The following is a 72,089-nucleotide window of genomic DNA, read 5'->3' on the forward strand; positions in this document are numbered from 1 at the left end:
AATCTGATGATAACCCATACGGAGATCAAGCTTGGAGAATACTTGGGCACCTTTGAGTTGTTCGAACAGCTCGTTGATGTTGGTAAGTGGGTATTTGTTCTTGATAGTCTTCTTGTTCAATGGACGGTAGTCAACACAAAGTCGGTCTGTTCCATCCTTCTTCTTCACAAAAAGAACACCACAACCCCACGGAGAAGAACTAGGCCGGATGAGACCCATTCTCTCTTGAATATCGAGTTGCTTCTTCAGCTCCTTCAACTCTTCAGGTCCGAGCTTGTAAGGACGCTTGCACACTGGTTCCGTGCCAGGATCAAGATCAATAACGAATTCAACTGGCCGGTGCGGAGGCATTCCTGGAAGCTCTTCTAGAAAGACGTCTTGATATTCGCAAACGACTGGAATTTGCGAGATAGCATCTAGTTCACCCTTCTCATTGAGAGAAAATAGACGGATGGTATTATCCCGAGCGGCAAAAACAATTACATCCTCAGACGAATGAGTCAATTGAATCTGCCTGGCTGCACAATCAAGATGCACCTTGTGCTTAGAAAGCCAGTCCATTCCGAGAATAAGATCAATATCCGAGTCCCCAAGAACCGTAGGAGAAGATAGAAATTTGTAGTCACCCAAAGTGATAGTAACATCCGGAGCAATGGAGTTAGCCTGCATGCGCCTACCAGGAGAGACAACTGCTAATGGACTAGGCAAAATTTGCAAAGCCAAACCATGCTTAGATGAAAACGGTCTCGAGATGAAACAATGCGATGCACCCGTGTCAAAAAGAACTTTAGCTGGAATATCGTTAACAGGAAGGTTACCCATAATGACATCTGACGAGTCCTCTGCCTGAGCTGCATTCATCAAGTTGACCTTGGCGTGCTTGGGGTTATGCTTGACCACAGCTGTACTTGCCGATCTCACAGGAGGAGGAGGAGGAAGATGCCTCTGGTTGAAGCACTTGTTGGCATAGTGACCCTTCTGTTGACACTTGTTGCACGTGACCTATGAAAGCGGACGGTGATACGGAGCACTCGATCTTGGAGCTTGAGACGAAGTCTTGTTCTGAAAGCCAGGGTTGGGTGGGTGGGAAGATCCACTGTCACCTTTGCTCTTCTGCTGATACGGCTGACGAAACGGAGGAGGAGGAAGCCAATACTTCTGCTGCTTGGCCACTTGAGTAGAGGAAGAAGGCGTAGCATCTCTGACTCACTTCTTGGAAGCATCACACCTCAGTTGAGCGGCCTCTTGCTTCAATGCCATGTTGTAGAACTCATCGTACCTCAAGGGCTCAAAGAGAACAAAAGCTAGCTGAATTTCTTCTCTGAGACCACCCCTAAACTGGTATATCATGCTCTTCTCATCAAGGACGTCCTGCTTAGCAAAGCGGGCGAGCTTCTGAAACAACTTGTTGTAGTCATAGACAGACAAAGAGCCTTGCTTCAGGTTGCAGAATTCCTCACGCTTGCTTTCAACCATGCTCTGAGGAATATGATGAGCTCTGAAATCTTGACGGAATTCATCCTAGGTAGTCGCACGTCCACCTCTGGAATCCTTGTACTGCTGGAACCATCCTGCAGCTTGATCTTCGAGTTGGAAGGAAGCGAACTTGACGAAGTCCTCAGGCCTGACGTTACTGCACTCGAAATGCTTGCACAGATCCACGAGCCAATCGTCAGCATCAGTTGCCTCAACACAATTGCTGAAAGTTTTTGGCCTGTTAGCAAGGAACTGGTTGAGTGTAGCAAAGTGATTCTGATTGTTGCCTTGGTTCCCTTGGTTGCCTTGATTACGCTCTTGAAGAATTTGCATGATCAACTGTGTGTTTGCATTGGTTGCGGCCATCACAGCTTGCTATGCCTTCGGAGGAGGTGGAGGTGGTGGCGGATCCTGATTCTGATTCTGATTGGTGCTCTTAGCGGGAGCCATCCTGAAGAGGTTGACCACCGTTAGCACATTGACAGAATAAAATGAAGTTGAATCCAACGGAATGAAAATTGCAACATAAAGTCTTCACATCCGAACAAAATGAACGAATGCATTCCTCTTGAAATGGTCACATATCCATAAATTGAGAAGCCACTTAGAATTTAGGTAGAGAAATAAATCAACAAGGTACGGATCAAGAACGAATACTCGGTAAGAAATCCCAATCTCAAACCAAATATCCGTGGAAGAAGAACTAGAGCTACGAGAATTCCCACCTATGAAACTCCCGAACCTTTCCGGTTATGCAATCAGGTGTTGGGGATACAGGGGAAGCATAATATCTCACCCAAATCTAGCAAATCCTACATCCAGCTGTATCCATCCTTCAACACATAACCGAGAAAAACTTCGGAAACCATCTACCTCAACCTTCGAAAAGCATCCGTTATACAAGTTATGGCGATACTCCCGAACTCCCGCCCCAGTACTGGGTGGCGTCGAGGTTATCTCACCAACGAACTGCATAAAAGAGATTTTCGATGTCAGCGTACTAAAATCAGGTATTCCAGAACTGCAACGATAAAATTATGACGACAACACCTCGGAGCTCAACTCCCCGGGACACTGCCACAAAACCCCTGACAGGAGGCACCAAGACAATGTTCTCGTCACAAAACCATCGGAACAATTCCAAGATACCCGCGTGATCCTAAAAAAAATTTAGTGAAATTTGAGAAGAGAAGAGTCAAAACTCTACGTCAGGATGCCTTACCAGAGCGATGAGGAGACTAGGAAGTAAAAAGAATTCCTAAACTCTCCGATATATAATTCCTAAATGACTCAAAACATTTTTCTAGACACAACTCGGCTGCTAAAATGATCAAGCAATGGGGCTCCTAAGGTCGGGGAAGGCTCTGATTACCAACTTGTAACGTCCTCGATGCGGCTATAGCTTGCACGTGTCGAGGCACGACTTAGAGACATAACCGCATTGAAAGCAATGTCACACGTTAGGCAATCTTTACAACATCCCATGTAATATAAATAATAAAGGGGAGATACATAGTTGGCTTACACTCGCCACGTCAATCAAAGTGCATAAATAACATTGCAACATTCAAACACTCATGGCCCGACTACGGCGCCAAAATAAAAGATAACCCAACATGCGACACGGTCCCGATCACCCCAACTGGGCACCACTACTGATCATCAGGGAAAGACATGTAGTATCGTTGAGAGTCCTCGTCGAACTCCCACTTGAGCTCAAGCGCGTCACCTGGAGCGGAATCATCAGGCCCTGCATCTGGTTTGGAAGTAATCTGTGAGCCACAGGGACTCAGCAATCTCGCACCCTCGCGATCAAAACTATTTAAGCTTAATAGGAAAGGCAAGGTAAATATGTGGAGCTGCAGCAAGCGACTTGCATATATGGTGGCTATCCTGTTCACAAAAGAGAGCGAGAACAGGGGGCAAAGCGTGAATGAGAAACTAGAGAACAACCTGCGCAAGCATTACTCCAACACCGTTTTCACTTCCTGGACTCCACCGAGAAGAGACCATCACGGTAACTCACACTGTTGATTCATTTTAATTAAATTAAGGTTCAAGTTATCTACAACCGGACATTAACAAATTCCCATCTGCCCATAACCGCGGGCACGGCTTTCGAAAGTTCAAATCCCTGCAGGGGAGTCCCAACTTAGCCCATGACAAGCTCTCACGGTCAACGAAGGAATAGACCTCCTCCCGAGACGTTCCGATCAGACTCGGTATCTCGGTTCTTCAAGACACTTCGACATGTTAAAACAAATGCAGCAACACCGCCCGAATGTGCCGACAAATCCCGATAGGAGCTGCACATATCTCGTTCTCAGGGCACACTCAGGTTGTCTTAGGTACGGGTAGGCCAGCCCAGAGTTGCCCCTGGTGGCCACCGGCAGCTGACAGGTGGACCAACACTCAGAGGAGCACTGGCCCGGGGGGGTTTAAAATAAGATGACCCTCGGGCTCTGGAAACCCAAGGGAACAAGAGGCTAGGTGGCAAATGGTAAAACCAAGGTTGGGCATTGCTGGAAAAGCTTTAATCAAGGCGAACTATCAAGGGGTTCCCATTATAACCCAACCGCGTAAGGAACGCAAAAATCTGGGAACATAACACCGATATGACGGAAGCTAGGGCGGCAAGAGTGGAACAAAACACTAGGCGAGAGGCCGAGCCTTCCACCCTTTACCAAGTATATAGATGCATTAAGATAACAAGGCAATATAATGATATCCCAACAAGTAAATAAATGTTCCAACATGGAACGGTCTCCAATCTTCACCTGCAACTAGCAACGCTATAAGAGGGGCAGAGCAAAGCGGTAACATAGCCAATCAACGGTTTGCTAGGACATGGTGGGTTATAGGTTCGACATGGCAATTTGGGAGGCGTGATAAGCAAGTGGTAGGCATCGTAGCATAGGCATAGCAAAAGAGCGAGCATCTAGTAAAGCAAAGATAGTAGTGATTTCGAGGGTATGATCATCTTGCCTGCAAAGTTGTCAGAGTTGACCGGATCCTCGAAAGCAAACTCAACGGGCTCCTCATTAGCGAGCTCGTCTCCCGGCTCTACCCAAACAAGACAAACAAGCAACCGGAACACAATCAACCACGTGCAAACTCAAACAACATGATGCAAAGATGGTATGCTATGCGGGATGCAATACGGGATGCATATGCAAGATTTGACAAGGGATGCATGACCCTGGCCTCAACTTGGAAATCCAAGTGTGCCACTGGAAAGATGAGATGAAATCGCTTGAAAACGATATAAAGAATGCCGGAATCGGAGTTACGGTTTGGAAATGGCAAGCAATTCAAATATGGCCACGTTCTGCGATTTACAGCAAGTAGCCATCGAAATGCAACAAGATGAACATGCTACAGCACCCAAACATGGCATAAAAATACATGGCAGGGATGAATTCATGAAGCTTAACAAAAGTCTAGCACTGAGCTACGCCCAATCCATCCATTAAGAGGTTCAAACAAGCATGGCAAAAATGCATTTGGCAAACAGATTTCAGACTTAGTGAAATTAACACTTGTCTGGAATTTCAGATCGGATAGCACCCTTCGGAGCATGAAAACAATATGCTACAGGATCTGAACATGGAAAAGTAAAGCATCGCATGGAGCTACTCAAAGGGCTTAACAAAATTTCCTTAGTGACCTTGAGCCAAAAGGGATCAGAAAATACAATTGCAAGCATGTGAACATGGCAAAAACATGATCAGTTCTCAGACTTAGTGAAAACTGGAGCATGCTGAAACAGATATCAAGTAGGCATGTTTACGAGCTCGATGCACTCACTACAGAGCATGTCATTACAATCTAAGCATACACCCATCAAGAATACACAAAATGCAAGCTAGACATGGCAATAACAATACCATAGCATGCACGGATCAACTACAACATCCTCGGCAAAATTGCTAACAAGTAGACAATCTGCCCAGATTTATGAAATGACAAAAGTAGAGCTCGATTGACTCAAGCTAGGGTGCTCCATAATTGCAAGCAAAGACATGGATGGATAGAGCACTACAAGATTAACAAAACATCCTTACTAATCATCCTCAAAAGAGGCACGGATCACTAGGAAACAACATGAACATATGGCCATATGAGATAACCAGCTCAAGGACTTAGTGGAAATGCTAAGTCCCTGAAATCAACATTAACAAATGCCTCACTTTGCAAGCTTGTGCTAGTCACCACACACATCACAAAAATATATGGGTTGCACCTCTGGAAAGATGGCAAAACCCTTAACAAAACATATGTAGAGCTCAGGGGCATATCATGCACACAATAATCATGGCAAAAATGACAAATAACTAATTGGAGCAGCAGATCTGACAAATATCTCAAATAGCACTCTTCTAACAGCATTTCGGGCATCAAGATGAACTCAAATGAAAATGATGCAATGAGATTAAATGATGTACTCTCTGAGATGAACATTTTGATATGCTATATGCCCAAAACGGAGCTACGGATGAGGAGTTACGGCACGATGAACATAGCAAAAAATTAGGGTTAGGGAGAAAGTCAACCGAGTTTTGGATCTCAGATCCAGATCGGGATCCGGGCGCGATTTACGAGGTTCGCCGGAGTTGTGGGAGACGGTGTCCGGACTTGACGCTTGGAGGATCCGGCGACGAGGGGAGGAGGAGGCCAGAGCCGGCGGTGGCGATGGCGGCGCCGGGAGGCGGCGGACGGCGGTGAGGCGGCGGCCGGCGGGCGAGGCGGCGCGTCGGGCGGGCACGCGGCGGCCGGCGTCGAGTGGCGGGGCGGCTGGCGTCGGCGGCCGCGGTCGGCGGCGGCTCGGAGTGGTCGGGCGCGGGGAAGACGCGGGCGGCGCCGGCTGGGGCAGCTCGGCCCAGTCGGGCGGCGGGAGGGCCGACCACGGGCCTTGCGGGCCCGCGCGGCGCGGCTATGTGGGCACGGGTGGTGGCGAACAGGGTGCGATACGTGGCGGCGGCAAGGCTGGGCGGACACGTCCGGCGCCGGCGGACGCTGTCCGGCGCGCGGAGGGAGAGGATCTGAGGTTAGGGATGGAGGGGATCCGGGATTTTTAGGAGGGGTTCTTTATATAGACATTGAGGGAGCTAGGAGTGTCCAAAAGAGGTGCGGTTTTCGGCCACGCGATCGTGATCGAACGCTCTAGATGATGGAGAGGGTTTAGGTGGGTTTTGGGCCAACTTGGAGGGGTGTTGGGCTGCAACACACACGAGGCCTTTTCGGTCCCTTGGTTAACCGTTGGAGCATCAAACGAAGTCCAAATGGTACGAAACTTGACAGGCGGTCTACCGGTAGTAAACCAAGGCCGCTTGGCAAGTTTCGGCCCAATCCGGAAATGTTTAATCCCCACACACGAAAGAAAGGTAGAAATGACCACCGGAGGAGAACGAAGCGCCGGAATGCAAAACGGACAACCAGGAAAATGCTCGAATGCATGAGACGAACACGTATGCAAATGCAATGCACATGATGACATGATATGAGATGCATGACAACGATAATAACACACGGAGACAAAAACCCGAACCCGAGAAAATAAAATAACTTAAGGCCGGAAACGGCAAGAGTTGGAGTACATATTGGGTAAATCACATCCGGGGTGTTACACATGCCGACCATCGACTCGCAACTAGGGGCGTGTGTGTGTTTGTCGGTGCGCCTAGTTTGCATGTCGAGCTTTGACTCGCAACTAAGGGTGGGTGTGTGTGTGTGTGTTTGTCGGGGGTCCCCAGTTTTCATGTCCATCATCGACTCGCAACTGCAGTGTGTGTGTTTGTCGAGGGTCCCTAGTTGAAAGTCGAGCATCAACTCACTACTAGGGGAGCGTGTGTGTTTGTCGAGGGCCCCCAGTTGCAAGTCGACCTTCGACTCACAACTACGGGTTGGGCAGGAGAGGGATGAGGACTTTGATTCATCCAGCCATGAATTTTAATTTGTTAGATTCAGAGTACCATAGCATTTCTGAACTTTTTAGACCGTCGTTTTGTAGTGGACAGTTTTTTTGCTGGTGACCTTCATAGGTATTAGGCTATCATTGATGGCAAACAGGCTCCAAGATGTCGTTCGCGCATGCTCTTTTTTTGCATAGATAAACGACTCTAGCATGGCGGGCAATTTCTTGGCTGTTTGTACAAGAAGACACCGGTGTTTTTTTGTCAGCACGCCGAGCCTGACGTGGGCGGAAAAGTCGTGATCGGGTGTCCCTTGCAACCATGGTGGACTTTTTATTGCAAGTTGACCATTGAGTTTTTGTAACAGCTCAAAAAACTCTACAATAACTTGTTTTTTTAACTCAACATTTTTTTAGTTTGTTGCCAATGTTCCAATTTATTTTGTCATTTTTGTCTCGCAATTTTTTGAAGTTTTTCCTCACTGCCTACTTCCTAGTTCAAACCACAAACAAGAAGGTTTTTTGCTACTAGGGGAGGGACCATCATTTATGTAATTGAAACAGTTTTTAAGTTTTCCCAGGGCGTTTTCTGCAATATCCCAAAGCACCAACGGATCTCTCATAATTATTCACACGGACACATTTACTCTGTCCATTTTTTTCGTGTGCCACTGTCCGAATTGGTGGAGGTGGAGCAGAGGAGGAAGAGACGGGGGCGACTACCTCGAAGGCGATGGCGATCGAGCTGGCCGCCGATGACCCCCCCTCCCCCCGGCAGTTCACCTCTGTGCGACGGGCGAGGCACTCGCCACGGACATGGCGGGCGAGCGCCGCGCGGCATGCGAGGGTCGCGGCATGACCACCGTCGACGACCTCTGCACCGCAGGCAAGCCAGCGTCGCGCGCCGTCCCCACTGTCCGCGACCCCTGCGCCGCCAACAAGCCAACATTGCGCGCCGTCCCCACCGTCCCGGAGTTCGCCGCAAGCGAGGAGCTGCCGAGTCCAGTGAGCAACACACCTCCCCACCCCCCCCCCCCCCGCACCCCCCTTCTCTGAACCTCCTTAATTTTTGTTCGTTCACATTGTCAAAATCAGTCAGTATTGTGGCCATCCAAGTCTAATTCGTCGTGGTAGTGTGTACCCTGAATTTTGTAAGCCGGCTCCCGTGTCCTTGAAGGCTAAGGAATTGCTAGCTGTGTGCTTGAAGGCTAAGGAATTGCTAGCCCGTCAGTGTGCACCATGAATTCTGAATTTCTGAATTGCTAGCCGTGAGTGTGTGTTTTGAAGGCTAAGGGATTTGCTAGCTGACACTTTTTGTGTGCGTATGTTTGTAGGGTCCTTGATGTTTGTATGCTCTGTTTTTATCTTGGTCCTTGAAGCCTCCACGATAGAAATGAAAATATTGAACATATAAAATTATTTTGGTTAATTTGCGGATGGACAAAGCTTTGAGCCAAGATGTGGTCATCAGCTAGCAATGAAATGGGAGCTGGAATATTTTTTGTTTGTTCTTTTTGAATTGATGTTTTCCATCCCCAGCTAGCAATGAATGCAGGAGGGATAAGTGTGTTGCAGTTTTTGTTTTGTCCTCTTCGTGAAAATCAGTCAGTATTTGTGGCCATCCAACTCGAAACTCTTTGTCGCAGTGTTCATCATGGAATACTTTTTTCAAAAGGCTAAGGGGAGGTGAGGGGCGGTAGGCGTTAGTTTATGTGTGTAACTATGTATGATTTGTGTCTCGTGAGGTATTTTTTTCAGAGTTGACTCTCTAATTGAGTTGTAGCTAACATTGTGTCTTTCAGTTTTTCAAATTTTTTGAGAGAGCATGCATTTTATATTCAGAGAGTGTGACTCGGCAGTTAGTATTCAGTGAGGATTATCTTTTTTATTTTTTAGCAGTTTGATATCATATATTTTAGTTTTTTTGTAAGGGCTTCCTCAAGCTATTATGCCTAATGCTTTGTCTGCCCAACTATAAGTGCACCATTAGTGTAGCATATATTTACAAGTAGACTTTACATGCATTCCACCCACTCTGTTTTGTATGCGCACAAGCGAACAACATTGATGTCAAATGTATTCCTGAATAGGGACCAGTAACTCTACAAAATCACTTCAGCTAGCGGACAAACGAGGAGGATCAGTCAATGTTCAGATAGCTTGAAACATCATTTTCAGTAATTTTCAGTAATCTATTTTTTTCATCATAGAGTTGACCATCAGTCAATGTTCAAAGTTTTTCAAATCATGAGTAAATGCTTAGAGAAGATGGCTTCATCTTTTGTTTTTCCTTCCGAGTAGTAGTCTCAGCTTTTTAATAGTTGATGTTTTGGTTTAATTAGTACTGTAGTTTTTCTCAGTGTACACCATAACTTTTTTAACTTAGTTTTTTTATTGTGTGTTTTTTTTAAACAGGAGGTTCCTAGCAAAGTTACTATTCCTGAGGCTTTGGAGTCAAACAACTACAGTCAACAAGATGATTCAGGGGATGATAGCATGAATGAACAAGAGGAGCAAACTATAGTTGATATGATAGAATCAGACGCATCAAACGGCATGCTGATCGATGGCCTGAGAACATTTATAATTGTGCTCAGAACTAGAATAAGCTATTGTTGTCTTTATTTTTTTGTGTTGTTTTTCATAAGTTCGATTCTCTGACAGAAACTTTCCTTTATTTATACAGTTACAGAAAAGACAAGAGAGGAAGCTAGAGAGGAGTGCTTTGAAAGAAAAAGGAAGAAGGTAACTTTGTGCTTTTTGTAGTTTTTTTCATTGTTATCATCTCTAAGCCATAACCAAAAATCTTTTGTAGAAAACAATATGCCTCAGTATTTTTAATGCTTGCTATTTGTTTCATTTCCAGAGGACAAGGGCAGAGAAAGGAAAAGCCAAACGGCACATTAACAAAGAAAGAGCAACTGCTTACAGCAGGTTCAACATTGGATATTTCCCGAAGATTGTTGATGTTGTGTGCAAAAGCAATCACAGGATGGAGGTTGTGAGGGACGGTGGTTTTGGATACTTGCTTGAGCTAGATGATTGTTATGTTCCATGGCCATTCGCACAGTGGGTCGCGGACAACATATCCACAAAAGATGAAGCAATTGTACTTGACGGGAAATCAATTTCTCTCAACACTGAAGAGTATAATTAGTTCTTGGTATACCAGCAGGCGGAACAAAGATCAGAGTGCTAGACGAGGATTGTGGGAAAGCAGAGTTTCTATCACTATTTGGGCTAACAGAACTTCCATCCATAAGTTTCTTCGGGAACAAGCTTATGAAGGAAGAACTGCCTGATGATGTTTATCTTCGCTGCTTCTTGACTGTCGCACTAGCAACCTTCTTGTGTCCCACATCCAACACAAAGCCAAGCACCAAATATTTGGGAGCACTTGTGGATGTGTCAAAGTCAAAAGATCTTGATTGGTGCTCTTTTGTCCATACATGGAATATCTCCTATGTCAAGAAGTACCAAACAGACAAGATGAAGCAGAAACGAATAACAACCACTTTGGGAGGCTGCATTTATCAGCTAGAAGTATGCGCCTTCTTTTTTTTATATGAAACTTTTTGTTAATTTTTTTTATTTATGAGCACTGTGTTCTCACCAAACATTTCTCAAGGTTTCATTTGTTTTTGTTGTTTATTTTGCAGGTTCGGTGTCTAGACTTCAACAATTTTGGATCAATAACAATTCCACCAGCACTACCCAGGATTTGTTTCTGGAAAGGACAAATCATTAAACATTTCAGTGATATGCTAATTGGGAAAGATGGATTGTATGGAGCTCTTCAAGTAAATATCATACTCTGCTATATTTTTTTTCTTCTGTTTTATGTGTATCTTTTGTTTCTTACATCAACTCCTATTTATGTTTGTTTATTGTTTTCCATTTTTTTTGTTAGATAAAATATGAGGCAGAAACTTGTTATGGAGAAACTGACGCTGCATGGGCAAATACCGCCAAGAACTCAAACATCCGAAAAGCTATACAAAGGGTCTTAGGCAACTCTTTTTCAGATAAGGTAAAATGCGTCAGACTTGATTGAGGCAACAACTTCAACAGTCAAATTTAGCTATTTTGGTTTCCCCTTTTTTCTATATTTTTTGATTTGTTTTTGTGGAATCTTTTTCTGCTTGTTAGATCAAAGAAGATATATTCCTCAATTTCCAGGAGCGTGTAAAAGATCAAAACCTGACCACATGTCTGATAGCAAAACAAGTGCTGCTGGATACTTTGAACATTGTCTCTTCTTATTTTAATGGCTCTCAACATACAGAGAAGTTAGAGTCATCCGAGCACTTGTACATGCCATCTGACGAAGATAATGGGTCTGGCAGTACTACTAGAGTTGATTCTAATGGGATTGAAATGGGCAGTGGTATGTTATTACAGCAGTTTTTCTTGTTCTAATTCATGTTGTGTTTTCTATAATAAGACCCCCACTATATTTGTTGCAGATCGAAGATGCAGGAAGAAGAGAATGAAGACGAGTACACAACAGTCAATAACTTCAACAAGTAAGGATGTATTGTTGCAAGATAAAATAAAGGTATTTTTGTTCTTTTTTTAGTCTTTTTAAATCCACATTTTCATGTGCAATTTTCGGTTCATTTTTCTGCACCAAATTATGACTATGACCATGGCCACACCTCCAGCAAAGCACACCTGAAGTTGACACACAAGGAGTCAAAGCAGAATTGCAACTAGTACCGTGGAATGGTCCTATAAATGAGCACAAAGATCAAGATGAAATTGTTAGTTTCATATATAAAACACAAGATCTAACGTTTTTATCCTTTTTCTTAATTTTTTGTTATTTAACATGCAACTCTGTAAACTAATTTGCTAGGAAGTAAATTCTGAAATTGGTAAAGGATGTACACATACAGTTGGACAATCAATGCGTGCTGAATGCATTGCAGTGCAACAAGAAGCCCACAAGGTTATATGTCATGTGTTTCTTTTTTATCAACACATTTTTTTCTTTTTAGCCTGGTGCATACAACTCTGACAACAACCACTTTAACACTTTTTGTTGTGTTGCAGGGAGAAAGCATGAACAAGGTTGGCCCTGCTAAACACAACCAAGACATAAATATGTTGGACGGACATAGCAACATCCTCAAGCGCAGTGTCAATGCTTGTCCTATTGAAATAGAAGCACCACAGAGAAGCACTATCCTGAACTACATGCTATTATCAGCTAGATTGGCAAAAGCAGTGATGAGCACGACACAAGTTAACAATTCAAAGGAAGTATCCACCAGAGGTGTACAGCCAGCATTCACAGGGTTTCAACATAACACAGTTAACAACAATAAAACACAGGCACACTCCATGAGGAATTCATTTGACGTTTGTCTTAGTGTCATCATTCAGAGACGTTGTTCTGTTTGTTCTTTTTTGTATAGACCAACTGAACATGCGTTTCTTCTATGAACATAGCATTGCATAGACACTAGTACCGTGGAGCAACGAAATGAGAAGCAAGCAGTGGTTACTGAATGTGTGGAACATCAAAATAACAATGACAAAGGTGTTTTTCCAGGGAAAAACTTTCACACATTTCAGCCCCACGACAAAATCACTCCTGAGCACGTCTTTCTTTTCTAAAGATTTTTGACTTGCTTGTTTCTTTATTTACTTGTTTTTTTTCATTTGTTTCAGATCAAAACACTGCGAATAATGTCAGCGATTACAAGAAGCGCGTTCAACTTGATATAGATATCAACATGGCACTATCAAACAGTACTGCCTACATTTTTTCATTTTTCTGTTTTTGATCAGACAGTATTTTTTGTCTTTTCTGCATGTTGCTGGCATCAATCCATTTCTCATTGTTTTGTGCCTTTTTTCCTTTTTTTCTTCTTCTTTTACATGACAACGGGATAGACGATAAGCAACAACGTGTCAAAGAGTTCCAAGACACTTTGCATCCATTAGATATTGCAAGGAAAAAGTACTTCTTCGCAGATGATGCGACACCTAGCTGCAGAATTCTTCCAGACCATGATGATTGTGGGAATCAAATAACAGAGCTAGAATTGTGGTGCCCATTAGAGATGAACACGGAAGAATATAATGCTCAAATAGAGGTAATTATTTCTCCATTGCCCCTATTGCCTTTTTTTAGTTGTCATTTTTCTTACACACCCAGTTATATTTCTACAATTGTAGGAAGTAAAGAAAAAATATCCATGCAATACAAGCAAGGATTGCATCGAAGGACACACCCAGCAGGTACCATCTTTTGCCGAGTGCACAAGTTCCTGTAATTCACCTAAAATTTCCTACAACAAATCTCCAACAGTTTTGTTTTTTCATCTTTTTTGTATGTATTTTCATAGGATGAGCAAGAAGTGCAAGGAGATTCCTCCATACAGTGTGCACAGAGACAGCCGGTGTCCACAGGCATTTGCAAGTACAGAGACTTTCTTCCACAGTTTGAAGAAAAGGATGGCATCATCGACTTGGTATGCCTTATTTTCCAAAAAAAATCTTTTCCGTTTTCTCGCTTGCTCTTTTTATGTTTTCTAATGTCCTTAGTTTTTGTTGTGTTTGAATATGAAATACAACAAAACATTTTTTTCAGACATCGCCTGTTGCACGCATGTCAAACACTTGAGACAGAGCAACAACATGCTACTCCCCAATGGGCAAATGGGACAGTGAGAACGCTGAAAGTCCTACACACAAGCACAAGAAGGTATCATCATTATTTTTGTTATGTTCTTATTTCCTCTATTTTCATTTTTTTATAAACTATGCTCTTTTTAAATGTGTGTGATTCTGCCCTCTAAAAGTGTATTTTTTGGTTTCTTTTTGATTTTTTGCTGAACACGTCCTTTCAACATTATTTGCCACTTTGCAGAGATATTCAACAACAGGAATTTTAGGGAAGAGGCTTTTTTCAGATGAGTTTGATGAAAATGATGAACAAAAAGGCACTAAACACCAACCAATCCCTGTAAGTGACTACCTACATGTAAATTTGTTGAACAACTTTCTTTTTTATGTAGCTCTCTTGACACCTTCTTTTGTGCAGCATCATCTTTTTTTGCTGTCACACAAACTAACCATAATTTGTGTGTGCGTATGAATTTTTGTAGGTGTCTCCAGATGTTCAAGTTTTGGGGGAGAGATCATTCAATGGTTCATGCTCTAGTATGGTAAACACGACGGACAATTTATACAACACGAAGCTATCATTAGGCACTTCATCAAGTGGTAAAGAAAATTTGCCTCCAAAGGATAACACACCCAAGCAAGTGGCTCTCCTCACCATATGATCACAACGAGAGAGGACCTCTTTATCCTCATGAGATAGAGCTACATAGGGGCATATTGGCACTAAGCAAAGTTGAACCTCACAGAAGGTTTTTTTTCTACACTCAGATTTCCACTTTTTTCCCGTGATTGAATGGTTTCTAATCTTTTTTGTTGCCTTCACTAACAATACTGGTTCTCAACCACCTGCAGCAAAGTGGTTGTGTTGATGGACAAAACAACCCTTTTCTTGGGACAACTTGGTGATTCATTTGGTGCGACTGGACACGTGGAAGCATATGTTTTCAACGTTTTCTGTCGGATGCTCTTTCGAGAGAATCATCCAAGGAGATCAAAAATGCACTACTTCTTCACTACACTAGGTGTAAGTACAAAGAAATTTCATATCCAAGCATAACCCAACATATTTTCAACAGAGGGTTTTTTTGTACAACACTTTTATTGGACTTCTTGGGTGGAAGATCAATAATTAAATTTCGTTCTTTTTCACAAATCAGGATTATTTTCTTCAAAATTGGAAATCTAAAGAAGGAAGGAGGGAAATGAAGAGAAAAGCACTTAGAAGCTTCAATGGAGCTGGAAAAGCATTGTCTCTACACGAAAGTGATCGTGTATGCTTCATTACACCAAACTATATTATTATTTTTAGTTTTGGGGGTTATATTTATCCTTTTATTTTTAATTTTTTGCAATCAAATTTGTGTGTCCAAAAAATGCAGATCTTCTTTCCGTCAGTACATGCTGAGCACTGGTTCTTGTTCGTTGTTGACATTATAGCAAGAAAGTTTGTCTTCCTAGATTCATATTATGAAGGGAACACACCATTCCACATCGGGATCAGAGATTTGATGGTTAAAACACTTTTTCTAATCTTTTATTTCTTTGTTATTTTTTTAATTAAGTTGGTAATGCAACACCCATTCATTTTTGTGTTCCTAAACATATTCATTTTTCAATTGTCTCTAGATAAACAATTTCATAAAAACATGGGAAGATTCTAATCTGAGAGGAATGGGTTTCATAAAGTTTGGTGTAGAGTACCCAAACATGCCAAAGCAAATAGGAAGGTAAAAACTAGCTATTTCGTGTAAACATAAATTCAGAAGTACTGTTTTTTTCATTTTTATGATTTGATCTTTCTTTAATTTTTTGTTGTTAAATTTTCTGTAAAAAAACAGCGACGCTTGTGGGATTTTTGCTCTTAACTGGATGCAAACTTGGGCTTCGTGAAATCCTCTACAGCGACAGTTCACAATGAACGACGTAGCAGACGCAAGGGTCAGATTTGCTCTTGACATTCTATTTAGTATTCACAACACAGAAGATCAAGGCAAAAAACTCGTCAAGAACTTCGCATGGTAAATTGGTATGTTTTGTACTTCTTCCATTGAAGCATAGTTTTTTTTTCTTTTTTTTAGCAATTTGACTTGTGATACAAAATTGTTTATCTTTTTCTCTTGTCTTCCAATTTCTGTGTATTTTTTGCGTTTGCCACTGTAAACAAAGTTCCTTTTGTTATTGTCTGCCATTTTGAGGTTACTAACTAGTTCTTTTTTTGTACTTCTTCAGAAGGTCAAGCAGCCAACCAACTACAACATTTTCTGTAATGCATGGAGGAATACTACAAGAAGGTCTTTTAGCAAGATGATCAAAAACAATCACAAAAGTCAACATCACAAAGTGTCCGGTGTACATGGAGGAACGATATGATTTTTTTTTTCTTTTGAAAGCGAATCCAAGTTGTATAGCAGTGTCGTAGAAACTGGTCATTAACCAGAAAGCAATTCGGAATATCTCATGTTGTTTTCAGATCAATATCGAAACATCGTTTTTAGAGTGTTCTTTTCTAATTTTTTATTCTTGTAAGTTTGATTATTTTCAGTATCCCTCTTTTTCTAATATTTTTATGTCGTCTGTAGCGGCACTAACGAGAACATTTTTTTGCCCTTGTTCTTTTGTTTCTATCATTTTCCCTCATCATTTCTTTGGTGCAGGATTTCAAAATTCTTTTGCGCACGGAATCTACTTTCTACAGTGTAAGCGAAAGTGGACGAAAAAATTCAAGGAACCTACTGTGTTATGGTCAGTGTTGCTACACCAACAGGAAAGCAATTTTTTCCTGGTTTTTGCCTACCAGTACAACTGAAATTTATAACTTACGCATTTCCTAAAACAGTCTTAAAACAGTAGCAAAAGTGCTATCATCCATGAACAATCATAGTTCCTTCATGTTTTTTGTTCAGTGGCACAACAAACAACCAAAACTTGAGTGAATTTACATTTTTCTAGTCATCACTTGCATATTTTTTGCCTTCTTGAACTTCCAGCACCCAAATTTTCATTTTTCTTTTCTTGCCTTCTTCCTCGGGTTTGCACCAGCTGGTTGCTTGCCTGTAGATGTCCCAGATGAGGCTGCAAATTTTTTTTTCATCAAAATGAATAAAATGAACTACGAGACCTTTCTGTAATGCTGGAAAAACTAGGTAACACCAAAATAGAAAAGTTTTTGATGCGAAAACTAAGGTTTGTTTGCGGCTGACTTTTTCTTTCTGAGCCAAATTGACATCTTCAGTACTTGCAGTACAAGAACTTTTATAATGATCAGGCTTCCCACACCGACTGCATGTGACTTTCTGTTTAGATGCTAAACTTTCCATGAAAGTTTTGTAACGTCCTTTTTGTGGACACCCTTTTGACACTGCAACATCAGGATATTGAAGTTTGTCTCCATAGCCATCAGGATGCGGTGCTGCATCAGTCTCTGTTCTGTCCTTGTCAACATTTGCTTGTTGCGCTTCTGCAAGTTCATCCTCTTTAGTCATCTCATCCAACCTTTGTTGCACCCTTTCACATTCTGCTACAACATACAGATATTTTCTATTTGTTGATGCACCGTCCGAGGCCATCTCATTGAGCCTGTTGGATAGTAGGGTATACCTTAAGTGTTGACTTCCAACAGTTAGTTCCAAAGGAACATTGAAACGGATGTCCCGTATGTCCTCTGTATTTTTGGCCTCCGCCTCTCTATGTAATATTTTTCTGGCAGCACAGACATGTTGATATGAGAAAGGACTCTCAAGACATGGCAACACACAATGCCATCTTTCTGAAATTTCCCACAGATACAACTGAACAACTGTTGCTGCAAGTTCACAATCACAACAAATCTTCGCGTTCTGAAATCCTTTTCAGCTAGCATTGGTGTCTTGTAGACTTCATATTTCACATTTCTCTCAACCTCTTCAACATGCAAATTCAGCACAAACTTTATCTGTTTTTGGAATTTGTAAAATATCTTTTTGTTGTACATTTTTGCAGCTTGTATCTCGAGCTCACTTCGTGCCCAGAATATCGGGGAAGTCGTTCTTGTGATAGAGTCTTGCTCCCTCTCCTTATCTTGTATAGTTTCTGAAATCTTCTGCTACTCTTGGAGGAAGCTGATCACATTGTGAGTTGACGTGATGTTGTCCTTGAAAATGGCGTTGGTGCCTTCACTACGCGCAGTAGAGTGAATGAAGGGGAAGAAGTCCGTCTTGAAATACACAGGGACAAACCTTTTCCTTTTCTTCCATGTGATTTGGAGATACTTCACATGCCCAATGTTGTATTTCTGAATCATCTCTGTCCACAATTGCTCAAACTCAGCCACCGTCAGAGAGTTGTGAATGATGTCACTGAAATCATCATGCAGTGTTTTATTTGCTGCAAAAGTCCTAGTACATTTTTCCTCGGCCTTCTTTTTAATATGAAACAAACATCGCATGTGGCGGATATGCGGGAAAACTAAAGGGATAGCTGTCTTCATCCCAGCATCCTCGTCTGTTATGATTGTGGACGGAGATTTCCCACCCATGCAATGCAAGAATGTCTCAAACAACCATTGAAAGGTGTCAGCTGTTTCATTCTCTATGATAGAGCAAGCAAACAAACAGTTCTGGCCATGTCCTGTGACACCAACAAAGGGAGCAAATGGGAGGTTGTATCTGTTTGTCTTGAATGTTGTGTCGAAGCTGAAGCAGTCTCCATACAGCTCGTACATTTTCCTAGAATACCCGTCAGCCCAGAAAATGCACAAAACTTTACTTGCGTCATCAGAGACTTTAGTTGTTTTGAACGCATAGTAAAATTGTGGATCTTCAGCTTGTCTCTTCCTGAAATATGTGAGCACCTGCATCATTTCTTTTTGATTGCTCTCTTTGCCAATGGTTGTTCTAACATTGCTTACATGCTTTTTGGTGTAAGGAGTGTTCCCGCCTCTCAAGTAACTTAGGATTGCTATTATTTGTCTTGTTGGTAGCTTCACAACATTGAAAGTTCGGATTATGAGTTTCTCCTCCTCTGTCATGTAGTTATGAGAACGAAGGTATTTCACTTCTGTGTGAGGACTCAAATCATGGTTGTGCTGTAGGTTTATGGTTGTTATCACCCACTTCTCATCCTTCTTGGTGAGAATGAGCTGAGCTTTACACCCTGTTATTGCAATGGTGTTTGTTTTTTTCTTCCTTGCGTTGCGATAGGGCTCTTGTCCTGTCTTCTATTGCCTTGTGTCATGTCGTTTCTTCTTCCTATTCTCTTGTTCTTCTTCATCAATCACTCTTCCTGGCCGATTGCACTTGAAAGTTACCCGAGTTGCTGCACTGCCTCCTTGTTTCTTGCCACAATAGCGAGATGCTTTGATCACAGAAAAACCAGCAATTGAGGCATACTCATTGTAAAAGTTGTAAGCTGCATCATCCGTATCAAAGACCATGTCCACATGGGGTACGTGATGGCTGCGCACTTCTTGGATAGCACTCTGAGCAGCTTCTATACTATCATTTTCAAGGAATATTAGTATATCTTCCTGTGTTAATTTTTGAACTTCGCCAGCTGCACCATTGTTCTCTTGTTCTCCAGCAGTTGTAACAGTAATGTCAGAGGCTTTTTGCAACAACGCTGGAGAAAGATCATCCTCGGAATCAGAATCATTGTCAGAAGCAATCTCATTTGACACCATAGAGCCGTTTTTGTTTCCTCCTGCTTCTGTCTGCATTTCATTGTCCCAGTTCAAATCATTCAAGCTTTCTGAAAAATGGTTGTCAACAAAAGGTTCAAGCTCTATATCATGCTGGTCATCAACTTGAGATGTATGCTGAGCTCCACCCCCACTGTGTGCTTGGAATGGATCTTCTGAAGATCTACTGTATCGCCCAGTTATCATGTACATATCGTTCTGTAGAGAGTTTTTTTTATAGTTATACACAGCAGTCAAACAATTTTTATTCAGGGGACATAGACACAAGTTTAAGCAGGAAAAAAACATACCTCAGTACGAACAAGGCGATCTTCTTGCGATTGTGAGGATGCATATCTAGCACCCTGAAAATTAAAACAGCTCTAGTTAGTTCTATTTGTTTGATGTTTTTTTCTTTTGGGTTTATTTTTGTAAGTTAATACAATTTTTTATCTACGACAAACAAACAGGAGTATGTTAGTAGAGAACCTCTTCTTTAGCAGCAAGTAGGAGTTGCATGTATGACATGGGGGCTTCATAAGCGACTTTGTTTGCCTGCATCATTATTTTTTGCCAATTTTCTTGTAAAACAATAGTAGTAGAATTTCTATTTTTTTCTTCCATTTTCTCTAAACGGTAAACACTTACAGGGGGTTGGAGCGCAGTAGACGCTTGGTTGGACTCACCCACTGAAGTATGTGCACCCAGGTTCACAGGAAAGTTTGCCTGCACAAAGAAGTTTTAACATTCACAGGAATGTCTACTGACAATTTCAAAAGCAAATGTTTTTTTCCAAAGAGCCTAGAAATACCTGTGTATTGCCTTGACTATTGAAGATACCATACATAGTTGCACTCACTAGAATATTCAGGGCATTCCCTTGTGTTCTGTTAATAGAAGCATGAGGAAGCATCTAATTTTGCATCCAGGGGTGTGTATGATGCAGCCCTTGGTTCCAAGCACCAGAATTCAGCCACTGTTGCTGCTGGCTATTTCCCCCACCCCTGTGTTTTTTATGTTTTCCACATAATAGTACAAAAGATCAGACATCAAATTTCTGTAACCAAATAACCAGAATAGTACAAGCAAGATTCAGATGTTCATTAAAATTTCATTTGCTTTTTTTTGTAGGCACTAACCTGAGAACCAAATAGAGAAGCTCCATAAGCATCAAGAACAGCTGCAATCAATGTCAAGAGTTTCTTTGTCAGGTATATGAAGGATGCAACACCTAGGAAGAAAGCTTCATGTTTTTTTACGAATTTGCAGCTATGGGGGTTGTTCTGTATGTTTATTATTCACTTTGTTTTTTCCCTTTTTGTGTTTTCACAATAGAATACTGAAGAATAAAAGGGCAAGATAATACAAGAACAGAGACAAGAATCCTAGATCTGGAGAGGGGAGAGGCGTGCATACCCTGGTGAGTGCTTTGTGCCCTCTTATCTCTTCCTGCATCCATGTTTTCTTTCTCTTCTCTCTCTCCTCCTTGCCTTCTTCGAGCATATAAGCTCCCTTCCTCTGATCACATTGCCATTATGGAGGGGAAAGGTGTGTGCCCTGGCGGCTGGGGCTGGAGGAGGAAGGAGGAGGAGTGGGTGTGTTGGGGGTGAGGGTTTGTGATTTTCGTGGATGGGGGCTGGGGCATGTGCTGCGATCAGGAGAAGAACAGGGAGGAATAAAAAGCAATGTAGCTTTTTTGCTCCTGTATAGCGGGGCCCGGGCTTTTCTCTTGTCTTTTTCTTCTTTTTTTGTAAAGTATAAACAACCTTTTAGTCAAAAAAGCCCAACAAGGACAATCAAAACAAACAACCCAAAAAGGTCCACAACCCATAAACAACAATAGAGCAAAGGGCCTGGATTGGATTCGGCCCAATTGGGCTCTGTGCGGGGGAGAAAGGAGCCTGGCTCGGGCCTGCCAGGTGATCGGGCTGAGACAAATAGCGGACGACGTCATCACCACGTCATTTGACTGAGACCAATCTATTTCTCAGTCGAATGAGTTCCAGGCGCTCCCTATTGCAGATCAATGGTCCCATGCACAAGGATGATGCGAACTATTATCGGTAACGCACAAACTTACTCCTACATGATTTATTGTTAGTATTTTCTTTTACCAGGAAATTTCATATGTTGAGATCCTAAACCCTCTTGAACACAATTTTCATATTTGTGTTGACCATGCTTACTATAAATGTATTGTTTGAAATGTTTCTTAGATAAACCAGTACGAGAGACATTATTAAAAATATATTGCAATATCACATGTCTGTCTGGAAACATGCGAGTTACCATGAAGATGAGTAGATAAGAAGATTTCCTATGAAACGATGTTCCTGATTGAAACAACTTATCTTTGTTACTGTGAACGTATTAACAATTTCTTTTTGCAACAAACTTCTATTGAAATCCTTCTCTTTATGTGTATTGTTTTGCCTCAAGTACCTTTGCTATGGTTTTGTACCATACCGGCGACCCAGCAAGACCAATTGTGCAGCAACACAGAGAGCGTAACATAAATGAGTGATGCCTTGGTCTATACCGTCCAGATAGAGGCATGTACTTTGACTAAGTTTACTTGTGCTTGTTCTTCGTAACGGCGGTCGATTCATGTTGCCATAAAATGAACATAGTGTGTCCAGCCAGTTTTGGGAACCTTCTAGAAGGTTCCCTGAACCGGGTTTTTTCCTGTATCGTTTTTTTCGGCTTTCTATTTTTTTATTTCGTTTTTTTTCTTTTCTGTTTCTTTTCTTTTTTTAGTTTCTGTTTCTTTTCTTTATGTTTTTTTTCAAAATTTCACAACTTTGCAAAATTTGTTCGCAAATTTAAGAAAAACAATTGTTCGTGAGTTTCAATATAAATGTTCCTATTTTTTAAAAAATTGTCCATGTTTTCAAATTTTGTTTCCATTCAAAAAAGCTTTAGGAATTTCAAAAAGGGTTCCAGCTTTTCCAAATTTGTTCAGAAATTTATAAAATGTTCATGTTTTCAAATTTCGTTCACAAATTTAAAAAATGTTCATAAATTCCGTAAATTGGTTTGGGAGTTTCAAAAAATGTTCCTATTCCAAAATTTGTTCGCAACTTTCAAAAAATGTTCATATTTACAAGTTTTGTTCAGAGTTTAGAAAAATGTTCCGTTTACAAAATTGTTTGCAATTTTAAAAAATGTTCGTTTTTCCAAATTTTGTTCTGGAGTTTCAAAAAATGTTCGCGTGTAAAAGTTGTTCGTGTTTCCAAATTTTGTTTTGAAATTTGAAAAATTGTTCCTATTCAGTTTTTTGGGTAGTTCAAAAAAATGTTTCCGTTCTAAAAAAATATTTCCGCGTCTCCAAAATTTGATTATGTGTTGAAAAATGTTTGAGTTTTCTCAAAATTTGTAAAAAAAAAAAAAGAGTGAATTCCCGTTTTTACCCTTTATTTTTGACATTTTTGACACTCATTACCCCATTTAGCAAGATTTCATCTATTTTACCCCATTTAGCAAAAGTATTACCATAATTTACCCTGTTTAATATTTTCTAAGCATTCTAACCGGTGGGTCATAATTGTCAGGTCTAACTGGCATGCCATGTCGTTGGTTTTTCCTGCTTATTTTTCTCACTGTTGAATCGGGCCTCGCAGGACACTTCTTCTCTCGACCGGCTCGGCACGATGGAGGTCACTCACATCATGTCAAACGCACAACGCCCGCCTCGCGCCACGCTCGCCTCCAATCAGTTCTAGCTTGTGTTGCCTGCCACCAATCGATTGCATTGCCTTCTGACCGAACGCACCCGTCAGGCTCGCTCGAACCTAGGGTTAGGTATTGTCAGGCATCGGCGACGCCGGCAGTGGTGGGTGTTGATGGGCCGTTCGTGCGATTTCATACCTCCACGAGCAGGGCCGTATGGGCCGCGACATCAAGGTAGGAAATGACCCCGTGGATTCCGATGGCTCCATCTAGCTCGCCGACATCGGGCTGGGCACGTCCATGTACGTGACCCGCTGCACTCAGTTCTTCTTCTTACTTTGGCGAGGGACCCATTATTGGTTTTGAAACGCTAGCTAGATCGATTCACGAGGACCAAACGTGCAAGCTAGCTAGATAAGGAAGCCAGCACAGGTGGATCGATTCACCAGGACCAAACGCGTACGTGAACTAGCGCTACATCCGATCGGTCGAAGAACAACTGCGTAACTTGGCGATCGATGAAAGAAACTCTGATCGATAGATTGCAACAGGCTAGTCTCGAGCCTCACATTTCTATTGCTTTGATCTGGTGATATTAGAACGTGGTGAGCCCTAGCCAAACTAAGCCTATACGTATCCTATATGTGAGGACTGCCTCCTGCCCTAGTCGGACATGGACAACGTGGTTTATTCCAATAACCATCAGGCTGTGCTCAGATGATGGTGGGTCTGTGATGACGGTGCGATCATATCGGGCCTAGCCGGTCGGGAGAAGCTAGGAGGACCCGTTCAACAGAGAGAAAAATAGTCAGGAAAAAATCATCAATATGCCATGCCAACTAGACCTGACAATTGGGACCAGCCAGTCAGAACGGATACAAAATTTTAAACAGAGTAAATTATGGGAAAACTTTTGCTAAATGGGGTAAAACGGATCAAATCTGGCTAAATGGTGTAATTAGTGACACAAATGTCAAGATAGGGGGTAAAAACTTGAATTCACTCTAAAAAAACTAATAATATTCGCGCTTGATAAAACATTCAAGTTTTGTTTTTGAAAAAAATAGCTTTGTGTTCGAATTTTTGAAAGACGTTCGGATCGGCGTTTGAGTTTTCTGAAGGTTTTGCAATGTTCCGTGATCAAGAAAGCTAACTAGCTCAACTGGTTCGAATCGTATGCTCGGAAGCAGCGGGTCCAGCATGATCTACTGTTCACGAGATAGATGGGCCGGACAGGTTTATCGATCCCGATCCCGCCGTAAGCGACCGTCGACTGCTTGACGCAGAGAGCATCACATAGGAGCTCGAGAGTATACATGGCCAAACGGGCCGGTCTTGTCGGGCCGGCACGATAGCCCGCGTGCCAGGCCCGTCATGGGCCGGCACGGCACGTGACTTAGTGGGCCGTGCATGGCATGTGGCCCGGCTAGGGCCGTGCCTGGGCTGCCTTGCCTGGCACGGCACGACTAGCCAGCGGGCACAAGCGCCTTGTACGATCGACATGCAAGACTAGCGACCGAGGGATTTTTGTCTAAAAAAAGACTAGGGAGCGATGGGAGGAGCGCCTCGTACGATTCAATCGATTAAAAAAATCATGCGCTAGTGCGCTACTGCTACGAGACAACGAGCATCCTCACCCGTGCGCGAACGACGCTGCTACAATCGTGCCTCCACGCGTGCCCAATCGAAACCCCTATGGGGTAAGCAATATCTATTGGTTGGAAATCACAACAAAAAGGGAGAACACGAACCATCGGAATCCATGGTGATCTCTGGACAGGGTTCGATCCACTCCCTCGCCCTTCGATTAGGGTTCCAATCGAAATGAGAGAGATGAAGAGGAAACGAAGAAGAAGCCGCTACGGGGAATCAATCAAAACAGAGACTCTCCGGCAAAGAAAAACTTGCTTGCTCGTTGCTCACGAAGGAAAAGGGGAAGAAGAAACATAGGAGGAAGTAGGGTGCTCAGGTAATGCGAGGAAAACAAGCCACCGAAAACGATAGCCACCATTGTGGGAGCAGCAGGGGAAGGGGGGGTATGCGCTCGATTGTGGAAGCAGCTAAATTGGTATAAGATTTGGCGTCCTTGAGACCGTTCCCTCGGGAAATCCTATTCGCCGCTCGCTGCGGCGAACTGTCGAGCGATCGCACAGAGTAGCGCAGCGAGCGACCGACATGGGCCGGCCCACTTATACATAGTGCGTCCAACCGGTTTTGGGAACCTTCTAGAAGGTTCCCTGAACCGGGTTTTTTCCTGTATCGTTTTTTTCTGGTTCTTTTCATCTTTCTATTTTTTTGTTTTTCTTCTTTTCCGCTTATTTTCTTTTTTTAGTTTCTGTTTCTTTTCCTTATATTTTTTTTCAAAATTTCACAACTTTGCAAAATTTGTTCGCAAATTTAAGAAAAATGTTTTTTTCAATCTTTATTCATGAGTTTCAATATAAATGTTCCTATTTTTTAAAATTGTCCATGTTTTCAAAATTTGTTTCCATTCAAAAAATGTTTAGGAATTTCAAAAAGTGTTCCAGCTTTCAAAATTTGTTCAGAAATTTATAAAATGTTCATGTTTTCAAATTTTGTTCACAAATTTAAAAAATGTTCGTAAATTCCATAAATTTGTTTGGGAGTTTGAAAAAATGTTCCCATCCCAAAATTTGTTCGCAAATTTCAAAAACTGTTCATATTTACAAGTTTTGTTCGGAGTTTTGAAAAATGTTCTGTTTCCAAAATTGTTTGCAAATTTTAAAAAATGTTTGTTTTTTCAAATTTTTTTCTGGAGTTTCAAAAATTGTTCGCGTGCAAAAGTTGTTCGTGTTTCCAAATTTTGTTTTGAAATTTGAAAATTGTTCATGTTCAGTTTTTTGGGTAGTTTAAAAAATGTTTCCGTTCTAAAAAATATTTTCGCGTCTCCAAAATTCGATTGTGTGTTGAAAAATATTTAAGTTTTCTCAAAATTTGTAAAAAAAACTAATAATGTTCGCGTTTGATAAACCATTCACGTTTTGTTTTTGAAAAAAGAAGTTTTGTGTTCAAATTTTTGAAAGACGTTCGGATCGGCGTTTGAGTTTTCTTAAGGTTTTGCAATGTTCTGTGATCAAGAAAGCTAACTAGCTCAACTGGTTCGAATCGTATGCTCGGAAGCAGCGGGTCCAGCCTGATCTACTGTTCACGAGATAGATGGGCCGGCCCAGTCTATCGATCCCGATCCCGCCGTAAGCAACGGTCGACTGCTTGACGCAGAGATTCTAAAAAAAAAAAGACTGCTTGACGCAGAGAGCATCACATAGGAGCTCGAGATCGAGAGGGTTGCGGCTCCAGAAGAGGCATGCTTTGGGGGCCTCCGGCCATATGGGCCATACCAGACTCTGATGTAAACAACAAACAATGACAAATTTCAGATAAACGTCAACCATGCTGCTGCTGATGATGATTCATTTAACGAGAACGCAGTTCATGTGTGCACTCAACATCTCATCTGTACACTATTTATGTCTATTCGGCTCTTAGCTGATGAAAAGAAACTTGGTATTGTGAAACCACCAAAAGCTCCTACTTACAAGACAAAGCCTCTTTTCTCAATTTACCAACATACTTCAAGACACACTTGCTTATACTCTTGAAGTTATTATAATCCTGATGTATTACCAAATGTATTTTTCATAAAAGAAAACAACAAGTAAAAACTGGAAAATAGAAAAAGAAATGCAACAACGCACCACACACTAGCTAGGACTACACGGCACCAAACAAACAGCAATGTACTACATGGCAGCAGAATGCACAGACTATTTAATGTGTCTTGAAGTATACACATGTATCACAATTGTACCCACGAATAACCAATCCATCCTACAGGCACGGTTCAGAGGATATATACACATGTATCCATGCCGGTTTAAGAGAAGCTATATATAGGTCCATGAGTATGCACCTAGTATGGAAAAAAACAGCCAAACCAAGATGATGAAGATGTCCAAGTCTATGCAGACCAACCAACATGTTGGCCAGGACCATCTCAAACTCGAAGTACAAGGCCCTATTAATAGTGGCCCGCGTAAAGCGCATTCCATTAATATCTCGCCTTGACACCAACCCCTCGAGGGTGTGGCTTGGCACGTTACGATTATAGTCCAAGGGCTCCAGAATCGGGTTGCTCTGGAACCTGAGACCATTCGGATCATACCTCCCTCTGATGAAAACAAAAAACCATAGGAAAATGTCAGAATAAGGATAAACATATTGCTGGTGATGATTCATTTAAAGAGATGAGTGCACAAAAGAGCATCACACTCAACATCTAATTTGTACACTATTCAGCTCATGATGAAAATAAACCTGGCATTGGGAAACAACCACATGCTCCTACTTAATAAAAGACTCAAAGCCCCTATTTTCTCAATTTAACAACATACTTCAAGATGGCTTGCTTCTACTCTTGAGCAAGTTGCAATTTGGGGCTGTGTAGAGTTGCAACAAACCCTTTAATCTAAATTTCTTCATTGACAAAACAGGGCACCTGAGGACTTCAGTCATTAGCATTAGTTTTACTCCATCCGTCCCAAATTACTTGTCTTAGATTTGTCTAGATATGGATGTATCTAACACTAAAACGTGTCCAGATACATCCAAATCTAAGAGAAGTAATTTGGGACAGAGATTGTACAAATTACTTGTCTTAGATTTGTCTAGATATGGTTGTATCTAACACTAGAAGTTATCTAGATACATCTCTATCTAGAGAAATCTAAGACAATTAATTCGGGACAGAGCTTGTACAAATTAAGAAAGGCCAGCACATTAATCTATGCAAGGCTCCATATTACTTACTTGTTGAAGAACTGCTGGAGGTATCTATTTGAATTGCGGACATTCACAGACCAGTCGCCCACTGGCTCCAAACCTCTGAGAACATAGCGAAACCCTTCTCTGTCAGCATACCTCAGCACATCCATGATGAACTGATATTCAATTGTAAACAGGAAACCCCTGTACTCTATCGGTACCAGACAGCTGTGATACTGGATTGGGACCTTCATTCGTATCGGGTCAGGCAATAACATCAGATTGATCAAATGCTTGACCTCCCTTGGCAGTACAGAAGGTTTGCCAGCCCTCCCCCCTTGATCCGGCTGATAAATGATCATGTCCCGAATTAGGAGACCCATGGAGTTCACGTTCTGGCACATCTGAGCACGAGTCCGATCAGGTGACTCCTGAATGCGGGAAGAGAAGAATGGCCTTTCTGATTGCAGGCATACCATTATATGCACTCGCCTTATTTGCCTAAAACAGCGGACAGGGATCTCCTCGAACAGGAGCTCGATAAGCCTAAAGATTAGCCGTTGCGACTGGGGCGACAGGAAGGGCCTAGGTTGCCTTTGCCCCGTATGGCCAGGCGTGGTAGTTCTCAGAAGAATGGGGGACATATCCTGGATGAAGACCGGCAGGGATACGGATTCGCCTTGCTCCATCCCTTTGATGGGTACCTGCATATATGAATGTTATATTCAGTAATGAGATTGGAACCAGTCTCATGTTTCTTGTTTGTAAAAACAACTAGGCTTCCAACTGCAGGTAAGAAACCCTTAAGATAACAAAACTACTCGGCATCAACTTTATTTTTCTGTATTACTGACCATGGTAATCGACTTCAGTTTGTGGCGACATCCTTTTGAGGATAACTTGTAAAAATAATGCTTGCAGTACAGAAGTACACCCTCTATCCCTAAATATAAGACATTTTGGAAGTTCAATTTAAACTACCAAAAGGTCTTACATTTAGAAACAGAGGCAGTACTGATAATAGCTATGACTGGTGTTGGTAAAATTTAAAACCTTCTGATGCTTGACAGGTGTAAATAAATGGTGTGATTAAGTTCTACTCTTGATGATGCTTCCTTTCAGTTGATCTACGTTTGATCAATGACACTGCTGGTATATATATTCAAGGGAGACTAGCAGGCAATCTTAAGATAAAAGCTTCATGGTTGGCGATTCTCGCTATCAGTTCATCAATATCTATGATACTGCTCCTCTAGAAGGGTAGGGGTGTTAAAGTTTCAGCGATTGATTAGTTAAAGATTCTTTCGTAGAAGAAAAGAATAAGTAAGAACTGTAAATAAATTAGAAAAAAGAAATTACCTGCAGAACAATGGGCACCGAGGTTAGTAGCGGTTGAAAATTGATCTCCGGGCAGAATGGAAAGAGGAGAAAGATAATTCCCGTCCGGCGGGTGGATAGATGTTGGAGCGGCCGGCAATCGACGCGCCCTGAGTTGAAATCTTCCCGCCGACGCCTCCCCCGTGCGCTTGATCCATGTTGCCGCCGCCGGCGAGCGGCAGCCTCGGACTTCATGGAGGATCCACTCGCGCCCCAGGAGGGCGTGGGACGGGCCTCGCCCGTAGAACGGATGGCCTTGCCGCCGGCGAGCACCACGCGCGCCCCGGGAGGCGGGCGCGGGTTCTCGCCGGCGGCCTCTTGGTCTTGATCCGGGAGATGTAGAGCGCGGCGGAGGTAGGTACCTTGGAGGATCTCCTTCTTCGGATCTTCGGGCGGCCTTCTTCTCCGGTTGGCCTTCTTCTCCGATTGGCCTGCTGCCGGCGGTGTGGTGGCGGCGGCTCGGATCTAGGGTTCTGAATCAGGGCAAGGGGAACGCCTAACTTGACTTATGTGCGGAAGCGTGCGGCTGGATGCCTCCCGAATATATTGGGCCTCTGCTGGGTTGGCCCATTAGAGCAGGAAACAGCTCTATTCCCCTCCTTTTTTTTGTTTTTTTAGGGTTTTTCACAAGTACTCCCTCCGTTCAGAAATATTTGTCGAAAAAATAGATGGACGGAGGGAGCGTAAAAAAACATATTTATATTAGTCCTTATCCTTATCCTTATCCTTATCTAATATTAAAGGGAGGATTGTTTCTCCAGGTTCTTTCCTTTACGGTAATTTTTTGTTCGTCCCAGGTGTTTCCTCGTGCGGGCGTTTTCTCGTTCTCCTGATTCATTTCAGTCAAAAATAAAATAAAATCACAGGACGCGCAGGGCCACAATCGGCCGGCCCATTAGCGTACCAACAGCCCGCGCCAGTAAAAACAATGCGCGGTCAGGAACCAAACCCAGTCGCTCACGCTAGAGGGCTCAGAATGCTAGCCACTAGAATCAACAGGACTTGATGTTTAATTAGCAACATGGACTTTAAAATTAAGCTCAGAGTCGCGCCAGGATACTGACAGGAAAATATTTTTTTAAAATGAATATATTTTAGGACGTGAAAAATTTGCATAGTTGTTAATAAAAAATTAAGGTCGAACATTTCTTTAAAAAAATAACAATATTTCTCTCTCTTTTTGAAACCTGGGTATTTTTTTAAACTATTTTTAAAATTAGGAGGTACTGTTGTGATTATTTTTCTAATTTGCACACATTTCAAAAACATAAAAAAATAAACTTTAAATTTGAAAAGGCTAACATTTTCTTGAAACACGATTTTTTTTACACTGAGAGGTACCATACCTAAATTGTTTTAATCTATGCCTATTAATAAAACTAGGCAAAATTTTGAAATATGCCCACCTCATGCATTGTTTTAGTTCAATTTATTAAACTAGGGATATGGAAGGAATCTTTTTCTCATTCGCGTCTTCACGTATGACCGGTCTCGCTCGGTCCAGTGACTCCCATCAAAATGCATGAGGAGTCCAGCTAAGGTTTCATGCTTTATCCAACACAAACTACTCAATTTACATGACGACATCGACATATATTATGGGTGATGCTTTTCCCTATTATACTAGTAAATGCGCACGTGCTACGCACGTTAATATTTAGGCAATATATTAATTGCACACGGTTATTAGGTATGCTATTATTTGTGTGTTAATTCTGTGATATTTGGTATGATATTAATTGCACGTTAAACGCGTTTAACGCTCGTCATTGGAGCAGTCTAGGTCGTCGAATTGACTTAGTTCAATGGCCAAGATCAGTTGGATCTGCCTCTTTGGGTCTTTTTATATTGGTATAGATGAGCTAGATGATTAAATAAAATGTTCAACGCTCTTGATCTTCGCCGAACACAAAGGCCGCTCAACAATCCAGCTATTGGACCTGGCCAACCTTGATTAGTGACAACTGGTACTGCGACCACCGGCGACGATGACGGCAAAGACCACAAGCGGAAACATATGTCTGGAGGATGTCGGCCTAAGGATGAGGTATTAGTCATATTTATTATGTTATGGGTATGAGGGTGAGGTCTTTAGCCATGCTCAGTGAGTAAGGGCGTGTGAGGATTGTTTTCTCCCGTTGCAACGCACGGGCATGTTTGCTAGTATTATAATATATACATTAATTAAGTAGCAAAAACCAATAGGGAAACCCAAAAAAAAAGAGCCATTATGGGAAAGAATGACATAACTTTACCTCTACATGTATCAAATGTTCATCTCCCGTGTGTTGCAACTGGAGAATAAACCCAATTTCTATGAATCATTGTTGGCCGAGTCGAGAAATTGTCTCGTGGGATAGTCAATACCTAATTTAGCAATAATTGAGCCTAACATCGAAGGGAAGTTTATGAATGAGTTGATGTTTAGACATTTCATCAAACATCCGAAAGAAAACAAGCAAATATGAATCAACTGTCTTCAAATAAATTTATGTCTCCTTTTTTACTAACGCTAGATATATTACTGTTCAGGTTGAGCCTAACTTCCAATACCTATCTTTCGAACATTGAACATCGAGCTATCCTCCACAATTTGTACTTAAAAGTTCTAGGATAGGGCTGGAACTTTTTGGTGATTTTTTTGGAACAAAAGAGACCCCCGAAACCAGAAGATCCACAAGGACGCGACAAAGCTCAGGGTGTGCCCCCCCGATACGTCTCCAACGTATTTATAATTTTTGATTGTTCCATGCTATTATATTATCTGTTTTGGATGTTTAATGGGCTTTATTATGCACTTTTATATTATTTTTGGGACTAACCTATTAACCAAAGGCCCAGTGCAAATTGCTTTTTTTTTGCCTATTTCAGTGTTTCGCAGAAAAGGAATATCAAACGGAATCCAAACGTAATGAAACCTTCGCGAGGATCTTTTTTGGAACAAATGCAATGCAGGAGACTTGGAGTGGAGGTCAAGAAAGCCACGAGGTAGGGCGGCGCGCCCAGGGGGCAAGCGCGCCCCCCACCCTTGTGGGCCCCTCATAGCTCCACCGACCTACTTCTTTTGCCTATATATACTCTTATACCCTGAAAACATCCAAGGGAGCCACGAAACCACTTTTCCACTGCCGCAACCTTCTATACCCGTGAGATCCCATCTGGGGACCTTTTCCGGCGATCTGCCGGAGGGGGATTCGATCACGGAGGGCTTCTATATCAACACCATAGCCTCTCCGATGATGTGTGAGTAGTTCACCACAGACCTTTGGGTCCATAGTTATTAGTTAGATGGCTTCTTCTCTCTCTCTTTGGTTCTCAATACAAAGTTCTCCTCGATGTTCTTGGAGATCTATTCGATGTAATACTTTTTGCGGTGTGTTTGCCGAGATCCGATGAATTGTGGGCTTATGATCAAGTTTATCTATGAAGAATATTTGATTCTTTTCTGAATTCTTATTCTTGATTTGATATCTTTGCAAGTATCTTCGAATTATCAGTTTGGTTTGGCCTACTAGATTGATCTTTCTTGCAATTGGAGAAGTGCTTAGCTTTGGGTTCAATCTTGTGGTGTCCTTTCCCAGTGACAGTAGGGGCAGCAAGGCACGTATTGTATTATTGCCATCGAGGATAAAAAGATGGGGTTTATATTTGATTGCTTGAGTTTATCCCTCTACATCATGTCATCTCGCCTAATGCGTTACTCTGTTCTTATGAACTTAATACTCTAGATGCATGCTGGATAGCGGTCGATGTGTGGAGTAATAGTAGTAGATGTAGAATCGTTTCGGTCTACTTGACACGGACGTGATGCCTATGTTTATGATCATGCCTAGACATTCTCATAACTATGCACTTTTCTATCAATTGCTCGGCAGTAATTTGTTCACGCACCGTAATTTATGCTATCTTGTGAGAAGCCACTAGTGAAACCTATGGCCCCCGGTGAGGGAGTCCTTGACTAAGGGGTCCTCGGGTGTCCGATCTATTGGATATGGGCCGGACTAATGGGCCGTAAAGATACGAAGACCAAAGACTCTACCTGTGTCCGAATAGGACTCTCCTTGGCGTGGAAGGCAATCTTGGCGATCAACTATGAAGATTCCTTTCTCTGTAACCGACCTTGTGTAAACCCTAGATCCCTCCCGTGTCTATATAAACCGAGGCGCTAGGTCCGTAGATAGGCCATATAATCATAATCATAGCCAGACTAGACTTTCAGGGTTTAGCCATTACGTGAAGGAAATATGCCCTAGAGGCAATAATAAAGTTATCATTTATTTCCTTATATCATGATAATTGTTTATTATTCATGCTAGAATTGTATTAACCGGAAACATAATACATGTGTGAATACATAGACAAACAGAATGTCACTAGTATGCCTCTACTTGACTAGCTTGTTGATCAAAGATGGTTATGTTTCCTAGCCATAAACATGAGTTGTCATTTGATTAACGGGATCACATCATTAGGAGAATGATGTGATTGACATGACCCATTCCGTTAGCTTAGCACCCGATCGTTTAGTATGTTGCTATTGCTTTCTTCATGACTTATACATGTTCCTATGACTATGAGATTATGCAACTCCCGTTTACCGGAGGAACACTTTGTGTGCTACCAAACGTCACAACGTAACTGGGTGATTATAAAGGTGCTCTACAGGTGTCTCCAAAGGTACTTGTTGGGTTGCCGTATTTCGAGATTAGGATTTGTCACTCCGATTGTCGGAGAGGTATCTCTGGGCCCTCTCGGTAATGCACATCACTTAAGCCTTGCAAGCATTGCAACTAATGAGTTAGTTGCGGGATGATGTATTACAGAACGAGTAAAGAGACTTTCCGGTAACGAGATTGAACTAGGTATTGAGATACCGATGATCGAATCTCGGGGAAGTAACATACCGATGACAAAGGGAACAACATATGTTGTTATGTGGTCTGACCGATAAAGATCGTTGTAGAATATGTGGGAGCCAATACGAGCATCCAGGTTCCGCTACTGGTTATTGACCGGAGACGTGTCTCGGTCATGTCTACATAGTTCTCGAACCCGTAGGGTCCGCACGCTTAACGTTACGATGATAGTTATATTATGAGTTTATATGTTTTGATGTACCGAAGGTTGTTCGGAGTCTCGGATGTGATCATGGACATAACGAGGAGTCTCGAAATGGTCGAGACATGAAGATTGATATATTGGAAGCCTGTGTTTGGATATCGGAAGCGTTCCGGGTGAAATCAGGATTTTACCGGAGTACCGGGAGGTTACTGGAACCCCCCGGGAGGTAAATGGGCCTTATTGGGCCTTTAGCAGAAGAGTAGAGGCGGCCAGGGCTGGGCCACGTGTCCCTCCCCCCTAGTCCGAATAGGACAAGGAGAAGGGGGCGGCGCCCCCCCTTCCTTCTCTCCCTCCTCTTTCCCCCTCCCGAATCCTATTCCAACTAGGAAAGGGGGGGAGTCCTACTCCCGGTGGAGTAGGACTCCTCCTGGCGCGCCTTCTCCCTGGTCGGCCGCACCCCCCCTTGCTCCTTTATATACGAGGCAGGGGGGCACCCATAGACACAACAATTGATCAAGTTGATCTTTTAGCCGTGTGCGGTGCCCCCCTCCACCATAGTCCATCTCGATAATATCGTAGCGGTGCTTAGGCGAAGCCCTGCATCGGTAGAACATCAACATCGTCACCACGCCATCGTGCTGACAAAACTCTCCCTCAACACTCGGCTGGATCGGAGTTCGAGGGACGTCATCGGGCTGAACGTGTGCTGAACTCGGAGGTGCCGTGCGTTCGGTACTTGATCGATCGGATCGTGAAGATGTACAACTACATCAACTGCGTTGTGCTAATGCTTCCGCTTTCGGTCTACGAGGGTACGTAGACAACACTCTCCCCTCTCGTTGCTATGCATCACCATGATCTTCCGTGTGCGTAGGAAATTTTTTGAAATTACTATGTTCCCTAACAGTGGCATCCGAGCCTGGTTTTATGTGTAGATGTCATATGCACGAGTAGAACACAAGTGAGTTGTGGGTGATATAAGTCATACTGCTTACCAGCATGTCATACTTTGGTTCGGCGGTATTGTTGGATGAAGCGGCCCGGACCGACATTACGCGTACGCTTACGCGAGTCTGGTTCTGCCGACGTGCTCTGCACATAGGTGGCTGGCGGGTGTCAGTTTCTCCAACTTTAGTTGAACCGAGTGTGGCTACGCCCAGTCCTTGCGAAGGTTAAAACAACACCAACTTGACAAACTATCGTTGTGGTTTTGATGCATAGGTAAGAACGGTTCTTGCTAAGCCCGTAGCAGCCACGTAAAACTTGCAACAACAAAGTAGAGGACGTCTAACTTGTTTTTGCAGGGCATGTTGTGATGTGATATGGTCAAGGTATGATGCTAAATTTTATTGTATGAGATGATCATGTTTTGTAACCGAGTTATCGGCAACTGGCAGGAGCCATTTGGTTGTCGCTTTATTGTATGCAATGCAATCGCCCCGTAATGCTTTACTTTATCTCTAAGCGATAGCGATAGTCGTAGAAGCATAAGATTGGCGAGACGACAACGATGCTACGATGGAGATCAAGGTGTTGCGCCGGTGATGATGGTGATCATGACGGTGCTTCGGAGATGGAGATCACAAGCACAAGATGATGATGGCCATATCATATCACTTATATTGATTGCATGTGATGTTTGTCTTTTATGCATCTTATCTTGCTTTGATTGACGGTAGCATTATAAGATGATCCCTCACTAAATTATCAATGTATAAGTGTTCTCACTGAGTATGCACCGTTGTGAAAGTTCTTCGTGCTGAGACACCACGTGATGATCGGGTGTGATAGGCTCTACGTTCAAATACAATGGGTGCAAAACAATTGCACACGCGGAATACTCAGGTTAAACTTGACGAGCCTAGCATATAACATATATGGCCTCGGAACACGGAGACCGAAAGGTCGAGTGTGAATCATATAGTAGTGATGAACTATAATATGCAAGGGATGGATAAGACGATTCCTGAGCTCTTCGCAATGCTAAAGGCTGCGGAGGTAGAAATCAAGAAGGAGCATCAAGTGTTGATGGTCAATAAGACCACCAGTTTCAAGAAAAAGGCAAAGGGAAGAAGAAGGGGAACTTCAAGAAGAACAACAAGCAAGTTGCTGCTCAGGAGAAGAAACCCAAGTCTGGACCTAAGCCTGAGACTGAGTGCTTCTACTGCAAGCAGACTGGTCACTGGAAGCGGAACTGTCTCAAGTATTTGGCGGATAAGAAGGATGGCAAAGTGAACAAAGGTATATGTGATATACATGTTATTGATGTGTACCTTACTAATGCTCGCAGTAGCACCTAGGTATTTGATACTGGTTATATTGCTAATATTTGCAACTCGAATCAGGGGCTACGGATTAAGCGAAGATTGGCTAAGGACGAGGTGACGATGCGCGTGGGAAATGGTTCCAAAGTCGATGTGATCGCGGTCGGCACGCTACCTCTACATCTACCTTCAGGATTAGTATTAGACCTAAATAATTGTTATTTGGTGCCAGCGTTGAGCATGAATATTATATCTGGATCTTGTTTGATGCGAGACGGTTATTCATTTAAATCAGAGAATAATGGTTGTTCTATTTATATGAGTAATATCTTTTATGGTCATGCACCCTTGAAGAATGGTCTATTTTTGTTAAATCTCGATAGTAGTGATACACATATTCATAATATTGAAGCCAAAAGATGCAGAGTTGATAATGATAGTGCAACTTATTTGTGGCACTGCCGTTTAGGTCATATCGGTGTAAAGCGCATGAAGAAACTCCATACTGATGGACTTTTGGAACCACTTTATTATGAATCACTTGGTACTTGCGAACCGTGCCTCATGGGCAAGATGACTAAAACGTCGTTCTCCGAAACTATGGAGAGAGCAACAGATTTGTTGGAAATCATACATACAGATGTATGTGGTCCGATGAACATTGAGGCTCGTGGCGGATATCGTTATTTTCTCACCTTCACAGATGATTTAAGAAGATATGGGTATATCTACTTAATGAAGCATAAGTCTGAAACGTTTGAAAAGTTCAAAGAATTTTAGAGTGAAGTTAAAAATCATCGTAACAAGAAAATAAAGTTTCTACGATCTGATCGTGGAGGAGAATATTTGAGTTATGAGTTTGGTTTTCATTCGAAACAATGCAGAATAGTTTCGCAACTCACGTCACCCAGAACACCACAGCGTAATGATGTGTCCAAACGTCATAATCGTACTTTACTAGATATGGTGCGATCTATGATGTCTCTTACTGATTTACCGCTATCGTTTTGGGGTTATGCTTTAGAGACGGCCGCATTCACATTAAATAGGGCACCATCGAAATCCGTTGAGACGACGCCTTATGAACTGTGGTTTGGCAAGAAACCAAAGTTGTCATTTCTAAAAGTTTGGGGCTGCGATGCTTATGTGAAAAAGCTTCAACCTGATAAGCTCAAACCCAAATCGGAGAAATGTGTCTTCATAGGATACCCAAAGGAGACTGTTGGGTACAGCTTCTATCACAAATCCGAAGGCAAGACATTTGTTGCTAAATTCGGAGTTTTTCTAGAGAAGGAGTTTCTATCGAAAGAAGTGAATGGGAGGAAAGTAGAACTTGATGAGGTAACTGTACCTGCTCCCTTATTGGAAAGTAGTTCATCACAGAAATCGGTTTCTGCGACACCTACACCAATTAGTGAGGAAGCTAATGATGATGATCATGAAACTTCAGATCAAGTTGTTACTGAACCACGTAGGTTAACCAGAGTAAGATCTGCACCAGAGTGGTACGGTAATTTTGTTCTGGAAGTCATGCTACTAGATCATGATGAACCTACGAACTATGAAGAAGCGATGGTGAGCCCAGATTCCGCAAAATGGATTGAAGCCATGAAATATGAGATGGGATCCATGTATGAAAACAAAGTGTGGACTTTGGTTGACTTGCCCAATGATCGGCAAGCAATTGAGAATAAATGGATCTTCAAGAAGAAGACTGGCACTGACAGTAATGTTACTGTCTACAAAGCTCGACTTGTCGTGAAAGGTTTTCGACAAGTTCAAGGGATTGACTACGATGAGACCTTCTCACTCGTAGCGATGCTTAAGTCTGTCCGAATCATGTTAGCAATTGCCGCATTTTATGATTATGAAATTTGGCAAATGGATGTCAAAACTGCGTTCCTGAATGGATTTCTGGAAGAAGAGTTGTATATGATGAAACCGGAAGGTTTTGTCGATCCAAAGGGAGCTAAGAAAGTGTGCAAGCTCCAGCGATCCATTTATGGACTGGTGCAAGCCTCTCGGAGTTGGAATAAATGCTTTGATAGTGTGATCAAAGCATTTGGTTTTGTATAGACTTTTGGAGAAGCCTGTATTTACAAGAAAGTGAGTGGGAGCTCTGTAGCATTTCTGATATTATATGTGGATGACATATTACTGATTGGAAATGATATAGAATTTCTGGATAGCATAAAGGGATACTTGAATAAGAGTTTTTCAATGAAAGACCTCGGTGGAGCTGCTTACATATTAGGCATTAAGATCTATAGAGATAGATCAAAACGCTTAATTGAACTTTCACAAAGCACATACCTTGACAAAGTTTTGAAGAAGTTCAAAATGGATCAAGGAAAGAAAGGGTTATTGCCTATATTGCAAGGTGTGAAGTTGAGTAAGACTCAATGCCCGACCACTGCAGAAGATAGAGAGAAAATGAAAGATGTTCCCTATGCTTCAGCCATAGGCTCTATCATATATGCAATGCTGTGTACCAGACCTGATGTGTGCCTTGCTATAAGTCTAGCAGGGAGGTACCAAAGTAATCCAGGAGTGGATCACTGGACAACGGTCAAGAACATCCTGAAGTACCTGAAAAGGACTAAGGACATGTTTCTCGTTTATGGAGGTGACAAAGAGCTCATCGTAAACGATTACGTTGATGCAAGCTTTGACACTGATCCGGACGATTCTAAATCACAAACCGGATACGTGTTTACATTGAACGATGGAGCTGTCAGTTGGTGCAGTTGTAAACAAAGCGTTGTGGCGGGATCTACATGTGAAGCAGAGTACATAGCTGCTTCGGAAGCGGCAAATGAAGGAGTCTGGATGAAGGAGTTCATATCCGATCTAGGTGTCATACCTAGTGCATCGGGTCCAATGAAAATCTTTTGTGACAATACTGGAGCAATAGCCTTGGCGAAGGAATCCAAATTTCACAAGAGAACCAAGCACATCAAGAGACGCTTCAATTCCATTCGGGATTTAGTCCAGGTGGGAGACAGAAATTTACAAGGTACATATGGATCTGAATGTTGCAGACCCGTTGACTAAGCCTCTTTCACGAGCAAAACATGATCAGCACCAAGGCTCCATGTGTGTTAGAATCATCACAGTGTAATCTAGATTATTGACTCTAGTGCAAGTGGGAGACTCAAGGAAATATGCCCTAGAGGCAATAATAAAGTTATTTTTTGTTTCCTTATATCATGATAAATGTTTATTATTCATGCTAGAATTGTATTAACCAGAAACATAATACATGTGTGAATACATAGACAAACAGAATGTCACTAGTATGCCTCTACTTGACTAGCTTGTTGATCAAAGATGGTTATGTTTCCTAGCCATTTTGATTAACGTGATCACATCATTATGAGAATGATGTGATTGACATGACCCATTCTGTTAGCTTAGCACCCGATCGTTTAGTATGTTGCTATTCCTTTCTTCATGACTTATACATGTTCCTATGACTATGAGATCATGCAACTCCCGTTTACCGGAGGAACACTTCGTGTGCTACCAAACGTCACAACGTAACTGGGTGATTATAAAGGTGCTCTACAGGTGTCTCCTAAGGTACTTGTTGGGTTGCCATATTTTGAGATTAGGATTTGTCACTTCGATTGTCGGAGAGGTATCTCTGGGCCCTCTCGGTAATGCACATCACTTAAGCCTTGCAAGCATTGCAACTAATGAGTTAGTTGCGGGATGATGTATTACAGAACGAGTAAAGAGACTTGCTGGTAACGAGATTGAACTAGGTATTGAGATACCGACGATAGAATCTCGGGCAAGTAACATACCGATGACAAAGGGAACAACGTATGTTGTTATGCGGTCTGACCGATAAAGATCTTCGTAGAATATGTGGGAGCCAATATTAGCATCCAGGTTCTGCTATTGGTTATTGACCGGAGACGTGTCTCGGTCATGTCTACATAGTTCTCGAACCCGTAGGGTCCGCACGCTTAACGTTACGATGACAGTTATATTATGAGTTTATATGTTTTGATGTACCGAAGGTTGTTCGGAGTCCCGGATGTGATCACGGACATGACGAGGAGTCTCGAAATGGTCGAGACATGAAGATTGATATATTGGAAGCCTATGTTTGGATATCGGAAGCGTTCCGGGTGAAATCGGGATTTTACCGGAGTACCGGGAGGTTACCGGAACCCCCCGGGAGGTAAATGGGCCTTATTGGGCCTTTACGGAGAAGAGGAGAGGCGGCCAGTGCTGGGCCGCGCGCCCCTCCCCCCTAGTCCGAATAGGACAAGGAGAAGGGGACGGCGCCCCCCTTCCTTCTCTGCCTCCTCTTTCCCCCTCCCGAATCCTATTCCAACTAGGGAAGGGGGGGGGTCCTACTCCCGGTGGGAGTAGGACTCCTCCTGGCGCGCCCTCTCCCTGGCCGGCCGCACCCCCCTTGATCCTTTATATACGGGGCAAGGGGGAACCCCATAGACACAACAATTGATCAAGTTGATCTTTTAGCCGTGTGCGGTGCCCCCCTCCGTCGGTATCGTAGCGGTGCTTAGGCGAAGCCCTGCGTCGGTAGAACATCAACATCGTCACCACGCCATCGTTCTGACGAAACTCTCCCTCAACACTCGGCTAGATCGGAGTTCGAGGGACGTCATCGGGCTGAATGTGTGCTGAACTCGGAGGTGCCGTGCGTTCGGTACTTGATCGGTTGGATCATGAAGATGTACGACTACATCAACCGCGTTGTGCTAACGCTTCCGCTTTCGGTCTACGAGGGTACGTAGACAACACTCTCCCTTCTTGTTGCTATACATCACCATGATCTTGCGTGTGCGTAGGAAATTTTTTGAAATTACTACATTCCCTAACATTACAATCTCGTGGTAGATCAACTCTTGTAATACTCATATTCATCAAGATCAATCAAGCAGGAAGTAGGGATTACCTCCATAGAGAGGGCCTGAACCTGGGTAAGCATTGTGTCCCCTGTCTCCTGTTACCATCGATCCTAGACGCATAGTTCGGGACCCCCTGCCCGAGATCCATTGGTTTTGACATCGACATTGGTGCTTTCATTGAGAGTTGCACTTTGCCATCCTCAAAAGTTTTGATGGCCCCTTCAATCATCTACAACGATGCTGCCCAAGGGGAAGTCTTCCTCCCCGGACAGATCTTCGTGTTCGGCGGCTTCGCACTGCGGGCCAACTCGCTTGGCCATCTGGAGCAGATCGAAAGCTACGCCCCTGTGTTGGTGTACAAAAAGAGGGGTACACTTTTTGTACCCCTATAACTGTGCACAGGCAGTCTGAGCCACGGGCACCACCACACCAAGCAAGGCAAGGGAGGTGAGCCAAGGTAAGACCGAAGCTCAAGAGAACTACGACGCCAAGGCCAAGACCACGAAGAGCAAAGGGGACGAAGCGGACTCCCCCGACAAGATCCTTGCCGGGAGACAGTTCTAGCAGCCCCGGCAAGACCCTTGCTACGACAACTCGTCCCGCGCCTACGGAGCAAATCACCCTTGAGTCCACTGCCCCCAAAGGGCAAGGATTCGGGAGACATCCCCGTGGCGGCATGCAGATCTTTGTGAAGACATTCAAGATCAGATACGCACTAAGGAGACGACAACCCTTGGCGGGATCCCAGCCGAGGAAGACCACAAGGCCCCCGGCAAGCGCCTTGCCGGGGATGACAGCAGGCGCCCCGGCAAGGCCCTTACCGAGGACACCCGCAGGGCCACCATCAGGCCCACGCCGACTAAACCTCCACCGCCGTTCGCATGCAGCTGCCGACCCAACCAGCCGGGCAGGCACCTGCGTGGCGGCATGCAGATCTTCGTGAAGACCCACCACTGCGCCACCTCAGCTGCCTGCCTACCTACATGGCATCGCAGGCGTCGCTGGCCAGGCGCGTGTCGACACAAGAAGGAGCGGCGACGGACGAGACAGATCTCTCCCCCGTCCCCGATAAAGTAAGGATAACCTTGCATCACTGTACCCTTTCCACCTCCTGTGTGCCACTGTGGCAACCCCTTTTTCTATAAAAGGAGGCCCGAGGCGACCAGGAGAAGGATTCGGCTTTTTGGAGCTCCTCACGCCCCATAGCTAACTCAAGAACACATATATACAATCCACCAAAGCAGGAGTAGGGTTTTACGCATCCTCGCGGCCCGAACCTGGATAAACGAACCGTGTGCTACCTGTTAGATCCGCTCTTCTCACGACCCCGCGCCCTGCTAACCACAATAGGGATTCTTGTGATCCCATAGGTGTCGTTCCCACCGACATCTCTGGCGCGCCAGGTAGGGGGCGGAGTTGTGAGAATCGGCTCTAGCAATCAGCCCAGCACTCCTTCGTCTTCGTGGCTCTTGGAGAGGGAAGGAGGCTGGAAGATCAGCGCTCGAGCGACTACAAACAGAAGCTAAGTTGCACTGAACCCTTATTTGTTCTATCCTTTTTATATGAGGTTATTCCCCCCGCAGATGTCATGCCTTTGTATGAGAAACCTGCACGCCAGGGGCTCTCCCACGATCGGCAACGCCCTTGCCCTGTTTCGAGTCCGCTCAACAGTTCAAGCGGCTGCGTCGAGAATGGCAGAGTAGCCTTCCGCGATCAACAACGCTCTCGATTCTGACTCGAGTCAAGCTCGACAGTTCGAGTGGCCGCGTTCAGAATGGAAAGGTGGCTCGTCCGGCAGCACGCGTACCCAGCAGGCCCATGGGGATCCGTCCCCAAAACGCCGCTAGGGGCTTCCGCGCCGGCGAGCCTACCCAATCAACGTAGGGTGCGCATACAAAGAGGAATTGAACGGGGAAATAACGTGCATGAAATTAAGAGTACTGCAAAGTTATATTACATCACATCATTGCTGCGGTTCTAATTAAAGATGAAATTTGTCTTGGTCGTGAACCTGCAGCGGCGGTGAAGAACGGGATGCCTAATCCCGGCGCTGGCCTTCCACCCTCTTGATTTCGTCGATGCTGCTGATGACGGGCTTGATGCGCTCCTTGAGCACTGTGAGGTCAGTACCATCTGGCAAGCTATCCATCACAGCATCAAAGTCGAGGTCGGGATTCCAGTACGCCATCTTGGTGAGGACCTTGGTCATGACCCCCCAACAAAGTCGCCGGGCTTCCCCGGCCAACGTGGCCGCTCTGCTGGAGTGAAGATAAGCCAAGGCTCCAAGGACGCCCTCGAAGAACTGGGTCAGCTTGGCGTTGACGGTCCCGCTGCGCTCAGGGGCATACCTCACATTTGGCATCCCCATGGTGGCCAATTGCGAGGTGACCTTTCCGGCGACGTCCTCCAGACGGCTGATCCATCTGTTCTCGCCCGCCACATAATCCTGGTGGGAGGCGGCCTCGTTCGCCCGCAGCTGCTTCTCCTCCTCTAGGCTCCTGGTCAAGGTCTCCTCCCGAGCCCTGCTCTCCGACAACATCTTCTCGAGATCCTCCAGCTTCAGCTTGAGATCTCTGATGGAGTTTTGCGCTTCGGAGAGCTCCCCAGTCCTGCTGATGACCGCTCCTTGCGCCTCTACCAAGGCGCTGTTGAGCGTGCTCTTCTCGTTGGACAGCTTGAGGGTCTGCTCCTTCAGCTCATCCCGCTCCACCTCCAACTCCCTTACTTTGCCGGCATGGGCCAGAGCTTGGGCATCGAGTGCCTCCTTGTGCCTCTGCTCCAGCTCGCGAGTCCGCCGCGCGACAAGGGCCTCGAGCTCCTCATCCTTGCCACGGAGCGCTGCGGCAAGCTTCACCTCATGCACGGTGAGGTCCTCTTCCTGGGAATCCAGTGCGGCTTGATGCTGGTTCCGGACAGCCTCGGCTGCGGCAGCCAAGTTCGCCGCCTTTTCCTGGTCCTTCTTGATGTCAGCCATCTTCATGGCGAGCTCGACATTGCACTTGGCCAATTCCTCCTGAAAGGCCCTCTGCTCCTCGCGAGTCTGGTGGAACCAGGTCTGCATCTCAGCAACGCGCGCCTTGAAATCCACCTCCGCCTGGTCCACCGTTGCCGTCCTGGACTTGAGCTTGTCCAGACGGACACGGTAGAGCGCCTGGAGTTTTCGGAAGTTGGCCCCCATAGCGCGGAAAAGCTGCTCTTCTGGAGAACCATCACTGCCAACGCCCGGCTCAGTGACAACCTCGAGCCCGGTGGCGGCAAGCACCTCACCATCAAAGACTTCCCCTTCGGCGGGCGCTCGGGAACTTGACGCCCCTGGGAGATGGACGAAAAGATCGTCGCCCACCTTCAGGTATCTGCCGGGGCCCGAGGTTGAAGAGGAGGGGGGCTGATCATCAACCACCTCTTCCTCGGTGGTGGCCTTGCCGGCTTCCCCGGCAGGCCCACCGCTGGCACCCTCGGCAGAAGCCTCGCCGGCCCCCACAGCGGTGTCCTCGGCAGCATCCTTGGCGGCCTCCGCCGCGGCCTCCTCAGCAATATTCCCAACAACAGTATCCACGTCCTCCATGTGTATTGAAGGAGGGCCTGGGTAGTAATGGGAGCATTGAAGCCAAGAAAAAGAATAAGGGAAAAACAGAGACGGAGGACAGGCGACTCACCAGTGCCAGGCTGTGAAGCAGAAGTCCCCTCCCCGCCAGCATCCGGCGCCGTGGCAGAGTCACCAGCGCCCAAGTTCCCCTCTTCCTCCATGGGTGTGGGCTCCGTGCTTGATGCCCTTGCCAGGGACGCCCCTCGCTGCGGCGTAGTCGATGGGGGTGGTGTGTTGTTGGTAGCCCTCTACGGCTCCTCCTGCTGCCGCTCCCCTCCTGCAAACCCAACAAGGTCAACACCATAGCATCGAACACCTACCACATGTCGAATAAGAGGAGGGTGACGAACTTACGCTGGGGGCTGTGCCGGGGGCTGCTGTCCGGGCTGCTCAACACCACTAGTGGCGTCTTTGAAGCCCCAGCTAGGGGCTGACTGCTCGCCGAGGCCTTCGCCCTCTTCACCCTCTGGGCCAACGTCTCTGCATCCCTGCGAAAGCAAAAACGGATCAAGATGAGTGACTTAATTCAGAGGAATGGAAATGGCAGTAAGGAACGGAGTACTTACTCGTCATCCACCTCCTCCTCTTCCACCACTTTCCTTTTCCTCTTCGGGCTGAGAGGCCCGAGATCAAAAGCGACCTCCGCGTCAACATCCGAGTCGACATCTGCCGGAGGAGGCGAAGACGGCGGGGTTTGTGCGTGCCCAGATGAGGAACGGGCTGTTGTCTTCTTCTTCTCAGCAGCCTTCGTCAGCCTCTTGGCTGCCGTGGCCCTCGTGTGATGCCCAGACCCCTCCAGGGTCAATTGAGGCCACGTAGCCCTGCCGGGCCGGACCGGCTCGCCGGAGCCAGCCCGCCGCAGGATTCGCCCTCTTCCCTTGGTTGGCATCGAGCCCGCCGCCACGTCCTCCTCCTCCGACGACTCGTCGGCCGCGTCTTCAACGAGCGGAGCTCCAGTGTTGGCACTGCTGACCTCCCCGGAGGCCGCCGCCCACCGAGTGAGCTCCTCTTCCTCCGCAGCCATTGTGGCCTTTTCCTCCACACCCCCGGAGCTGCCGGCCTCCATGGCAAGCTATGCCTCCCTCGCCCTAGTGGCGATGTAGTCCAGCTCTGCCTGGGTGGTGTCCATGACAAGCCACCGCTCGGCGTCAGCATTGACATACACCTCGATCAGGGTGTCAAAGAATTGCTGCACATCAGCATCCTTCGGCTCCTTCCAGCTCGGGACAGGGCTGTGCGTGTTACAGTCTGGCATCATAGTGATGATCTCGGACCGACGTGAGTTGTTGCACAACGGGACCACCCCCGCTGGCAGCTTGAAAAATGGCCCCTTGAGGGCCTTGCCAACCTTTGCGGCAGCCCTCGCAGCCTTGCCGGTCCATTCGACCTCGCCATCGCGACCCACATCAAGCTGGAAAAGCCGCTGGCAGAAGTGGGCATGCGCCAGCACTGTGAAGTTGTGACCGAGGCCGGGGCGGAGTCGCATAATGTCAGCCGGATTCGTAAAGAGCCAAGCTGGCCTCCCCTTGTTGTGCAACGGGGTGATCCGACAGCGAATGAAGTCCGCCCCGATCATCTCAAGGGTGAGTCCGGCCCGGGTGAGCCGGAGAATCCTAGTAGTGGCAACAGTGAGCCTCCCGTTGGCGGCATCGACATCGCTCCAATCGCTGCTACGGACCGGCGGCACTCGGCGGACCTTGCAGAATTCCGGCGGGTTTTCATCCTCAATCCAGCACCACCGGCCACGCCATTCCTCCCACCTCTCCTTCATGGCACCGTCCGGGTACGCCCCCTTGGATCTTGGGATCCAGGTGACGCAACCAGAGATGACACCTCCCGGCTGGATCTGAGGGAAGAAATAATGGCGGAAAAGCGCCGTGTTGGGCTGCACCCTGGCAAAGCCTTCGCAAAGATGCGCGAAGAAAGCCATGCACGCCACCGCATTCGGAGTAAAATCCAAGAGGCGAAAGCCGAATGTGTGCATAATGTCGCAGAAGAAATCGTAGAAAGGGGGGCATAACCCGCAAGAAAGATAATCGACGAAAAAGGGATACCGATTTGGAGTAGGATCGGCGCAAGCAGCAGGAATGACGCGCGTCGCCGGGTGTCCCGAATTCTCTCCCCCCGTCTTCGCTCCCCATAGGGGCCTGAAGGAGGCCCGGAGCTCATGAACATCAACCGTCGAGGGGAAGAAAAAGGCGGACTTCGTCCGGTCCCCCGACAGCGCGCTCTCCGGCGGCTCCACAGTCCCAGCGCCCTTAGCCACCCCCTTGCCCTTGACGGATTTGGGCGCCATGGCGTCCAAGAAGTTTAGAGGGCTGAGGAAGGGGGATGGCGAAGCAACGACGGCGGGCAACGGCGGAAGCTTAGGAAGGAAGGAAGAGAGGAAACGGCGGCTCTGAGATTTGAAAAGGCACGAGGAAAGAGGAGAAAGTGAGCAGCGCGCCCGCGGTTATTCCTTTTTTATGGGGGAAAACACGGGCCGCCTCCTTTCACATTAACTGTGGTGTGACGCATGCCCGCAGGAACCAACCCCACGCATGCTGCCCACGTCACACGCGCCTCCCCACGCCGCGCCACGCGCGGGAGTCGTGGGAAGCGCAGCACGCGAAGAACCTTACCGCGGTAAAAACCGCCCCACCTGCCCGCGCACCGTTTTTGGGCCTAGCCCAACAACGCGTTGCGCTTATGTGTGGCCCAGGACCGGGGGCTCCTGTCGGTGTATAAAAAGAGGGGTACACTTTTTGTACCCCTATAACTATGCACGGGCAGTCTGAGCCACGGGCACCACCACACCAAGCAAGGCAAGGGAGGTGAGCCAGGGTAAGACCGAAGCTCAAGAGAACTACGACGCCAAGGCCAAGACCACGAAGAGCAAAGGGGACGAAGCGGACTCCCCCGGCAAGATCCTTGCCGGGAGACAGTTCTAGCAGCCCCAGCAAGACCCTTGCCACGACGACTCGTCTCACGCCTACGGAGCAAATCACCCTTGAGTCCACTGCCCCCAAAGGGCAAGGATTCGGGAGACATCCCCGTGGCGGCATGCAGATCTTTGTGAAGACATTCAAGATCAGATACGCACTAAGGAGACGACAACCCTTGGCGGGATCCCAGCCGAGGAAGACCACAAGGCCCCCGACAAGCGCCTTGCCGGGGATGACAACAGGCGCCCCGGCAAGGCCCTTACCGAGGACACCCGCGGGGCCACCATCAGGCCCACGCCGACTAAACCTCCACCGCCGTTTGCATGCAGCTGCTGACCCAACCAGCCGGGCAGGCACCTGCGTGGCGGCATGCAGATCTTTGTGAAGACCCACCACTGCGCCACCTCAGCTGCCTGCCTACCTATGTGGCATCGCAGGCGTCGCTGGCCAGGTGCGTGTCGACACAAGAAGGAGCGGCGACGGACGAGACAGATCTCTCCCCCGTCCCCGGTAAAGTAAGGACACCTAAGCAAGACGCATTAAATGTGCCTTGTCATGTAATTCGAGGGATAACCTCGCATCACTATACCCTTTCCACCTCCTGTGTGCCACTATGGCAACCCTTTTTCTATAAAAGGAGGCCCGAGGCGACCAGGAGAAGGATTCGGCTTTTTGGAGCTCCTCACGCCCCATAGCTAACTCAAGAACAGAGATATACAATCCACCAAAGCAGGAGTAGGGTTTTACGCATCCTCGCGGCCCGAACCTGGATAAATGAATCATGTGCTACCTATTAGATCCACTCTTCTCACGACCCCACACCCCGCTAACCACAGTAGGGATTCTTGTGATCCCATAGGTGTCGTTCCCACCGACACCCTGGCCACCAGGTCAGATTTGGAAGCTTAAACTACGTCACGGATATCCGTGGAAACTTGATCTTCGACGGATTCGAGACCACGGCAGCCACTCCCAGCCACCACGATGAACATGATTTAGATCTGTCATCGGGCCATACCCAGGAAATTGCACCTGAAACCGCTTTGGCCTTAGATCTGGAGCAGGTCATGCCATCCGAGGACAGGAAGATCAATCCCGCCATAGAAGCTGCAGACTCCACGACATTGGAGCTGCACACAGACTTAACTTCAAGTAACATCTGTGTCATCGGAGCTACGGACTCGTTTCCGGTTATAAGTTTTGAACTATGTGCATCCGCGCATGTCAAACATGATCGGTCATCGATTGCCGAATTCAGTGCCGCAGACATCTTCCGGCACTCGCTTCTGGGCGACGTGCTAAACTCTTTAAGAGCACTATCTTTAGCGGGAGGCTCACAGCCGAATTATGCCCGGCTCGAATCGGAGGCTGATGATGGAGAATTTCACTTCCCACCCACCGCCCACTTCATAGCCACCATCGAAGACTTAACTGACATGCTCGATTATGGCTCCAACGACATTGGTGGTATGGACGACGATGCTGAAGAAGAGGAGGCCCAGAACCCACTGTTTATCGGACGCTGGACGACCACTTCCTCGTATGATGTATACATGGTGGATGCACCAAAGGAGAATAGCGGCAACTTCAAGGAAGATCCAGTTGAGGATAAACCTCCCAAGATACAATCAAAGCGCCAGCGTCAGCGGCACCGCTCTAAGTCACGCTGCAGTAAAGATAGCAACACCGGCACAGGAGAAGATAACACTCCGGAAGGTGCCGAAGACAACGAAGACCCCGTTGACGCAGCTACCGAACAGGATGAACAGGAAGATGGGCAGGTTAGCCCTGGTAAATAGGCCACGCACGAAGACTCAGAGGACAGTAATTATCTTCCGCCCTCCGAGGGTGAGGCGAGCCTCGGCACTGAGGATTTCATAGTGCCTGAGGAACCTCTTGAGCAAGAGTGCTTCAAGTGCGAGCTAATAGCCACTGCAAGAAGCCTGCAGAAGAAGCAGCAGCAGCTTCAAGCTGACCACGATCTACTCAACGATAAATGGACCGATGTCCTAGCAGCCGAAGAATACGGCCTCAAGCACCCAGCCAAAAGCTACCCGAAGCGCAAATTGCTACCTCAGTTCGACGATGAGGCGCCGGAACACATACCACCATCGCGCAATGCGGCTGACCGACCACCACGTGGTCGGGATAAAGCGGTAACTCAAGCTGAACACCATCCCGCCCTGCCTCATCGCAAAGGCATAGGTAAATCAGCTCACGGTCATACATATGACCTTCGACAGGACCTGAACAATAAAGCATGACATACTAGATCGATCTACGGATCGCGAGGACGCGCCCCAACACGCGACAACGTCCATCTATTCGGACATGACAAACCTAGTCATGCACGGGCTGAAAGCCGCATATGAACCCCATCAGAGCTACATCGCGACACGGCCTAATATAGAGGCGCCGTACACCCTCACTGCTTCACCGACGAAGTCATGGAACATGAATTCCCAGAAGGGTTAAAACCCATGAATGTAGAATGATACGATGGAACCACAGACCCCCGCGGTATGGATCGAAGACTTCATTCTCCATATTCATATGGCCCACGGCGATGACTGGTTGAACAACCTGCCCGAAAATTCCATCGGCAACTAGGAGGACTTGGAATAAGCCTTCCTTGATAACTTTCAAGGTACATATGTTCGACCTCCGGACGCTGACGACTTGCCATATAGTTCAACAGCCCGGAGAGTGCGCCAGGAAATTCTGGACCAGGTTCTTAACTAAGAAGAACTAGATCGTCGACTGTCCGGATGCCGAAGCCCTAGTGGCCTTTAAACACAGCATCCGCGACGAATGGCTCGCCCGCCACCTTGGCCAAGAGAAGCCAAAGTCCATGGCGGCCCTCCCGACACTCATGACCCACTTTTGTGCGGGCGAGGATAGTTGGCTGGCCCGTAGCAAAAACAATGCAAGCGACGCCGGCACCCTTGAAGCTAAAAATAGCAACGACAAGTCTCGACGCAACAGATACAAGCATCGAAATAACAATCACAACACCGAGGATACGACGGTCAATGCTGGATTCAGTGGCTCTAAGTCCGGTCAACGGAAGAAGCCGTTCAAAAAGAACCATTTGGGCCCATCTAGCTTGGACCGCATACTTGATCGTCCATGCCAGATTCATGGCACCTCAGACAAACCACCCAATCATACCAATAGAGATTGTTGGGTTTTTAAACAGGCCGACAAGTTAAATGCCGAAAACAAGGATAAGGGATCGCAAAGTGAAGACGACGACGAGGAGCCCCGGCCTCCGAACACAGGGGGACAGAAGAAGTTTCCCCCTCAGGTCAAAATGGTGAACATGATATACGCTACCCACATCCCCAAGAGGGAGCGCAAGCGCACGCTCAGGGACGTCTACGCGATGAAGCCAGTCGCCCCAAAATTTAATCCATGGTCGTCATGCCCGATCACTTTTGATCACCGGGATCATCCGATGATGCGTCTCCAACGTATCTATAATTTTTTATTGTTCCATGATATTATATTATCAACCTTGGATGTTTTATATGCATTTATATGCTATTTTATATGATTTTTGGGACTAACCTATTAACCTAGAGCCCAGTGCCAGTTTCTATTTTTCCTTGTTTTTGAGTTTTACAGAAAAGGAATACCAAACGGAGTCCAATTGACGTGCCAATTTTTGACGATTTTTTATGGACCAAAAGAAGACCCCGGAGTAAAAGAGTTGGGCCAGAAGAGTCCCGGGACATCCACAAGGGTGGGGGGTGCGCCCACCCCCCGGGCGCGTGGGCCTACCTCATGGACAACTCGGGCACCTTCTTGATGTGAGACCTACGCCAAAAATTCCTATAAATATAGAAACCTCCAGAAAATAAACTAGATCAGGAGTTCCGCCGCCAGAAGCCTTCGTAGCCACCAAAAACCAATCTAGATCCGTTCCGGCACCCTGTCGGAGGGGGGAATCCCTCTCCGGTGGCCATCTTCATCATCCTGGCGCTCTCCATGATGAGGAGGGAGTAGTTCTCCCTCGGGGCTGAGGGTATGTATTAGTAGCTATTTGTTTGATCTCTCTCTCTATCTCTCTCTCTCTCTCGTGTTCTTGAGTTGGCACGATCTTGATGTATCGCGAGCTTTGCTATTATAGTTGGATCTTATGATGTTTCTCCCCCTCTACTCTCTTGTAATGGATTGAGTTTTCCCTTTGAAGTTATCTTATGGGATTGAGTCTTTAAGGATTTGAGAACACTTGATGCATGTCTTGCATGTGCTTATCTATGGTGACAATGGGATATCACGTGATCCACTTGATGTATGTTTCGGTGATCAACTTGTGAGTTCCGTGACCTCGTGAACTTATGCATAGGGGTTGGCACACGTTTTTGTCTTGACTCTCCGGTAGAAACTTTGGGGCACTCTTTGAAGTTCTTTGTGTTGGTTGAATAGATGAATCTAAGATTGTGTGATGCATATTGTATAATCATACCCACGGATACTTGAGGTAACATTGGAGTATCTAGGTGACATTAGGGTTTTGGTTGATTTGTGTCTTAAGGTGTTATTCTAGTACGAACTCTATGATAGATCGAACGGAAAGAATAGATTCATGTTATTTTACTACGGACTCTTGAATAGATCGATCAGAAAGGATAACTTTGAGGTGGTTTCGTACCCTACAATAATCTCTTCGTTTGTTCTCTGCTATTAGTGACTTTGGAGTGACTCTTTGTTGCATGTTCAGGGATAGTTGTATGATCAAATTATGTTATTATTGTTGAGAGAACTTGCACTAGTGAAAGTATGAACCCTAGGCCTTGTTTCCTAGCATCGCAATACCGTTTTCGCTCACTTTTATCATTAGTTACCTTGCTATTTTTATATTTTCAGATTACAAAAACCTTTATCTACTATCCATATTGCACTTGTATCACCATCTCTTCGCCGAACTAGTGCACCTATACAATTTACCATTGTATTAATTAGATGTGTTGGGGACACAAGAGACTCTTTGTTATTTGGTTGCAGGGTTGCTTGAGAGAGACCATCTTCATCCTACGCCTCCCATGGATTGATAAACCTTAGGTCATCCACTTGAGGGAAATTTGCTACTGTCCTACAAACCTCTGCACTTGGAGGCCCAACACCGTCTACAAGAAGAAGGTTGTGTAGTAGACATGAAGCTCTTTTCTGGCGCCATTGCCGGGGAGGTTAGCACTTGAAGGTATATCTTTAGATCTTGCAATCGAATCTTTTAGTTTCTTGTTTTATCACTAGTTCAGTCTATAAAAGAAAACTACAAAAAATGGAATTGAGGGTACCTCATATGCTTCATCTTTTAAATGTCTTTCATGAAATAAGGATTCCGATAATTGTGCCAAATTGTTAGAAGAAGAATGCATTAGAATGTTTGGCACTAGATATTTGAATGATGAGCATGATTATGTTGTTAGTATGAATTCCTTGAATATCCATGGTACTAATGATGATTGCACTAGTCATGATGAAAATGTCTCTTATAAGCATGTCATTTTTTGTGGAGTGCATAGAGTTTGCAAGTACACACCAAATAGGGAAGATAGATTTTGCAAGAGGCATAAGTATTTACAAACTAAATGGTTGCAAGAAAGGCTAGATGTTTGTGCCGAAAATTTAAAATTTCTTTGCCATCCTTGTGAACTTTTCAATGAACGTGATCATTTAAATATCCAATGCAAATTGTTTCATGATCGAACCATGTCCAAAAATTGTGATGACTTGATTTCCCTTGCGCATCATAATGAACTTAGTTTGCTTCTGGGTTATGAAGAAATGAAACGTATAACTAAGGATATTCCAGAATTTGCCCTTGATAAAGTTCTTGATTTTGATCTAGAGGAAATTTATATGTATTGTGCAGTGAATTGCATTGAAAATCCTTAAATTTCCAATTACATAAAGACAAGAAGACAAATAGAAGATGAAGTGAATACTAACAAAAGTGAAGAGACTTCCCATTATCCTCCTATTATTTCTTAAGATGAATCAGGGAACGAGGAGGAGCCTTCTATTCAACCAATCTCATTAATAAGGAGCTCCAAAAAGAGGATTAAACCCACACATAATGTGAAGAACAAAAACAAAAGACGGAGAAACGAAGGTAAAAAGTTATCCCTCCCAAATGATGTTGCTCCTATTACTCATTGTGATGATGATAATTGCTATGCTATTGGTGCTATCCATACTATTAATGATGTGAGTGATTATGCTTATGATATGAAAAGGCCCAAGCTTGGGGATGCTATGTTTGATGACATGTTTGAGAATTTACTTGCTGCAATTATTGTTTGTCCCAAGCTTGGGGATGCTATGTTTCATGAAGATGATATATTTAACCTCCCAAGTTTTGATATGCAAATTTATTATGATGATAGCATGCCTCCTATTTATGATGGTTATATTCATGAAAGTGGGCTTGGAAGAGTGTCGACTTTAGGAAGTAATGATCCCACTATTTTGGAGGATGTTGAATCTTATTGTGACAATTATGAAAGTGGATTTGGAGAGGTCATGTGAGGGAGTCCTGGATTAGGGGGTCTCCGGACAGCCGGACTATATCCTTTGGCCAGACTGTTGGACTATGAAGATACAAGATTGAAGACTTTGTCCCGTGTCCGGATGAGACACTACTTGGCGTGGAAGGCAAGCTAAGCAATACGGATATGTATATCTCCTCCCTTGTAACCGACCTTGTGTAACCCTAGCCCCCTCCGGTGTCTATATAAACCGTAGGGTTTTAGTCCGTAGGACAACACACAATCATACCATAGGCTAGCTTCTAGGGTTTAGCCTGTTTGATCGTGGTAGATCAACTCTTGTAATACTCATATCATCAAGAACAATCAAGCAGGACGTAGGGTATTACCTCCATCAAGAGGGCCCGAACCTGGGTAAAACATCGTGTCCCTTGCCTCCTGTTACCATCCGCCTTAGACGCACAGTTCCGGACCCCCTACCCGAGATCCGTCGGTTTTGACACCGACATTGGTGCTTTCATTGAGAGTTCCACTGTGTCGTCACCATAAGGCTTGATGGCTCCTTCGATCATCGCTAGCGATGCGGTCCAAGGTGAGGTTTTCCTCCCCGGACAATTCCTTGTATTCGGCGACTTTGTACTGCGAGCCAATTCGCTTGGCCATCTGGAGAAGATCGAGAGCTATGCCCCTGGTCGTCAGATCAGATTTGGAAACTTGAACTACACGGCCGACATCTGTGGAGACTTGATCTTCAACGGATTCGAGCCCATGTCGGACGCGCCGCACAGTCGCGACGAGCATGACGTAACTCTGCCGTCGGACAATGTTCGGGAGATCGCATCTGCAACTACTCCGGCTATCAATCCGGAGCAAATTGCGCCATCTGAGAGCGGAGGGATAGACCCCGCCATGGAGGCCGCACTCTTAGTGGCGATAGAGCCAGATACTGACTTTACCCCTTACGAGAGCCGCGTCGCCGAATCACTGGATTCTTGTCTGGCCACGGTGTCGGCGATATACCCCGCGGCGTAAACCGGCCGGAAGTATAACCCGGCCGGACTTGGCGTTTCATTGGTAACCCACCAGAGGATTGGCGACTTACGTGTCTGGCGGTTCACTGGTATGACGATTCACGAGCCTGAAGACTCATTGGTGACCCGGCACGTGTGTCAGACAATCGACAAGACTCAAGCCCAGAAGGCCGGCTCATGCTATGGTGGGCCGGCTTAAGAGAAAAGGCATAAGGAATATTCTCCTACAAAGGAAGCAAGAATATGACTCCACTTGTAATAGACTAGTCCTAATCCTAATAGGACTCCACATGTGACCCGCCCGTTCAACTTATATAAGGAGGGGCAGGGCTCCCCAAAGAGGGATAAGGAACAAGAAAAAAATATCTAGGGCTAGCACAAAGGGGGAGCCGGCTTATGCGGCGACTCTCTCGTGAGCATAATGAGATCTAGCCACAAACAACATGTAGGGTTATTACTGGATGATGTTTCCCGGGGCCCGAAGCTGTCTAAATCCTTGTCTTGTGTTGTGTCTCTCGATTTCGCTCAACACCTCTCAAGCTACCACATAGATGCGTTGGCCTCACGACTAAGTCCTCACACTAGGACATCTGCCGTGACAATTCCACGACAGTTGGCGCCCACCGTGGGGCTCGCGCACGATGGTGTTGAGTTCTTGGAGGGATCTCTTTTAGGGATCGAGAAACTCGTGATTGATCGATGAAGAAGAGCGGGCATGGAACAATCGCATGAGCCGCCATATTACCTTGGGAGAGCCGGCAAATTTGTCGTTCGGAAATCAAAATTATGGTTAACTTTGGAGATGACAAATGCGAGATTCATCAGATACGGAGAGATTTTTTAGGGTTTCTTGTGCGCCACCCCACGCATTGTTCGGTGATCCATTGAATCTGAAGGGCAGATCGTTTTTCTGGAGTCGAGACCGGACAGGAATCTGCTACAAGTCATCACACCGCAGTCGTTTTAATTGCATAGCAGTTGTACGAGGGGCAGTCGTTGTCGCTTCTACAGCTCGTATCAAGTTCCGACGAGAATGGAGATGGCAGAGATTAGTGTTTCGTTCGAGGACCCGCCGGGATCAAAACTCGTTTCCCAAGACAAAGCTTGCAGGGTGCACTACGGACTCCCAAGAAACTTCCCTTTTTTATTTCACACATGTGTGCACAAGAAGACAAGCGACCATACCTTTTTTACATATGACATGGAGGAGGGAAGACAGCCACAGCCAATTCATACCTTTACTACCAGTCTGACTCCAATTAGACACAGTTTACCAAGGCCGTCAAGAAATTCTACTGCAGATTCAGTCTGTGTGGCCGACGTGTGTGATTGCTGCTATGTCCTCCCGTCCATATGCGGCTGTCCGGGTCCTGAGGAGGCTGAGATCTATACTTCTCAGGTGGGCTGAGTACTATTTGGCGTTGGACGCCGGTAAGTGCCACACGTGTGGGCGTTAGGGAGTCCGCCCACACATTTTGTGTGGTGTATAAGAGGAACAGCCCACACACCTACGTGTGGGCAAAACAATTAGCGCCCACACGCCTCTTTTTTCCCCTCCCGATCCCTCTCACACGCGTGCGTGTGGGCGAAGTTGATAACGCCCACACGCCCGTATGTCAGGCCTCGTACCTCCTGGTCCCGCACGCCATGCGTGACGGTCACCGCGCGCCCATAGTTGCCATGGTCTAGACCCTCGTCCATGTTCATTTAATTGCAGTTGCCATGTCGCTGAACTACGGTTGCCATGTCGGACAACTGCAGTTGCCATGTATGGTCTGATCTAATGTAGTTGCCATGATTTCATAACTTTAGGAGTTGCCACATACTAACACAAGGCAGTTGAGAGAGTTGCCATGTGCTCACAAGCATGCTAGGGCAGTTGCCATGTAAAAAGGAAGAGTTGCCATCTGCTTACGTGCACGTTAGGGCAGTTTCCATGTACATGCACGTTAGGGCAGTTGCCATGTACCATGCAAAAACATATGGCAACTCGGTAAAAGAGAGTTGCCATCTGCTTACGTGCACACTAGGCAGTTGCCGTGTACCCTGCAAAACACATGGCAAACTCGGGTAAAAAAAGAGAGTTGCCACCTACTTATAAGAGCACACTAGGGGCTGTTGCCATGTGCAGTGCAAAAAGACATGGCAACTAGAAGCTTGGGTGTGGGAGAGGAGAAGGGCGTGTGGGCAAGATGCCAAATGCCCACACACTAGCCCTTGTGTGTGCGTGCAAAGTGGCGTGTGGGCGAACTGCTGAACGCCCACACACCAGCCCCTCCTGTGTGGTGAAACGGCCGTGTGGGAGACCGGCTGAACGCCCACACACCAGGCCAGTCCTACATGGCACTAGAAACATGCCAAGATTCGTGCACTCACGAACGGACGCGGATCCACGCGTGTGGGCGAGATGCAAACGCCCACACATGTGGGCGTTAACATTTCCGTTTGGCATTTTGATGAAGAATAATCAAGTACAAAAACGTGGGATTTAAAAAATGAAATTGGAAGGAGGGGGCTCAAGACCAACTCCCAAGGCGACCTGGGCCCTGACGAATTTGTGCAGCCTCGTGACCTGCTGCATGATGCCAGGGTATTGATCAATTATAAAGTGAGTCATATCACATCAGTCAAATGACAAGTGTTGAACACATCAAGCTAAACTGCAAAAAGGTTTAATGGATCAATTACCACTACGGGAAAAAAGAAATCAGCGGCAAACGTGCGACACTGACATGGGATGCTCGTATGGTGAAGGAGTCAACTGCTACTAGCAGTAGCAGCCCATGAAGGCTAAAATACTAGCACATGCGTACTGCTGTTTGACCTGCACTCACTTCGACCTCGCTTCTGTCTTATGCGTCGGCTCTACCGAGCCACCGCTACGGCCCTTTGCTATTTCAAGTCACAGCCAACTATCACCGTTGATGAGTTCAAGAACCTGCTGAAGGGACATGTTTGAAGAATTATGATTACATACGCTGCTGTTGAGGGTGTTTACTTTTGCCTCGCCTGGTGCTTCATCCGCATTGCAGAGCCGCCTTTCACTTGAAACCGATGAGACAGTAACCCGCCGGCGCCCCTGTTAAGCCGCCACCCTTTGCCTCTGCCGTGTTGAGCCGCCGGAGCTATGTTGAGTCGTCGGTCTGGTTGAGCCGCCTCTATCGCGTTGAATGGATCATCCGTCATCTGGACAAATCAGGTGATATCCATCCAATTTACTTTTTATCAGTACTTGTTATTTTTTTGTGAAAACAACCACTCTGCCCTATAGTGTTGTTATACACAGGTAAATTATTCATTACAAAAGTATGGATATACCGCGGATATGGAGCATGCGCCAGCATCATTTTTATTGGCGTTCGTCTGTGTCGCGCAATTTCACGGGCACACGTGTAAGCCGCCGCCCCTGCGGTCCGGTCTACATCAACGCGCCAGACGACTCGCCCATCCGCACCACCTTACAATGCCACGGACGACTTGCCCGTCCACCCTCACAGCCAGCTCACACGTCTGCGCCGGCTTACAACACGGAGGACAACTTGCTCGTCTGCACCGTCTTACAATGCCGCGGGCGGCTCATCTGTCCGCTCCCGTGGCTGACTCGCCCGTGATTAACTTCAGCTTCACCATGGTGATCATCAACTCTGCGACGGTTAATTTCCGGCCTATCAGGTGAAATCCATCCCCTATATTTTTTACATATTGATTTCTTTAAAGGATCAATTACCCTGGTTTGCAAGTTTTCTAAATGCAGGGCAAGTTGCCTACTGCCAAAGGAACAACGTTCCGCTGTTTAAATTCAATATCCTGTTTAAGATCCGGCTCAAGGGAAATCTGTCTCCCACAAAGCTCCGAAGCTTTCAATATCCGGCTCAACGCCCGGTTCAAAAAGAATTAATCTCTCACAAGTTCGAGTTCTCAAACAAATTAAGGGTTGCCAAAAGAGAACTTGCTGCCATGATGCGCGGTTCAAACATGGGTATCCTGCCTTATGGCTTATCTTATTATGATCACTTGGGGGCTTCCTGTTCAAACATAGTCGTATTCGAACCAAAGAGAACATAACTGTCGATACCCTTTTGATCGACACACTGCCAAACTCACTAGGGGGCTTCTTGATCATATTCGAATCATAGCTTAACCCCTTTTGGGTCCAACGTGGATCGTATTCAAATCAGCGTCGTTAAACAACTCTCAAGGTCATTTGGGGGCTTCCTGTTCAAACATAGGTCGTATTCGAACCAAAGAGAACATAGCTGTCGCTACCCTCTTGATCGGCAACGCCAAAGCCACTGGGGGCTACATGATCGTATTCGAATCCTAGCTTAACCCCTTTGGAACGGTTTACTGATCGTATTCAAATCAGAAGCCTTGATTTTCTTTTTGTCTGGATTAAGTTTTTTGAACACAATCTTTTGGGTTTTGAGACTTTTTGCTCATATCTGAAGCATATATATGTGGTTTCTCTTAACCCAGCCTGGCTTTCAACGACAAGTCGCCAGCATATGACAATATTAATACTTGAAAGGTTTGGCTTCTAAGTTCTGGGTTATCACCCTTACTTCCCAGGTATCATAAGCCGGCAGTACGATTCAATATCATAGGTATGATATTGTTTATACATGATTATGTTTAAACCGGCCCTGGCTATGGACTTTAAACCGCCAGTATATTTTGAATCGCGCCATTGAAATCATGCGCGTATCAATCATTAGATTATTGCCCATATTGGATACGGCGATATAAGCCGGCGGTATGAGCCAATTCCACAGGTATGTTTTCCCGATTATATAAATATGCGAGGTTTGATAACCTGCCCTGGCTTTTGACGTTAAGTCATCAGGGCGTATGTTGTTTAAACTCTGTGCAGGATTTACAGAACTATGACTTATATAAATGCTTAAGTCCAAGCTCATCATTAAAATTGATGCTTCAAAATGATTATCCGTTCTGGATTTTCTCAAAGGCTATAAGCCGCCGGGTTACAAAAATTCCGGCTTACAATGAATGCGCATTAAGTCGCCATCGGCCAAGAGCCGCCGAGTATTTAAACTCCGGATTTACTTATCAACTGGTAAGATATTCATATCTTTCATAGCCAAAATTGGCTGGATTTTCATGATGATATTGAATGATTGGGGTTTTTAGACCGGATTATATTATTCAAATCTTCAAATAGCCAACATGGCTGGATTTTTATTATGGTTATCAATAACCAATATTATGATTGAGGTTTTCAAAGTCGCTTTAGCGCAATGGCTATCATATTATCAATGGATATGATTTATTCTACAATTAAAGGAATAGTCCCGAGTCGCTGCAGGCTTACGACCCGGCACTTGGGGGCTACATTATTCAAGTTGAGATTACATCAGGCAATTACAAGTCCCAGGTTGCTGCAAGCATGACAACCCGACACTTGGGGGCTACATAATATGGAGTATTCAGTTTTTACTAAGTGACTGGGATGAACAACATGGATTTCTTCTTGAAGTGGCAGTATTTATATTGAAGCAAGTCTTAAGCCATCACTTTGTTCTGCTCAAGACTTGAGGGCTACATGTAATATGGATATAAGGGAGAAAAATCTTCAAATTCTCAGTTTTGAATAAACCAGATTGACCCGGTATCTGCAACAATCATAACCCGGCGTCATCAATAATCATGAACCGGTTTTGGAAGTCATAGCTTGGTAAGTTCTACATTTTCAAGCCGGCTGAATATCAGTTGAATATTTGAAGACCAATGTTTTTTTGTCAAGTTAGAGCATTGAAGGCCGATTCAAATGGATTCTTTACTTACAATATTTATTCTACAAGCAAATTGATTATGAAGCTGGTCTATTGACCCGTATTATCTAGAAGAAGGAAATGACAAGGACTTAATGATGTTCAGGTGCCGGTTTACAAGAGTTCTTAACTAGGAGCACAACCTATCAAATTGGTTCTTGTGTTTATTTTGCAGTATAAGTTTACCATGGATAAATCCAAGCTAAACTTGGGGGCTAATGTCGGGGATATACCCTGCGGCGTAAACCGGACAGAAGTATAACCCGACCGGACTTGGCGTTTCATTGGTAACCCGCCAGAGGATAGGCGACTTACATGTCTGGAGGTTCACTGGTATGACGATTCACGAGCCTGAAGACTCATTGGTGACCCGGCACGTGTGTCAGACAATCGACAAGACTCAAGCCCAGAAGGCCGGCTCATGCTATGGTGGGCCGGCTTAAGAGAAAAGGTATAAGGAATATTCTCCTACAAAGGAAGCAAGAATATGACTCCACTTGTAATAGACTAGTCCTAATCCTAATAGGACTCCACATGTGACCTGCCCGTTCAACTTATATAAGGAGGGGCTGGGCTCCCCAAAGAGGGACAAGGAACAAGAAACAATATCTAGGGCTAGACACAAAGGGGGAGCCGGCTTATGCGGCGACTCTCTCATGAGCATAATGAGATCTAGCCACAAACAACATGTAGGGTTATTACCGGATGATGTTTCCCGGGGCCCGAAGCTGTCTAAATCCTTGTCTTGTGTTGTGTCTCTCGATTTCGCTCAACCCCTCTCAAGCTACCACATAGATGCGTTGGCCTCATGACTAAGTCCTCACACTAGGACATCTGCCGTGACAATTCCACGACAGTTGGCGCCCACCGTGGGGCTCGCGCACGATGGTGTTGAGTTCTTGGAGGGATCTCTTTTAGGGATCGAGAAACTCGCGATTGATCGATGAAGAAGAGCGGGCATGGAACAATCGCATGAGCCGCCAGATTACCTTGGGAGAGCCGGCAAATTTGTCGTTCGGAAATCAAAATTATGGTTAACTTTGGAGATGACAGATGCGAGATTCATCAGATACGGAGAGATTTTTTAGGGTTTCTTGTGCGCCACCCCACGCATTCTTGAGTGATCCATTGAATCTGAAGGGCAGATCGTTTTTCTGGAGTCGAGACCGGACAGGAATCTGCTACAAGTCATCACACCGCAGTCGTTTTAATTGCATAGCAGTTGTACGAGGGGCAGTCGTTGTCGCTGCTACAGCTCGTATCAAGTTCCGACGAGAATGGAGATGGCAGAGATTAGTGTTTCGTTCGAGGACCCGCCGGGATCAAAACTCATTTCCCAAGACAAAGCTTGCAGGGTGCACTACGGACTCCCAAGAAACTTCCCTTTTTTATTTCACACATGTGTGCACAAGAAGACAAGCGACCATACCTTTTTTACATATGACATGGAGGAGGGAAGACAGCCACAGCCAATTCATACCTTTACTACCAGTCTGACTCCAATTAGACACAGTTTACCAAGGCCGTCAAGAAATTCTACTGCAGATTCAATCTGTGTGGCCGACGTGTGTGATTGCTGCTATGTCCTCCCGTCCATATGCGGCTGTCCGGGTCCTGAGGAGGCTGAGATCTATACTTCTCAGGTGGGCTGAGTACTATTTGGCGTTGGACGCCGATAAGTGCCACACGTGTGGGCGTTAGGGAGTCCGCCCACACATTTTGTGTGGTGTATAAGAGGAACAGCCCACACACCTACGTGTGGGCAAAACAATTAGCGCCCACATGCCTCTTTTTTTCCCTCCCGATCCCTCTCACACGCGTGTGTGTGGGTGAAGTTGATAACGCCCACACGCCCGTATGTCAGGCGTCGTACCTCCTGGTCCCGCACGCCACGCGTGACGGTCACCGCGCGCCGTAGTTGCCATGGTCTAGACCCTCGTCCATGTTTGTTTAATTGAAGTTGCCATGTCGCTGAACTACGGTTGCCATGTCGGACAACTGCAGTTGCTATGGTTGCTCAACTGCAGTTGCCATGTATGGTCTGATCTAATGTAGTTGCCATGATTTCATAACTTTAGGAGTTGCCACATACTAACACTAGGCAGTTGAGAGAGTTGCCATGTGCTCACAAGCATGCTAGGGCAGTTGCCATGTAAAAAGGAAGAGTTTCCATCTGCTTACGTGCACGTTAGGGCAGTTTCCATGTACATGCACGTTAGGGCAGTTGCCATGTACCATGCAAAAACATATGGCAACTCGGTAAAAGAGAGTTGCCATCTGCTTACGTGCACACTAGGCAGTTGCCGTGTACCCTGCAAAACACATGGCAAACTCGGGTAAAAAAAGAGAGTTGCCACCTGCTTATAAAAGCACACTAGGGGCAGTTGCCATGTGCAGTGCAAAAACACATGGCAACTAGCAGCTTGGGTGTGGGAGAGGAGAAGGGCGTGTGGGCAAGATACCAAATGCCCACACACTAGCCCTTGTGTGTGCGTGCAAAGTGGCGTGTGGGCGAACTGCTGAATGCCCACACACCAACCCCTCCTGTGTGGTGAAACGGCCGTGTGGGTGACCGGCTGAATAGCCACACACCAGGCCAGTCCTACATGGCACTAGAAACATGCCAAGATTCGTGCACTCACGAACGGACGCGGATCCACGCGTGTGGGCGAGATGCAAACGCCCACACGTGTGGGCGTTAACATTTCCGTTTGGCGTTTTGATGAAGAATAATCAAGTACAAAAATGTGGGATTTAAAAAATGAAATTGGAAGGAGGGGGCTCAAGACCAACTCCCAAGGCGACCTAGGCCCTGACGAATTTGTGCAGCCTCGGGACCTGCTGCATGATGCCAGGGTATTGATCAATTATAAAGTGAGTCATATCACATCAGTCAAATGACAAGTGTTGAACACATCAAGCCAAACTGCAAAAAGGTTTAATGGATCAATTACCACTACGGGAAAAAAGAAATCAGCGGCAAACATGCGACACTGACATGGGATGCTCGTATGGTGAAGGAGTCAACTGCTACTAGCAGTAGCAGCCCATGAAGGCTAAAATACTAGCACATGCGTACTGCTGTTTGACCTGCACTCACTTTGACCTCGCTTCTGTCTTATGCGTCGGCTCTGCCGAGCCACCGCTATGGCCCTTTGCTATTTCAAGTCACAGCCAACTATCACCGTTGATGAGTTCAAGAACCTGCTGAAGGGACATGTTTGAAGAATTATGATTACATACGCTGCTGTTGAGGGTGTTTTCTTTTGCCTCACCTGGTGCTTCATCCGTATTGCAGAGCCGCCTTTCACTTGAAACCGATGAGACAGTAACCCGCCGGCGCCCCTGTTAAGCCGCCACCCTTTGCCTCTGCCGTGTTGAGCCGCCGGAGCTATGTTGAGTCGTCGGTCTGGTTGAGCCTCCTCTATCGCGTTGAATGGATCATCCGTCATCTGGACAAATCAGGTGATATCCATCCAGTTTACTTTTTATTAGTACTTGTTAATTTTTTGTGAAAACAACCACTCTGCCCTATAGTGTTGTTATACATAGGTAAATTATTCATTACAAAAGTATGGATATACCGCGGATATGGAGCATGCGCCAGCATCATTTTTATTGGCGTTCGTCTGTGTCGCGCAATTTCACGGGCACACGTGTAAGCCGCCGCCCCTGCGGTCCGGTCTACATCAACGCGCCAGACGACTCGCCCATCCGCACCACCTTACAACGCCACGGACGACTTGCCCGTCCACCCTCGCGGCCAGCTCACATGTCTGCGCCGGCTTACAACACGGAGGACAACTTGCTCGTCCGCACCGTCTTACAATGCCGCGGGTGGCTCATCTGTCCACTCCCGTGGCTGACTCGCTCGTGATTAACTTCAGCTTCACCATGGTGATCATCAACTCTGCGACGGTTAATTTCCGGCCTATCAGCTGAAATCCATCCGCTATATTTTTTACATATTGATTTCTTTAAAGGAGCAATTACCCTGGTTTGCAAGTTTTCTAAATGCAGGGCAAGTTGTCTACTGCCAAAGGAACAACGTTCCGCTGTTTAAATTCAATATCCTGTTTAAGATCCGGCTCAAGGGAAATCTGTCTCCCACAAAGCTCCGAAGCTTTCAATATCCGGCTCAACGCCCGGTTCAAAAAGAATTAATCTCTCGCAAGTTCGAGTTCTCAAACAAATTAAGGGTTGCCAAAAGAGAACTTGCTGCCATGATGCGCGGTTCAAACATGGGTATCCTGCCTTATGCCTTATCTTATTATGATCACTTGGGGGCTTCCTGTTCAAACATAGTCGTATTCAAACCAAAGAGAACATAACTGTCGGTACCCTTTTGATCGACACACTGCCAAACTCTCTAGGGGGCTTCTTGATCATATTCGAATCATAGCTTAACCCCTTTTGGGTCCGACGTGGATCGTATTCGAATCAGCGTCGTTAAACAACTCTCAAGGTCATTTGGGGGCTTCCTGTTCAAACATAGGTCGTATTCGAACCAAAGAGAACATAGCTGTCGCTACCCTCTTGATCGGCAACGCCAAAGCCACTGGGGGCTACATGATCGTATTCGAATCCTAGCTTAACCCCTTTGGAACGGTTTACTGATCGTATTCGAATCAGAAGCCTTGATTTTCTTTTGGTCTGGATTAAGTTTTTTGAACACAATCTTTTGGGTTTTGAGACTTTTTTCTCATATCTGAAGCATATATATGTGGTTTCTCTTAACCCAGCCTGGCTTTCAACAACAAGTCGCCAGCATATGACAATATTAATACTTGAAAGGTTTGGCTTCTAAGTTCTGGGTTATCACCCTTACTTCCCAGGTATCATAAGCCGGCAGTACGATTCAATATCATAGGTATGATATTGTTTATACATGATTATGTTTAAACCGGCCCTGGCTATGGACTTTAAACCGCCAGTATATTTTGAATTGCGCCATTGAAATCATGCGCGTATCAATCATTAGATTATTGCCCATATTGGATACGGCGATATAAGCCGGCGGTATGAGCCAATTCCACAGGTATGTTTTCCCGATTATATAAATATGCGAGGTTTGATAACCTGCCCTGGCTTTTGACGTTAAGTCGTCAGGGCGTATGTTGTTTAAACTCTGTGCAGGATTTACAGAACTATGACTTATATAAATGCTTAAGTCCAAGCTCATCATTAAAATTGATGCTTCAAAATGATTATCCGTTCTGGATTTTCTCAAAGGCTATAAGCCGCCGGGTTACAAAAATTCCGGCTTACAATGAATGCGCATTAAGTCACCATCGGCCAAGAGCCACCGAGTATTTAAACTCCGGATTTACTTATCAACTGGTAAGATATTCATATCTTTCATAGCCAAAATTGGCTGGATTTTCATGATGATATTGAATGATTGAGGTTTTTAGAACGGATTATATTATTCAAATCTTCAAATAGCCAACATGGCTGGATTTTTATTATGGTTATCAATAACCAATATTATGATTGAGGTTTTCAAAGTCGCTTTAGCGCAATGGCTATCATATTATCAATGGATATGATTTATTCTACAATTAAAGGAATAGTCCCGAGTCGCTGCAGGCTTACGACCCGGCACTTGGGGGCTACATTATTCAAGTTGAGATTACATCAGGCAATTACAAGTCCCAGATTGCTGCAAGCATGACAACCCGACACTTGGGGGCTACATAATATGGAGTATTCAGTTTTTACTAAGTGACTGGGATGAACAACATGGATTTCTTCTTAAAGTGGCAGTATTTATATTGAAGCAAGTCTTAAGCCATCACTTTGTTCTGCTCAAGACTTGGGGGCTACATGTAATATGGATATAAGGGAGAAAAATCTTCAAATTCTCAGTTTTGAATAAACCAGATTGACCCGGTATCTGCAACAATCATAACCCGGCGTCATCAATAATCATGAACCGGTTTTGGAAGTCATAGCTTGGCAAGTTCTACATTTTCAAGCCGGCTGAATATTAGTTGAATATTTGAAGACCAATGTTTTTTGTCAAGTTAGAGCATTGAAGGCCGATTCAAATGGATTCTTTACTTACAATATTTATTCTACAAGCAAATTGATTATGAAGCTGGTCTATTGACCCAGATTATCTAGAAGAAGGAAATGACAAGGACTTAATGATGTTCAGGTGCCGGTTTACAAGAGTTCTTAACTCGGAGCACAACCTATCAAATTGGTTCTTGTGTTTATTTTGCAGTATAAGTTTACCATGGATAAATCCAAGATAAACTTGGGGGCTAATGTCGGGGATATACCCTGCGGCGTAAACCTGCCAGAAGTATAACCCGACCGGACTTGGCGTTTCATTGGTAACCCGCCAGAGGATTGGCAACTTACGTGTCTGGCGGTTCACTGGTATGAAGATTCACGAGCCTGAGGACTCATTGGTGACCCGACACGTGTGTCAGACGATCGACAAGACTCAAGCCCAGAAGGCCGGCTCATGCTATGGTGGGCCGGCTTAAGAAAAAATGCATAAGGAATATTCTCCTACAAAGGAAGCAAGACTAGGACTCCTTTTGTAATAGACTAGTCCTAATCCTAATAGGACTCCACATGTGACCCGCCCCTTCAACTTATATAAGGAGGGGCAGGGCTCCCCAAAGAGGGACAAGGAACAAGAAACAATATCTAGGGCTAGACACAAAGGGGGAGCCGGCTTATGCGGCGACCCTCTCATGAGCATAATGAGATCTAGCCACAAATAGCATGTAGGGTTATTAGCGGATGATGTTTCCCGGGGCCCGAAGCTGTCTAAATCCTTGTCTTGTGTTGCGTCTCTCGATTCCGCTCAACCCCTCTCAAGCTACCACATAGATGCGTTGGCCTCGCGACTAAGTCCTCACACTAGGACATCTGCCGTGAAAATTCCATGACACACGGGCTCCGAGCCGCCTGCATCCGCACCCATCGAATCCGATTGGGCGCCGATCATGGAGTTCACCTGTGCGGATATCTTTCAGCACTCACCTTTCGGCGATGTGCTAAACTCATTAAGGTCTCTCTCCTTGTCAGGAGAACCTTGGCCGAACTATGTCCGGCTAGAATGGGATGCGGACGACGAAGAAATTCGCTGCCCACCCACCACCCACTTAGTAGCCACTGTCGACGACTTAACTGACATGCTCGACTTCGACTCCGAAGACATCGACAGTATGGACGACGATGCAGGAGACGAACAGGAACCACCGCCCACAGGGCACTGGCCGCCACTTCATCACATGACGTATACATGGTGGATACACCCAAAGAGGGCAATGGCGAAGAGACAGCGGAGGATGCCCCCTCCAAGCAACCCAAGCGCCGACGTCAGCGACGCCGCTCTAAGTCCCGCCATAACAAAAACAGAGATAACAACGCAAGAGGAAATAACAGTCCAGTCGACTCTAGAAGAAACGACGACTGCACCACCCCGGTGGCAGAGCACGATCAAGATGCAAACTGCGAACATAGTACGGATCCGGCGTCCGAACACGGCGATGCCAAGGATAAACCTAATCAAACCCCGTCTGGTGAAGAAAACAGTCCGGACGAAGATGCACAGATCATCCCGGAAACGCACTTGGAGCAAGAGAACCTCCGTAGCAGGCATATTGCCACAACGAGGAGCCTGAAGAAACAGAAGCAAAGGCTTAAGGCCGCACAAGATACGCTCAACAACAAGTGGAACAAAGTAACAAAGTATGGTGGAAGTTACCACACAAGTAGCTATCCAAAGCGCAAGCTATTACCAGAATTCGACGATGAGACCTTAGAGCCCACACAGCCGAAGAATGATACGGCCAACCGGCCGGATCCACCACCTTGTGAACGTGATAGAGCGGCTAACAAAGTTGCACATAAGTCAACACACGATCTACGTGAGAACTTGTGCCAAAAATCCGGTGCGACCAGATCCATCTATGGATCTAGGAAGCGCGCTCCGGTACAAAACCAAAATAGAATACTACAACCATCCGAAGACCATGGCACATCCTAATACAGGGGTGCCGCACACCCCTTATGTTTCACTGATGAGGTGCTGGATCACGAATTCCCAGAAGGATTCAAACCGGTGAACATAGAGGCATACGACGGGACCACAGACCCTGGAGTCTGGATTGAGGACTTTATCCTCCATATTCATATGGCTCGCAGAGACGATCTCCATGCCATTAAATACTTGCCCCTCAAGCTTAAAGGGCTAGCTCGGCACTGGCTGAAAAGCCTCCTCGAAAACTCAAATGGAAGTTGGGAGGAGCTCGAGGACGCTTTCCGGGCTAATTTTCAAGGGACTTATGTCCGACCTCCGGATGCAGACGATTTAAGTCATACAATCCAACACCCCGGAGAGTCTGCCCGAAAGCTTTGGAATAGGTTCGTCACCAAGAAGAACCAAATCGTCGACTGTCCGGACGCTGAAGCCTTTAGCAGCTTTTAAACACAACGTCCAAGACGAATGGCTCGCCAGACACCTCGGCCAAGAAAAACCGAGAACAATGGCAGCCCTAACAAGCCTCATGACCCGCTTTTGCACGGGCGAAGACAGCTGGTTTGCCCGTAGCAGCACCAGCGACCCAAGCACATCCGAAGTCAGGGATGGTAATGGAAAACTGTTGGAAATATGCCCTAGAGGCAATAATAAATTAGTTATTATTATATTTCCTTGTTCATGATAATCGTTTATTATCCATGCTAGAATTGTATTGATAGGAAACTCAGATACATGTGTGGATACATAGACAACACCATGTCCCTAGTAAGCCTCTAGTTGACTAGCTCGTTGATCAATAGATGGTTACGGTTTCCGGACCATGGACATTGGATGTCATTGATAACGGGATCACATCATTAGGAGAATGATGTGATGGACAAAGACCCAATCCTAAGCCTAGCACAAGATCATGTAGTTCGTATGCTAAAGCTTTTCTAATGTCAAGTATCATTTCCTTAGACCATGAGATTGTGCAACTCCCAGGTACCGTAGGAGTGCTTTGGGTGTGCCAAATGTCACAACGTAACTGGGTAGCTATAAAGGTACACTACAGGTATCTCTGAAAGTGTCTGTTGGGTTGGCACGAATCGAGACTGGGATTTGTCACTCCGTGTAAACGGAGAGGTATCTCTGGGCCCAATCGGTAGGACATCATCATAATGTGCACAATGTGATCAAGGAGTTGATCACGGGATGATGTGTTACGAAACGAGTAAAGAGACTTGCCGGTAACGAGATTGAACAAGGTATCGGGATACCGACGATCGAATCTCGGGCAAGTATCGTACCACTAGACAAAGGGAATTGTATACGTGATTGATTAAGTCCTTGACATCGTGGTTCATCCGATGAGATCATCGTGGAACATGTGGGAGCCAACATGGGTATCCAGATCCCACTGATGGTTATTTACTGGAGAGTCATCTCGGTTATGTCTGCATGTCTCCCGAACCCGTAGGGTCTACACACTTAAGGTTTGGTGACGCTAGGGTTATAGAGATATTAGTATGCGGTAACCCGAAAGTTGTTCGGAGTCCCGGATGAGATCCCGGACGTCACGAGGAGTTTCGGAATGGTCCGGAAGTAAAGATTTATATATGGGAAGTCTTGTTTTGGTCGCCGGAAAAGTTTCGCGCATTATCGGTATTGTACCGGGAGTGCCGAAAGGGGTCCGGGGGTCCACCAAGGGGGTCCACCTACCCCGGGGGGCCACATGGGCTGTAGGGGTGTGCGCCTTGGCCTATATGGGCCAAGGGCACCAGCCCCAAGAGGCCCATGCGCCAAGAGATAAGGGAAAGGAAGAGTCCTAAAAGGGGAAGGCACCTCCTAGGTGCCTTGGGGAGGATGGACTCCTCCCTGGCCGCACCCTTCCTTGGAGGAAGGGCCAAGGCTGCGCCCCCCATCTCCCTTGGCCCTATATATAGTGGGGGAAAGGAAGGGCAGCAACACCTAAGCCCTGGCGCCTCCCTCTCCCTCCCATGACACATCTCCCTCCTCCCGCAGCGCTTGGCGAAGCCCTGTTGGAATCCCGCTACTTCCACCACCACGCCGTCGTGCTGCTGGATCTCCATCAACCTCTCCTCCCCCCTTGCTGGATCAAGAAGGAGGAGACGTCGCTGCTCCGTACGTGTGTTGAACGCGGAGGTGCCGTCCGTTCGGCGCTAGGATCATCGGTGATTTGGATCACGACGAGTATGACTCCATCAACCCCGTTCTCTTGAACGCTTCCGCGCGCGATCTACAAGGGTATGTAGATCCACTCCTCCCTCGTTGCTAGATGACTCCATAGATTGATCTTGGTGATACGTAGAAATTTTTGAATTATTGCTACGTTCCCCAACAAAAACCACGACGCAACAAAAACAAGCGTTGAAATAAAGAAGGTAGCCCAGATAATACGACGGTAAAGGCCGGATTCAGGGGCTCTCGACCAGGTGATAACCCACAAGTATAGGGGATCACAACAGTTTTTGATAGGTAAGAGTGTCAAACCCAACGAGGAGCTAAAGGTAGAACAAATATTCCCTCAAGTTCTATCGAC

General features: G+C 45.6%; 2 protein-coding genes and 1 pseudogene across 3 annotated transcripts; 1 reads left to right on the forward strand and 2 right to left on the reverse strand.

The window, feature by feature from the left end:
• Nucleotides 1-10,316: 10,316 nt before the first annotated feature.
• Nucleotides 10,317-14,685, forward strand: LOC147966083 (uncharacterized). Its single transcript, XM_087530711.1, has 15 exons — nt 10,317-10,930; nt 11,047-11,187; nt 11,298-11,417; nt 11,537-11,774; nt 11,854-11,945; nt 12,052-12,150; nt 12,246-12,338; nt 12,443-12,724; nt 12,842-12,932; nt 13,064-13,144; nt 13,433-13,491; nt 13,574-13,636; nt 13,744-13,869; nt 14,268-14,363; nt 14,506-14,685. Exons 1-15 carry the CDS (start codon nt 10,670-10,672, stop codon nt 14,683-14,685), a joined length of 2,022 nt encoding a protein of 673 aa, XP_087386837.1. The 5' UTR covers nt 10,317-10,669.
• Nucleotides 14,686-16,968: 2,283 nt separating this feature from the next.
• LOC125516890 (protein FAR1-RELATED SEQUENCE 5-like) lies at nt 16,969-20,589 on the reverse strand (annotated as a pseudogene).
• Nucleotides 20,590-27,094: 6,505 nt separating this feature from the next.
• Nucleotides 27,095-30,002, reverse strand: LOC125514676 (uncharacterized). 2 transcript variants are annotated; one of them, XM_048680017.2, is made up of 3 exons: nt 29,487-30,001; nt 28,173-28,831; nt 27,095-27,534 (listed from the first exon to the last, which is right to left on the reverse strand). In XM_048680017.2, the coding sequence occupies exons 1-3, from the start codon at nt 29,697-29,699 to the stop codon at nt 27,195-27,197; spliced, it is 1,212 nt and encodes a 403-aa protein (XP_048535974.2). In that variant the 5' UTR covers nt 29,700-30,001; the 3' UTR covers nt 27,095-27,194. The 2 variants fall into 2 exon arrangements, with proteins under 2 accessions (XP_048535974.2, XP_087384751.1); XM_087528625.1 differs by lacking the exon at nt 27,095-27,534 and adding an exon at nt 27,609-27,861 and having other exon boundaries at nt 29,487-30,002.
• Nucleotides 30,003-72,089: the final 42,087 nt, after the last annotated feature.

Source organism: Triticum urartu, chromosome 6A (genome assembly GCF_056163025.1).
Source record: "Triticum urartu cultivar PI428250 chromosome 6A, HENAU_Tu73, whole genome shotgun sequence".
Taxonomy (NCBI): Eukaryota; Viridiplantae; Streptophyta; class Magnoliopsida; order Poales; family Poaceae; genus Triticum; species Triticum urartu.

What these genes read in the sequence shown, in the direction of transcription:
- LOC147966083 (XM_087530711.1), top strand. Translation starts at nt 10,670, where the DNA reads ATGAAGGAAGAACTGCCTGATGATGTTTATCTTCGCTGCTTCTTGACT. An exon ending in TGGGATTGAAATGGGCAGTG is followed by an intron (nt 11,775 to 11,853) that starts GTATGTTATTAC and finishes TATTTGTTGCAG; the next exon opens with ATCGAAGATGCAGGAAGAAG. An exon ending in AGGATGGCATCATCGACTTG is followed by an intron (nt 13,870 to 14,267) that starts GTATGCCTTATT and finishes GCCACTTTGCAG; the next exon opens with AGATATTCAACAACAGGAAT.
- LOC125514676 (XM_048680017.2), bottom strand. Translation starts at nt 29,699, where the DNA reads ATGAAGTCCGAGGCTGCCGCTCGCCGGCGGCGGCAACATGGATCAAGC. An exon ending in CGGTGCCCATTGTTCTGCAG is followed by an intron (nt 28,832 to 29,486) that starts GTAATTTCTTTT and finishes TCATATATGCAG; the next exon opens with GTACCCATCAAAGGGATGGA. An exon ending in CTCCAGCAGTTCTTCAACAA is followed by an intron (nt 27,535 to 28,172) that starts GTAAGTAATATG and finishes TGTTTTCATCAG; the next exon opens with AGGGAGGTATGATCCGAATG.